The sequence below is a fragment of the Peromyscus californicus genome, unplaced genomic scaffold (genome assembly GCF_007827085.1).
Source record: "Peromyscus californicus insignis strain IS unplaced genomic scaffold, ASM782708v3 Scaffold_7__1_contigs__length_154581171, whole genome shotgun sequence".
In the NCBI taxonomy this organism is placed as follows: Eukaryota; Metazoa; Chordata; class Mammalia; order Rodentia; family Cricetidae; genus Peromyscus; species Peromyscus californicus.
Window position 1 is genome coordinate 85072822 of NW_026294595.1, and position 72089 is coordinate 85144910.

At 38.2% G+C, this 72089-nt stretch overlaps 1 protein-coding gene across 2 annotated transcripts; it reads right to left on the reverse strand.

Moving 5' to 3' along the window:
• Positions 1 to 8345: 8345 nt before the first annotated feature.
• On the reverse strand, positions 8346 to 58791 carry Bbox1 (gamma-butyrobetaine hydroxylase 1). Of its 2 annotated transcripts, none has more exons than XM_052725180.1 (8): positions 58434 to 58791; positions 48993 to 49246; positions 47702 to 47816; positions 33277 to 33475; positions 19938 to 20043; positions 13904 to 14100; positions 11558 to 11724; positions 8346 to 9106 (listed from the first exon to the last, which is right to left on the reverse strand). In XM_052725180.1, the coding sequence occupies exons 2-8, from the start codon at positions 49209 to 49211 to the stop codon at positions 8946 to 8948; spliced, it is 1164 nt and encodes a 387-aa protein (XP_052581140.1). In that variant the 5' UTR covers positions 49212 to 49246; positions 58434 to 58791; the 3' UTR covers positions 8346 to 8945. The 2 variants fall into 2 exon arrangements, with proteins under 2 accessions (XP_052581140.1, XP_052581142.1); XM_052725182.1 differs by having other exon boundaries at positions 48993 to 49249.
• Between the last annotated feature and the right edge of the window lie 13298 nt (positions 58792 to 72089).

A 72089-nucleotide genomic window follows, 5' to 3' on the forward strand; every position in this document is an offset into this window, starting at 1 on the left:
ATTCAATTCCCTATTTCCTACAGTACAAATAACATCATCAACAGTAGATGAGATTATTTGAGAGCTTCTGAGATAGGCTTTAAGAATGTTATACTGTTCATAACTTATTATAGTAAGTGGGGTTGATATTCCACTTATGGAAATCCAGGGTTTGCTTATAGGCAGTTCATGAAACACACTGTGCTATGATTTCCTGGACCAAAGGAAACATTCCCTCCTGCCTGAAGCACCTTAGAGATGTTCAACACAAATGCATTATGCATTCCCGCTTCATTCAGCGATGATTTCCCTTATTTTCCTGTGGTTCTTCAGTAAGTAGCAAAGAGAAGACCTAGAAATGGTCTCTCTACCTTATTCTGTCTAATTAGGGCTTGGCAAACAGATCCCTCAGTCAGCCCCAGTAAAACATTTCTTTCTCAGTGTCTTGCCTTCCTCATGTTTTCCTTATAAACTAAATCTTTCCTGGAATCACTGGGCACAATTGTGTTAAAAATTTTCTGCATTATTAATTCCCTATCTTTTTTTCTCCATGGGTAAATATATGGACATTTGTGATATTATAGTCACAGTGCATTGTGTGCATGGTACCCAGCCAATAGTCATCAAGGAGTTGCCAAATTAAACAAGCAAAACACCATTTTGGGGTGCAGATATTTTTTTTTATTTGGAAATTATCCAAAAATTGTAATTTCTGAATAGAAGAGAATGAATTTTCCCATATTTTTATTTTTGGAGAAAGTGACATTTCCAGTGTTCATCCCATTATATGGCCAGATATATACTGGTTATAAATGTTTTCAAATAATTGTAATCAGTATGATGAGAAGACATTAGCAGTGAGTACAAAAATATACTAAGGGCTTATTTTATTTTATTTTTCTCTTATATATTATATCCCTTGACTCCTCCCAGCCTTCCATATGGGAAGCCTTTCATCCACTCCTCCTCCATTTCCCTTCAAAAAAGAGCAGGCCTCCCATTGATATCTACTGAACAATGCCTAACAAGTTACAATAAGACTAGGCACAATCCCTCGTATCAAAGCTGGATGAGGCAACTCAGGAGGAGGAAAAGGGTCTCATGAGCAGGCAAAAGAGTCAGAAACACCTCCCTGACTCCCACTGTTAGGAGTCTCAAAAGAACACTCAGTTACACAATCATACCATATATGAAGAGGACCTAGCTCAGGCCCATACAGGGTCCCTGATTGTTGCCTCAGTCTCTGTGATCCCCTATGAGCCCTGTTTTGTTGATTTTATGGTCCTTGTTCTGGAGGCCATTCCTCTGGCTCTACAATCCTTCCTCCCCTTCAGGGTTTGTTTATATGTAGGGTAAATGAAAGCTTGAGGTAAACTTTCTATTCTCAGGAAGCCACACTGAAAACAACCATTGTCATTGGTGCTTTATAAACCCAGTTGCCACTGTGGGTTTCCTAAGAATTTGTACATACCTACAGATGTAAATCACAAGGTTTCTCTTTCTCTAGTTTGATGTAGGTTTGCTGGTTTTACTTCAAGAGTTGCTCTGGGTTAGTCATACAGAAATATACATCTGTTTGACTGATGGGGGATGCACAGGTACAGAAGATTCAATAAACATAGATATGCCATTTTATTTTAGGACACAAATGTCTTATTCCCTGTTTAATACACCTATAACAAATTGCAATTCTTACCATCAAAGTTGATTTGAAATACACCATACATGGAAAGATCTCATACTCAGTCCACTGGTGGGGCTACTCCATCTGACAGAGGGCCGATCTCCAAAATACATAAAGAACTTAAGAAACTAGACATCAAAATACCAAATCATTCAATTAAAAAATGGGGCACAGATCTAAACAGAGAATTCTCAACAGGAGACTCTCAAATGGCCGAAAGACAAAGAATTGCTCAACATCCTTAGTTACCAGGGAAATGCAAATCAAAACAACTCTGAGATACTATCTTATACCTGTCAGAATGGCTAAGATAAGAAACAGTGATGACAGCCTATGCTGAAGAGGATGTGGAGTAAGGGGAACACTCCTCCATTGCTGGTGGGAGTGCAAACTTGTACAACCACTTTGGACATCAGTATGGTGGTTTCTCAGAAAACTGGGAATCAATCTACATCATGATCCAGCAATACCACTCTTGAGCATATACCTGAATAATGCACATTCATATCACAAGGACATTTGCTCAGCTATGTTCATAGCAGTATTATTTGTTATAGCCAGAACCTTGAAACAACCTAGATGCCTCTTAACTGAAGAATGGAAAAAGAAAATGTGGTACATTTACACAATGGAGTATTACTCAGTGGGGAAGAAACAATGACATCATGAAATTTGCAGGCAAATTGATGGAACTAGAAAAAAAAATCCTGAGTGAGGTAACCTAGATTCAGAAAGACAAACATGGTATGTACTCACTCATAAGTGGATATTAGATGCAAAGCAAAGGATAATCAGGCAATAATCCACAACTCCAGAGAAGCTAGGTAATAAGAAGAACCCTAAGAGAGACATGCAAGGATTCCCCTAGGAAGGGTAAGTAGACAAGATCTCCTGAGTAAATTGGAAGCATGGGCGGGGGTGGGGGGAGGAGATAAAGGAAGGTAGCAAGAGAACATAAGGGAACAGGATGGTTGAGTTGGAGAAGGGACAGAGAGGGAGAGCAGGGAAAGAGATATCTTGATAGAGGGAGCCATTATGGGGTTAGGGAGAAACCTGGTGCTAGGGAAATTCCCAGGAACTCATAAGGATGACCCCAGCTAAGACTCCTAACAATAGTGCAGAGGGTCCCTGAGCTGGCTTTGCCCTGTAATCAGATCGATGACTACTCTAATTGTCATCATAGAACCTTTATCCAGTAACTGATGGAAGCAGATGTAGAGCTCCCAGAGTCCAGTTGAAGAGAGGGCAAAGGGGTCAAAATCATGATGGGGGAACCCACAGAGACAGCTGACCTGAGCTAGTTGGAGCTCACTGACTCTGGACTGGCATGGGACCGAACTAGGCCCTCTGAATGTGGGAGACAATTGTGTGGCTTGGGCAGTATGTGGGGCCACTGGTAGTGGGACCAGGATTTATCTCTAGTGCATAAACTGGCTTTTAGGAGCCTATTCCTTATAGAGGGATACCTTGCTCAGCCTCAATACAGGGGAGGGGCTTGGTCCTGCCTCAACTTGATATGCCAGACTTTGTTGGCTCCCCATGGAAGGCCTTACCTTCCCTGAGGAGTGGATGGGCGGTGGGGTGGGGGGAATGTGGGAGAGGTGAGGAGGAGAAGGGGAGGGAGGGGAAACTGTGGATGGTATTTAAAATGGAAAAAAACCCTTTTAAATAAAAATAAAAATAAAAAAACTAACAAAAAGAATGCATTGAATCTAAATATGCATATGAAAATAGAACATATTTCCCTATTTCTGTTCCACTCCCTGTACAAATTTTCTTTCAGACTGTGTATTCAAAATGTTGGATGCACTAGAATGAAAGTGGAATGCTTGTGACAGCTATCAGTAAATGATGTCTGAAAAATCTTGACCTTGTTCCTGATCACAGCTGGAAGTATTGATGGTAGAAAGTAATGTTCCTTCTTTCCAAGAATCAAAGTAAGTCTTGATACTGTCTTGAAGAATACATGCCCAGAGTGATAGGAATTCCTGTAGGCGTTATCTACTAAAGAAACAGAGCCATTACCCACTTCTCAATTTTCTTTAGATAAGATAGTATCAGATATGATTTGCTTTTATGTATTAGTTACCATTAATTATGTAGCCTTTAAAAAGCAGTGAAGCAGTCATGTCACACAGAAGATGGGGTAGGAGAAATCACAGTTCTCTTCACTCCTTTTCAAAGAGGAGCTGAGGAACCCAATGAAGAACCTAGAGTGACAGAGGGGCCAAAAGGAAGAGAATAACTTCAGACAAAGGACCGCTAGGGCACACACTCACACAGCAGAAGTCTAGAGACGGATGGAAAGAGCAAGAATGCCAGTGACTCTGCATGTGCCGTGGGAAGAGTGCCATCATGGTAGGTCACATGGCATCGTCTCTGTGGAGGAAGATGTGTCTTAATAGCCCCATAAACTTCATGGACTCCCCATTCTTCTCATAGTGTTCAATGGTATTGTCCCCATGGCTTGCCCTGTAGAAAGTAGCAGGAGCTTTCACCAGTGAACCACTTCTGCACCTCCCTGGAGAAGGAGAGGCCATTGTTCCCCCTTCACACATAAATGTTCCATGACCAGGACTGCCTGCCATCGACAACTACACTCATGCTCCAGATGCCATGGCGGCACACTAAGCATGTGCGTTTCAGATGATTTTACAGCTGCCTCTAAAACAGAGCATATTCTGGGCTACAAGTCTTAACAACTACGAAATAATTAAAATAATTTCTTATGATTCATCAGATCATAGGAAAGTAAAACAAGAAACTAACAGAAGAAAAACTATAAAAACTATGCAGATATTCAAGGACTGAACAATGCACTTTGAATGTCCAATGGATTATTAAAGAAATCGGGGAAGAGATTAGAAAAATAATCCTAGATGCAAATGAAAAGAGTATAATTTAGTAGAGCATGAGAGATATGACTAAGGCATTCTAAGAGAAAAGTTTATATATGTAAGTGCTCACGTTTAAAAAGCAGAAAATGTTTCAAATAAATAGGCTAATGATGCACTTTAAGGCTCTAAAAGGCAAAGAGAAGGCAAGTCCAAAAAATGCAGTAGAAAAGGGGTTGCAATATGGCTCAGCAGTTAAGAGCACTTCCTACTATTTCAGAGGACCTGACCTCAGTTCTTAGTACACATGTCAAATGGCTCACAGCGGCCTACAACTCCAGCTCTAGGGAATCTGACTTCCTCTTCTGGACTCCAGGAGTATGCACATGTACTTATATGAGCACATATTCACAAATAGATACATACCATAGAAAACAAAATAAAGATCAGGGTAGAAATTAGTGAATTGGGCACTACTCAAATTCATAACACTAGAGATGGAAAGAGGATTGTTACAATAGATTCCAATGAAATCAAATATTGCAATACCTTCAGCATTGTGTCAGACATTTGTGGCCTTTTGTGCTTCCATATCAATTTTAGGATCCTAGTGAAATTTTGATAATTTATAATTCAAAAATACCTTGAAAATTTAAAAGAAATGGATGAATTCTGAGACATATATGACATACCAAAATTAGATCAATAGGGTATGAAGGTAATAAGTTATGAGGACCTTAAACAGATCCACAAGAAGTAAGCGGTTGAAGTGGTAATAACAAGTGTCCCTCTAAAAATGAGCTCAGGGCTACGAGGCTCTGCTGAATTGGACCAGACCATTAAAAGAAGTGAACACTAGCATTTCTCAGACTGTAGACAGGTTACAAAAGGAAGGCAAGCTAAAAAACTCCTACTAAGCCAGCACTATCCTGATGGCAGAACCAGCTAAGAACACAGTAACAGCAGACACATAAACGACCAAACAACAACAACAAACTAGAGACTAATTTTCCTGATGAACATAGATGCAAATTATTAATAAAATTATTATAAACTGAATTCAAGAACTTTTAAGAAGATCATACATGAAGATGAAGCTGGTTTTGTTGTGGGATTACAAGGATGCTTCCAACATACACAAATTGATAAAATGATAATACAGCACACAAATAAGCTATGGAAGAAATCACAGGATCAACTTATTAGATTCAGAAAAAGGCCTATGTATTCCCTCATGATCAAAAGCTGGAAGAAACTAGCAACAGAAGAAACGTCTTGGGCATATACCCAAGGAATGCTCAACCACACCATAAGAGCACTTGTTCAGCTATGTTCATATCAGCATTGTTTGTAATAGCCAGAACATGGAGACAACCTAGATGCGCTTCAACTGAAGAATGGATAAACAAAATGTGGTACATATACACAATGGAATACTACTCAGCAGAGAAAAACAATGACATCATGAGGTTTGCAGACAAATGGATGGATCTAGAAAAAATCATCCTGAGTGAGGTAACCCAGACTCAGAAAGACAAACATGGTATGTACTCACTCATAGCAGGATACTAGATGTGTAACAAGGATGACTGGACTGCTACTCACATCACCAGGGAGGCTACCTGGAAAACAGGACCCCAAGAAAGACACGGGGATCGCCCAATGACAGAGAAATGGAATGAGATCTACATGAACAGCCTGGACATGAGTGGGGGTAGTGAAGGGCAAGGATCGAGTGAAAGAGAGCTTGGGGGAGCGGGAGATCCCAGCTGGATCAACAACAGAGAGGGAGAACAAGGAATAGGAGACCATGGTAAATGAAAACCACATGAGAATAGGAAGAAGCAAAGTGCTAGAGAGGCCCACAGAAATCCACAAAGATACCCCCACAACAGACTGCTGGCAATGGTCGAGAGACAGCTCGAACTGACCTACTCTGGTGATGGGATGGCCAAACACCCTAATTGTCGTGCTAGAAACCTCATCCAACTACTGAGGGATCTGGATGCAGAGATCCATGGCTAGGCCCCAGGTGGAGCTCTGGGAGTCCAATTAGCGAGAATGAGGAGGGTTTATATGAGCAAGAATTGTTGAGACCAAGGTTGGATAAAGCACAGGGACAAATAGCCAAACGAACGGAAACACATGAACTATGAACCAATGGCTGGAGGGGTCACCAACTGGATCAGGCCCTCTGAATGGGTGAGACAGTTGATTGGCCTGATCTGTTTGGGAGGCATCCAGGCAGTGAGACCGGGTCCTGTGCTCATTGCATGAGCCGGCTGTTTGAAACCTGGGGCCTATGCATGATCGCTTGGCTCGGCCTGGGAGGAGGGGACTGGACCTACCTGGACTGAGTCTACCAGGTTGATCTTAGTCCATGGGGAAGGCTTTGCCCTGGAGGAGATGGGAATGGGGGGCGGGCTGAGGGGAAGGTGAGGGGGGCGGGAGGGGGGAGAATAAGGGAATCCGTGGCTGATATGTAGAACTGAATTGTATTGCAAAATAAATAAATAAATAAATAAATAAATAAATAAATAAATAAATAAATAAAAGACCATAAAAAAAGAAGAAACGTACTCCTGCTTATTAAAGGCTAGATATGACGACCTATAGCTAACACCATATTTAATGGAGAAAGACTGAATGAATATCCTCTAAAACCAGAAATGAGGCAAAGGTGTTCAGTCTTTCCATTCTTACTCAATGTAGTGCTCAGAGCCTTAAACAGCAAGATGAGAGGTGAGACAAGACATTGGGAAAGCAAATAAGGAGAAATATGTATTAAGGTGGTGTTACCACAATGAAACCCCCTATTTTGTATGCTAACTGAAATTAATTTAAAAAGAAATTCTAGAAATGGCCCCAGCTAAGACTCCTGGCAGCAGTGAATGCACAGTGTGAAACAGCCATCCCCTGTGATCAGATTGGTGACTATCCCAATTGTCAGTGGAGATCCTTCATCTAGTGACTTATGGAGGCATATCCAAAGCCAAACATTGGGCAGGGAGCCCTGCTGAAGAGAGGGAGGACAGATTGTAGGAATCAGGGGTGTCAGGAACATTGGAGGAAACCCCACAAAATGGCTAGCCTGGCTCATGGGAACTCACAGAGTCTGAACCAACAACCAGGGAGCCTGCATGAGACTGACCTAGGCCCTCTGCATATATGTGACAGTTGTGTAGCTGGAGCTATTTGTGGAACTCCTGGCAATGGGAGCAGTGCTATCCCTGCTCCCATTGCTTTGGTGCTTTGGCTGTCTCTTGGGAACCTACTCCTCATACTGGATAGCCTTGCCCATCCTGAATTCAGAGGAAAGGCTTGTCATGCTTTGCTGTTGCCCATGGAGGCCTACCCCTTTCTGTTTAAATATAGAGGCGAGGTGGATGGGGGGAGGTTAGTGGAGCGGATACAGAGGTGGGGAGAGGGAGTAGGAGGTTAGGAGGGAGGGGAGCCTGTGGTTGGGATGTAAAATAAATAAGTAATTTCTAGAAATGAGTTCACACAGATTCAAATGCATACAAAACGAAATCTGTAGATGATGTCAGAATCTCAGCAAATTGGAATTTCAAAGCTCGTTATCCCATTGGAGTAGGAGGCTCAATAGGCTACAGCTTCATGCTGCACTATGGCTTCAGTGTTTCATCACTAGGACGGTGGCCATGCAGGAAGCTGAGACCAGCAGGTGAGGCTGTCCAGAGGTGAGTAAACATCTTGTCCACTAAAGTAGGTTGCTTGCATCTTTGAAGAATTCATGAGTTGAAGGCAAGGAGGGAGCAGGAATGACCCATCCTTAGGTGGCAGTAATGCTGAAAGTCCATGGGGGCATTTCTTAGCCAAGACAAATTTAGGGAGACTAGACTTTTATTTTAATTTGACATACTTGGGTTTATTATCATGACTTAAGTATTACAAACAATGTTAGGACTGTCAAGTGAGTGGATCTCTGCAAGCATGGGCAACAAAATCCTGCAATGTGACTGAATCAAGCAGATCTTTGAAAATATGAAGACTTTTCCAAGCATACTAAGGATCATGATATGCAGTCATGAAAAATGAGACCATGTAGGCAACTGAGCAGGACATGTTTTATGTTTAGGACCTTTTATTTTATTTAAAACACAAGACATATATATATATATATCTTTATTTGTCAGAAAGATTTGTTTGATACAAAACTATCTGCAGGTGTTCTGGTGACACCCTTGAAAGCAAAGGAAGTCAGAATACACATTCCACAGAAGGGATGATTTAAGACGGCCCCCTATCATGACATCTAACAAGTTGACATTGAATGTGATTCCAAGGATGAATACTCTGATGAGAGAAGTTGCATGTTCAGTTTTAATTTAACATGTAAATGATGTTGATTACAATAAGAGAATAACCAGGCTATAACTAGTAACATTCAGTCATTGACCTTGCACTAAAATCTAAGGTCAAGAAATTTAGATCCCATTCTTGACCCTCTGTCTTAGAATACGAAGCCTTGACATCACTACATCCCAGTCAGCATAAGCTCCTTCCAGATGGCGGGATATCTCAGTTCCTGCCTCAAAGCTACGACGTCCATGGAGCAAGCGCCAGTTGTCAAAGATAATCACATCACCTAATTAGGAGAAATTTTCAACATGAATAATTGGTGTTTAAATGATTTACAAAGATAATAATTATTCTTTACAAGATAGAAATTATGCTTTTTGTTGCAAATAACAAAATTTCCATGATCAGATCCGTTGCTTACCGTAGTGACTGTAATTAGTAAGAATGTACTATATTCATTAAGAAAACAAATACCAAGAAAATGCAATATGCGAGATGCTACCACTACTCAGTTCACACCAAAATAGAATATTTCTTTTGTAAACAAAATTACACATCTACTTTTTTTTTTACTAATTAATTTTGTACATGTAGATAATGCATTCTAATTACTCTCTCCCTCCACTTTCTCATATCTCCTTCCTATGCCTATCACTTCCTACCTCCATCACATCCAGTCCCTTTCCTAGATTCTTGAATTTTGATTTCGTGACCTCTCTAGTTTTTCCAAGACCATTTGTATGACTACTGGGTTGGAAGTTTCTATTGGAACTTGTTAGGATCATCTGTGGGCATACAACCATAGGAAGTGGCTCCCCATATGCACAACATTTAAACTTCATAGCTTGACAGGCTATCATGGACATGGTTACATAAAAGAGTTTTCTTTGTGTAAAGCTTTTGTATTGTTCTACTTTGGAAAACATCAATAACAGACATTTCTTCCCAGTTTAAGAGCTTCAAGTAATTATAAGGATAGTGCAGTTTTCAGCTGATATCCTAGAGTCTTCATATTTTATATATACCTTTTTAAAAAGGAAATACTGAAAAGACAGCAGAATTTCATCTCTTCATCTATGAGAAAACTCAAATTGAGGCATTTATCCAAAGCTACTCTGCCACTAAATGGTGAAGCTTGGATTCCAACTCCTATTATTATTTTTTCCCATGGTATTTCTGTTTTATATGGTGTCACTCTTAAAATCAATGCATTTTGACCGCATGCCAAAAGCTTTAAGAAGTTATCTAGTTCTATTTATTTACTTTATTATGTCAAAGAGTGTTTCTAAAAACAACTCAACTAGGTGTGGTATGTGTGTGTGCCTGTAGGCCCATCTACTTAGGAGAAAGAGGTTAGAGTATTGCTGAAGTCCAGCTCAGGAACTAAAGATGAGGTTTTATGATATAGCAAGAAGGGTAGGGTAGGGGGTTTGTGTATGTGTGTGTGTGGGGGGGGGGCGTAGGGGCTGGAGAGATAGATCATCAGCGAAGAGTATGCTCTTCCAGAGGATGCTTATTCAATATCCAGCACCCACATGGTGGCTTACAACTGTCTGTAACTCTACTCCCAGAAGATTCGATGTCCCTTTCTGGACTTTGTGGACATTATATGTGTGTAGTGCATATAAATACATTCAGGCAAACACTCATACATATAAAAACCAGAAATAAAATAAAATCTCAAAAATTAAAACAATAAAAAGAATGTTCAAATTGGCCAAACCAACAGCAAAGAGAAATTATGCCTTTTGTTGCAAATAACATGCAGATCTTCATGTTCAGATCTATTGTTCAACATGGTAACTATAATCAATAAGGATATGCTATAATCACTAAGAAGGTATATCTTATGTGTTCCTTTCATGAAAACTGATAGATATGTAAAATAATGTATGTATGTTGTTAATGAACTCAATTTAGCCATTCCATAATATATACATATCTCAAAATAAACACATGATAAAAACACTCACAATTTATTGTTAATAAAAAAACAATAACAAGAAAAAATGGTTCAAGTTTGATGACACTTTAATTATTAGAGATTGTCTAGAAAAATTATCCATGTTTCCTTATTCATTTTAAGCCACTGGAATAGGCTGAGTCCTGCTTTATTTTAGTATTACTATCTTTGCGAGTAAGTTTTATCAATAAACATTACTCATGTATTTTGGAGTGGGAATTACAAAGATAATTTTGTTTAGCAAGACAGAAGAATTTAAAACAAACTTCATTTGTACTCTCTATAGTTTTCACTATCTCAAGAGGAAATGATGCCTTTTAGGATAGTGAGTGATCTTCATGTTGTAATTTCTATACCATCTCTTAGAATCTAGCTTGTAGATTAGATGATACTGTAATATAACATAGCATTTGTTGTAAGGGAAAATAGCATCCTTTCTTGGATTGGAGCCATGATAGCTTTAATAAAATAAGGAAAATCACACAGATGACAAGAGTTTTCAAAAAGCTTATTAGGAAGGTGACTATCAGGACAGAAGTGTGAAACAGTCTTAATATTAGACACAGGCTTCATCCGGCATCTCTTTGAAGTATCCTTGGATTGGAAGCTTTTAAATTTCATGTGCTAGGATTTCCATGACAGTTTGCAAAAAGGACTATTTTTTAAGTCTGGGGAGTTAATGGCCTAGAAGTGGAAATGGCAGGAATCTTCTATTTAGGCAAATCAGTGCTCATTAATAGTCTGCCAGTCTGGATGTCATTTTCTTTCACTCACCTGGATTCATCTTGAAAGTGTACTTGTATTCTTTGCTGCTCATGAGGTCCACAAACTCTTTCAGAGCAGAATAGAAAGGCTGAACTCTTTCAATGGGGACATCGAAGACCGTATCTCTGGTTGCATTGTTGAAGTTGATGCGAATCACTTGGCCTTTATCATCCAACCTGTTTTATTCAATAGGCAAAATTAGCATCTAAGGAGGGTCAATTTATCTTAGAAGATATATCTGAAATACAGCATACATAAAAACATACAAATTAAACCTAGTGGGGGTGATGTGATGTTTAGATGTATGCATAATTATGCATGTTGTGACTGTTTATATCAAATTAAAATCCCAAATAGCATTTTTTTTAAAGTAATGTTTGAATTTAACTGTGAAGTTATACCTAAGACTCTTGTGTTGCTGAGGACAGCGGTACATGCTTGTCAGAAATCTGAGGCATGAGTATCTCAGGGTGAACACAACAAGAGCTGTATAGAGATACCTTATCTCCAAAGGGGAGAAATTCTCATCTCACAGTCACCAAGGAACTCCTTAGATTTATTTTTATCTAAAATTTATTCCTGAAACTTATCTTTTTTCCATATTTTCCACTCACCTTCTCCAGAAAATCACCTAATTCTATCCATAAAATATAGGTCAAGCAGTTTGCTGAAATCTCAGTCAGGAAAGTTTGACAACCCAAGTTTCATCCTTAAAAGTCACATTTTTTTAACATTAATTATAATTTGGCCAAAAATTTAAAGACCCCCCCCCATTAAATCTAAGTTCTATAAAGCTTTGTTTTTTTTTTCAGTGATGCTTCCCAAATACTGAGCAGTTCCCTGGTTCCAATAAACATTTGTTGAATGAAGGAATGAAACATGTGTGTGTATATAAATGTCAGCTGAAAGATTTGATATCTACTAAATGGCTTTATTTCTATACTATTTAGTTATTTCTTCTGAAATAATACAGATTGATTCTAAAGTGTAACCCTTCCCAGTTTTGACTGAGATATTATTAAATGCATGACATCCTAAAAACAACAATAAGGCAATTCTCAAATGAAAAGTTAAATCAGTGTCCTTTTTATGTTCAAGAAAATCATGATTAAATAATGTTAAAGGAAAAAAATAGGATGGAGGACATAGCTCAGGTGGTAAACTGCTTTTTGCATAAGTGTGAGGCTCAATGAGAGACTGTCTCCAAATACAAGGTGAAGAACAATTGAGAAATATACTCTAGCCTTCTCGTGAACATTCACGTATATGCATCTATATACAGAGGTACATACATACATATGGAAAGAGAGAAAGTTAATTGAATATGTGAAAAAGAAAACAGAAAGAAAAGTATCATAATTAAGAATGAAAGACCAACCTTGTCAAGGAAAATAAGATGTTTCTCATCATGTACTCACACCGAAGTCAGAAAAAGGATAATATAAAATGGTCTATGTAGGACCATTTTATGATTAAAATTATTTCTATTGACTTAGCACTTTCTAACGGATGTTTCATTCTTAGTCCATGTGGCTAAAATAAGACAGATTTTGCTCTAGAGATGCACATGGGATCTAACTATGGCCAAGCAGCATTCTGCAGTCCCCTGGTAGGTCATCCTGGTGATTGTCTCATGGACAGACTTAGACAAGACTGGGCAGGGAGGCATCCAGATGTGCCATAGTTTTTGAAAAACAAATGCTATCCTTGTGCTGTGGTTTCTAGCACGGAGGATGATGAAAAACTTGGAGCATGTGAGAATTCTTTGAAAATGAAGCCAAAACAAGATGACAAAGTTAAGAAGAAAAAACTGACAGCTTCTGGGTGACAGGACTTAACTCCTGGACCTATCTATTCCCCCTTATATTCTTTCACTTCCAGCTGTAAACTTTCTAATAGCTATAATCACATCAAGAAGGTAGAGTTTATACTTAATAATGAAGTATGGATGAATTCTTAGTTACCCAAAAATCTAATATTGATTGAGAAAAAATTTCATGTCATTTGGTAACTTTTTTATGCAATTTTTTTCTTTTCTTTCTTTTTTTTTTAAAAAGATTTATTTATTTATTTATTATGTATACAGTATTCTGCCTGCATGTGTCCCTGCAGGCCAGAAGAGGGCACCAGATCTCATTACAGATGGTTGTGAGCCAACATGTGGTTGCTGGGAATTGAACTCAGGACCTCTGGAAGAGCAGTCGGTGCTCTTAACCACTGAGCCATCTCTCCAGCCCTGCAATTTTTTTTCTTTTTTCTTCTAGCAATATATGAAACCAAAGCTTTGGAGTTAATCAAAGCTTTCTGCTGTTTAAACCTCAGTTTCAACTATAGGAAATTTATAAGACTACTCACTCTATAATCTTGTGTTTAGATTGCACAGAGAAATCACAGTAATCCACTCCAATGTCTGTAAAATCCACGAAGGTGGAGGACAGAATGTGAAATGCCTGAGGATTCTTCTCCTTGAGCTTTTGGCATACATTAAACCCATCTACAATTTCAGAATCACCTCCTGTGACTGTTTGCTTTATACAGTGCAGAAGCTGAACCTATAAGGAGAAACAGGGAAACAGGTAAAGATAATAGCACCCACTTTAAAAAACTACTATGTTAAATATTCAAAAAGATACAAATAGATAAAAATGAATAAAATGAAAAACATCTATTCTCTGATTCAGTATTGAGAGGAAGTAGGGGTGAAAAAGTTGCCTACAATAATGTGATATAATTCAAGTCTGCTGCAGTTGAAGACATGGACATAGGAATAAGGTTCACAGATTACACCAGCTGTAGGCAGGGAGCACAGCAAGCTGCTGCAGGAAGGGAAGGCAACAGCAGAGGCAGTTTTAACCCGGGCAGAGGAGTGTGGGTGAGACTTGAGTTCTATAAAAGAATGAGAACATACATAGGTGACTGTGCTGATAGGTCTGAAAAAATACATAGCTTACCGAATAATGAAAAGATTGGCTATAGCAGCAGAGGGTTATAAGGGGTGGATTGAAAGGATAATTGGGCTTTCGTCACAAACAATGTGAAATGTGAGATGAAGGATCCTTGTACTTTCTGTTGTGCATAAAGGACATTGACTCTGGGGATCACATGGACTGAGCTGAAGAATAATGTGTCAGTCCAGTGGTGTCTCACAGACACACTAATTTTAAGATGGGAACAAGCTAGGCCATAGCTATCTGCGACTCTAATGAGACAGTTGAGGCTTGAAGACATCAAGGGAATGAAGCAGGCTGTGACTAGGGGAGGAGGAGTGAATACAGGAAACATTGTAAACGGTGACCAAATGGGGAAAGTTTTAACATAACTATGTTTTAGCAGAACGCGGTGAGCATATTACAATTTGAAAATCGAATCAGAAAAACTAAAAGAGTTGTTTGGTGAGTAGAGTTTTCATGGATTTTGTGACTCCTTTTGGTAGGTTAGTTTGGGTGATTCTAGATACCTAAATTTAGAGCCTGGTTTTCTGCTTGAAGGAACTAATGGTGTTCTCTTAGAAAACTTCACTTTTACTGATTCTAATACATTTTAAATTATTTTCTCACTGATTTCTCATACAATGAAAGAATAAAATGTGATATCCATACTTGGGTGAATATCAGTTTTAGTGAGAAAATATTCACTTAGCTTGGTTTTCCTCCATAGCTGGTTTAGAACAGTGGTTGTCAAGACTTTCTGCAGTGACAGACTTGCTCTTCTTTGTTATGTAATACAGTAACCACCAGTTCCACATGGCCATTGTACACTTGAAGTATAGTTATTATAACTAAATAATGTAATTTGAGATTGTATTTAATATTTATTTTTTGCACATGTCTATGTGGGGTGTGTGTGTGTGTGTGTGTGTGTGTGTGTGTGTGTGTGTGTGTGTGTGCATGTGTGCATGTTTGCATGCATGTGGGTACATATGTATGGGGTATATGTGAGCATGTGCACATGTGTGCAGAAACACGAGGCTAGCATTGGGGATTTCCCTCCATGGCTCTCCACTTTATTCATTGAGGCAACATTTCTCAGTTGAACCCAGGTCTCACCAATAAGGCTAGCTAGCAAAGTAGGTTGATCAGGAGATCCCTTGTATATGTTTTATAAGTGCTGAAATTACAGGAGAGCTGCAATGTGGGGATCCAAACTCTGGCCCTCACACATGCCTGGCAGGTGTTTTATCTACTGCAATTTTTATGATTTTATACACAAGTTGTTCTTAAATGATAATTGTGTAATGTATGTTACTATTTTATAATAGTACTTAGAATTTGATAAATTTATCTTAATTTTGTAGATGGAGTGATTGAAATACAGAGGTGTCAAAGTTCACAATTAAAAATTCAGTTAATATGTGATAAAGATGTCATTCAAACTTTGGCCCATTGATCACAAATGCCAAACACAGAAAGTCCCTTTCCTTTCAGGGAATCCATTTATAGAGCTCTTAGAAATCCAGTCTCGCTAGGTGGTGGTGGCGCACGCCTTTAATCCCAGCACTTGGGAGGCAGCAGCAGGCAGATATCTGTGAGTTCGAGGCCAGTCTGGTCTACAGAGTGAGTTCCAGGACACCCAGGGCTACACACAGAAACCCTGTCTCGAAAAAAAAAAAATCCAGTCTTAGGTGTTCATTTATATACACATATATATGCAAAAAGTCAATTATTATTTCCCAATGTTGCACAATAATTCAAACAGATTAATAATGATTACATCTTTAAATGAAGGCAAATTTTAACCTTGAAAAATATGTGCATTAACTGATCAAGCCATTTTAGAAAATCTCAGTAGGTCAAGACGAGATCAGGCAACACTGATGAAACAAAGGAGAAATAGCCGTGTCAGCTGCAAGTCTGCAGAGCTCCAGAAAACAAGAACACAGCACTGTCCTCATGAGAATCACAGCAGTTAAACTATTTCGGATTTTGCCATAATGATCCCACTGATTCAAATGTTAGTTTTAAGAAGGCCAGTTGGTATCTTTTACATCTGGCTAGGCCAAATAATATCTCCTTTTGTATAGTTATATTTTAACACAATCTTATAAAAGAAAATAGATTATGAAGCCTGACAATATTTTTACCGCCAATTCAAAGGCTAAATATACTTCTGTCATGTATAAAACCCAATTTTATTTCACATAAATCATTCAGAATAAAAAAATTCCTTTCTAAATATTTCCTTATGGAAGCATGTGACTTTTGGCCCAGAGAAAAAAGTGAGCAAAGTCACATCTGTGTATCATTTAAGATATGTTTCCTCATGCTGATCAAGCTGAACCCTCACTAGGAAACTCATTTTCCAGATCATTTCAAATATACTGAAAAGGACATTTACCTTTTGCATTTGTTAAAGAAAAGATCAAACTTTGGTATTAAAAATTCTTCATAATTTAAAGTGGAACTGCACAATAAGACAGACAGCCTATATGTGTTTATCTGTTGGGATGAAAACATGTCAGGGTTCATTACTTAAAGACCATAGAAAGTTGTTGGCTCTGGACACCTCCTTTGCCATGCTTCTCTAGAGCAGATCTCTCGTGTCTCTATTTGTGCACAGGATGCTTTAAATTTTGAGATATAAAGAAGTACCAGGTCCAGTTACTATCCTTGAAGAGCTTTGTAAAATATGACAGTGTCTACAAATAACCTATCACATCACATACTATGGAAGTTAGTAACTCCAGTTTTGGATCATACTGGTGTGTTAAAAATGTAGGCAGAGATGTATGTCCAAGTCCAGGTTCCTCATTCATTAGTTGTCATCCTAGAAAAACCTTCTGCTTTATGTCCTCATCTACCACTGCAGGGCATGATCAAGCTTATCAGCCTTAAAGGACTTCTAAGAGAGATCATGTAAAGAAACTGAAAACTCTGAGAAAGTGTAAAATGCTTTGTTATACTTCAGTTATATTTAGGAAGCCATTTAATCATTTTTCCTTGGGATTTCAGTTTTAGCTTAGATTCAGACTTAAATTCAGAAAGAGCAAAGCACAATTTAAAAGTTCAAGTAAGACATGTAGTTATTCAGCTTCATTTTTTAAGTTGCTTTACATTCAATGTCTCCAAGCAATCGTTAGCAGGCAGGATGCGTTGAGTGGTTTGGCCTCCCTGATTCACGTTCAGAATAAGCCTCACTGTTCCTCTCCTTCTCCATCTCCCACCCAAAAAGGTGATCAGAGGAGTCATCATTTGGTTCAAAGAAACCATGTGGTGTTTTACAATCAATGTAATAATTTAAAACATATGAAGCCAAATACTAGACCAGCTTAGCTAACTTATTCTGGCAAGAACAATGTGTAAGAAGCAGGGCACAGAGAAAACATGTTCAGTTAAGATGATGACCAAAAGGAATTCATTTTGATTTTGGGCCCATTTATGCTTAATTAACTTGAGAATTGTCCAACTTCTTATCTACATCTGAGGATACAGATTTGTATGCAGTTGTTCAGCTCAGTTCAATTTAGCTAAAAACGGAGAGCTACACTCTCTTTAGTCTCCTGACCATCTGCTTTTTGGTTTAAGAAAATAATGATTTTGTAAAAATGTATTTGGTTTGAAAGATGATGATTTGTAAAGATGGAGACAGAAAGTGTCCAGTCAGGATTCTCCTGGGTAAAACTGCTATGCACAATGCATCTTCTTAGGCAAGGAAACTTGTGGGTGGGATAGGAGAGAACTTCCAATACTAGCATGGTTATTCTGCTCCTTATGCTGATATCCCTTCACAGTGCATTTTTTGCAGCTTTCCATGTGAGCATCCCACTTTCTTATTCCCTCTGTCTGGGCTAGCCTCACTAATTGCTTAGATCAATAAAACTTCACTGAAGGGATCTTATGTTGATTATTGGCCAAGGTCCCAAGAACTCACAATGCTTTGGCTTCCCCATGGAAAATGTTGCCAGTTACCATGTGAGAAAGCATAGGCTAGCCTGTTGGAAGATGATAGACTAGGGGGAACAGAGGCAAACCATCTCAGCATCATCTGAAGTGAGCTCTTTCCTAGCCAACCTAGCAGCTGCCAAGAGCCAGATGACTGAAAACAATAACTGCTTAGCTGAGCGCAGCCCAAATAGTAAAAACACATGTGATGAGTATCTAGCTGTTTATTATAATAATAGTAAGTATTCATTATTATTCTTTGTCACTACCAAAGATTGAATACAGAGCCTCATGTGTGCTGGTCAAGAACTCTTAACATTGAGATACATCCCCTCTCCAGCAGTATTTTGTTAAACTTTTAATTTCATATGTACTGTCCATCAATTCAACTTTGTGTTTGTGTGATGCATGCATGTGATGTGAAGGTGTACACATGCCCATATGTGTGCATGAGTAGGCTGGATCAGGATGACAAGTAGTCTTTCTCTATTGGCTTTTCTTTTAAGCTTTAAATTGAATAGGTGTGTGTGTGTGTGTGTGTGTGTGTGTGTGTGTGTGTGTGTGTGTGTACCACAGGTCAACATTGGTTTCTTCCTCAATTACTCTCCTGTAGTTTTGACCTGGAAATACCAACCCCTTTGAGGCTTTGATAACTGTCATGCCTACGGGGCAGAGCCAAGAGAGGACCCCTGAAGACCCGAGATCCGGATGGGAGAGCTCGCTTGGTTCCTGGACCCTGGACGCTGGAGGTAGACTGAGCAGAGTTCTCCAGAGAATACCACCAGACTGAGCTACACCTGTTCCAGATCCTGTAACCTATCCCTTCACTTGTAAGTTACCCCACAAAATAAACCTCCCTTTTAACTACGTGGAGTTGCCTTAATAATTTCACCAATACTCTCCACCTTATTTTAGGGACAGGGTTTCTCACTGAACTTGGAGCTCACCATTCACTTACACTGGCTGTCATGCATGCCCCAGAGCTGGGATTACAGACACACATACATACCTTTTTACCTGGGTGACAGGCATCTGAATGCAGACCCTTACGTTTGTGTAGCAAACACTTTTATCAATTGAGCCAGCTCAAAAACCCTGAACTTGGAAAAGTTTTAATTCATTTGCTGATACAAATGATGGGCATGTGACTTCACACTGTGTTTCCACATTTCATTCTCTTTTAACTCTCGTGGGAGTGATATATGTGCAGAAACATCTCAAGACATATTGCTGTCTTAAAATCTGTCTTGGCAAAGCAAAAGTGCTCCAATAATTATTTCCAAGAAGAAATAAAGAACCGATTTTAAAAAAGATGAGTGAAAATGTCCCTTTCCCTTTAAAAAGAGAGGATGTTCTGGACTTAGGCATGAGATGTTGGTGAGTTCAGATTGTGTTTCAGAAAAGAAGTTGTATGTAAGACAAATCCAGTGGTGAGCTATATCATCTAGACAGTCCAGAAGAACATTTTCCCTTGGCCTGGCTTGTGGAAAATGTGATGAAGCTCACCTTACCCCAGGTGGATGGTGGAGAGCTGGGTAGTCAGTGTGGAAGCTGAGCTTCCCAGTCGTATAAGCCACATTGTTGGCATCAATCTTGTCCTGCACCTGCCAAGTGTGTCTGCAAAATACAAGAAACATGTGTTTTAAGAGGCTGACACTAAGCCAGAGGAAATGTGTTACAATGCATTTGCCCTGCAAGGGGAAATGGAAACTTTCCATTTTATGAAATAATTAACATCATGACTGAGAGCCAGAAAAAGGAGTTTAGCCTTTCTTTCTCTTAAGTGACTCTTTCAGAACTAGCATTTCTATATTTCTCCTGTCAAGACACAAAAGAACAATGCACAAACTAGTCTCTCCTAGCGGACTGGTAGAGAGGTGTATATGAGATTTTGAGTCATTTTTTAAAAGCTTAATCCATATGATTCACTACAGAAAATTCATACAATATAAAATGAACAATTATAAAGTGAACGAGTTCGTGGCACTTAGTACATCTAAATGGTAGCAACACTATTGTGCAGAGCTAGTCTAAAAACATTAGGTCATTCATAGCTAAAACTGTGTAGTGGTTTGAATGAGAATGTCCCCCATAGGTACAGATATCAGAACACTTGGTCCCTCACTGGTGGTGCTATTTGGGAGGTTTCTGAGGTATGGTCTCATTGAAGGAATTATGTTACTGTGGTAGACTTTGAGAACTTAAGACCTCACTCTACTTGCAATTTTCTCTAAGCTCTCAGCTTCCTGTTCCTAATACCATACCTTCTCATGCTGTCACAATGGATTATTAACTCTCTAGAATTGTAAGTCCAAATAAACCTCTCCTTCTATAAGTTGCTTTGGTCATGGTGTTTTATCACAGCCATAGAAAAGTAACAGTTTAAAGCTCTGATTTAGTGAATAGTTTCTTCCCATTTTGCTCTCCTCTAGATCCTTGAGAACCACTGATCTGCTCTCGGTCTTTATGAGTACCTATTTTGAATATTTGATATATGTGAGGTCGTACAGTTTTTGTCCTTTTGTGCCTGACTTCTTTCACTCTGATAATGTTTTCAAGATTCACTCGTGGTGTTAAAGTACATCTTATCACATCAATTCCCTTTATACCTGAAACATTCTACTATGTTCTGCTGGGTGGTTGAATTCTGTACTGCTTGTATGGAGAGAACACAATGTGCTTATCTATTTTTCATTGGTGTGACCATTTGGGCTGTTTCTACTTTTTGGTTGCTACAAGTAGTGTCAGTCTGGACATGTGTCATGTACTTATTTGAACACCTGTTTCTATTTTTAAAATATATCCATAAGAGTACAATGGAAGGTCATACACTTGTTCTGTGTTACATTGTTTGAGGAATGGCCAAACTGTTTTCCATAACAGCTGTACCATTTTAATTTTGACTAGTAAGGTTTGGGGTTTTCAAGTCCCTCACACTCACACTTAGACTTTACAGTTTCTGGTTTTAGAAACATTGTTATCATGGTATACCCAGTTAATGGTGTGTGATTATGGTTTTGATTTTTATCTTCCTAATGATCAATTATATTGATTATATCATAATGTGTTTGCTGTGTATTTATGTGTCTTTGTAGAACTATCTACCCAAATTCCTTATTTTTAGATTGAGTTGTATTTTTTGTTGACTGACAGTAGTTCATTATATAGCTAGGATATCAGACTGTTGTCATGATCTGATTTGTGAAAACCATGTATTTTATAGTTTTTTCATTTTCTTGTAATTTTAAAAATGACTTATTTATATTACACATATGTATGCATTCCTGAGTATGAGCACCATATGCATGTGGTGCCAGAAGTGGATATCAGGTACCCTGGAACTTGAGTCACAGGTGGTTGAGAATCTCCTAATGTGAATGCTGGGAACTGAATCTGGCTCCTTGGCAAGAGCTGCTACTATTCTTTACTGTACTGTCCCTCCAGCCCCATGAGAATGAATGTCTTTTGATGCTCAGAGGTTTGTAATTTTTGTGAAATCCAACTTTTCTGTGTTGGGCATACTTTTGGTGTAATAGTTACAAACCCATTACCCAAGCCATGATCATTAAAATTCATCCGTGTTTTTTTCTAAGAATTGTATTGATTTATAGCTTATTTTTTTAGCTCATTGATCCATTTCAGTTAATTTTTTTTGTATGTAGTCTGATGTAGAGGATCCAATTTCATTCTCTTACCAGTGGATACCAGCTGTCTAAGCACCATTTACTGGAGACACAATTATTTCCATATTGAATATCCTTGATATCTCTGATGGGAGTCAGTTGGCTATAAGGAATAGGTTTATTTCTGAACTCAATAATTCATCTGATTTATTTGTCTGCCCTTATTCCAGCAGCACCCCATCCATAGTGATTATCGCAAATTAGTTTTGTCTACTCGTAGCCCCTTGAAATTTATATAAACTGGTTTTTCAATTTATAAAAGAGAAGGGTAATTTTGGTGGAGATTTCATTAAGTCTGTAGATAGGCTTGGGTAGAATTACTGATATTACATATTTCTATAAGAGAACAAGTTGTTTTTTTCATTTATTTAAGACAATTTATTTCAAGGATGCTTTATATTTTAATTGTATGATTTTTCTACCCCCTTGATTGCATTTATTATTTGATATTTTATTCATCTGGATTCTATACTAAATTTCAGTAGTCTTAATTTAATCTTCAGACTGCTCATTGTTGGTATATGTAGCTATAACTAAGTTTTGCTTGTTCATCTTGTACCCTGCAACTTTGCAGCTTTGAATTATTAGTTGTGGTAGCAGTTTTTGTATCTATCTATCTATCTATCTATCTATCTATCTATCTATCTATCTATGTAATCTGTTCTAGTCTACCTATCACCATCTATTATTGATTTATCTATTTATTTATAATCTACCTACCTATCATCTATCATCTATCTATCAGTATATATGTATGTATCATCTATCTATCTATCTATCTATCTATCTATCTATCTATCTATCTATCCTACTTATCTAAAACTACCAGAACTATATTTAATAGTGGTGGCAAAAGCTAGCATCTTTGATTTATTCCTTTCCCAATGGAAAATGATCAACTTTTATTACACTACTGGAATTACTACTTAGGTGATGAAATAAAAATTGAAACTCTTACACATACCCTGTCTCAATAATAATCATTTTTCTTCTTTCCAGAGTAACTATAAGCATAACTTCAATAGTTATCACTTTTTGCATTTTATTATAGTGTTATCACCCAAATATACATCCATCAACACTGTGCTTAACCTTGCTCAGAAAAATGCTTGTTATGTTGATTACATCTTTTAAGTATCTTTCATTTTTTTGCATGTGTGTCATTTGTGTATGTGTGTATACATATTCAAGTGCATGTGGGTGCACATATTGTGAAAGTGCATGTATATATGTGTAGAAGCAAGAGGTTGACACAGGGAGTCTTCCTCAATCACTTTCTACCTTGTTCATTGTGGAAGGGTATCTCACTTGAGCCCATAGCTCATTGATTTGGCTGATCTAGTTGCTAGCTTGATCCTGTCTTCACCTTCTGAGCACTAGAATTGCTGAGCCATTGTGGCTATCCAACATTCATGTAGATGCTGGGATCTGAACTCTGGCCCTTGTGCTTATACAACAAGTGCTTTATCTACTGAGCTGTCATCCTTGTCCCTCTTTTCAGTCTCTTAATCCACAGGTTTTTTCTTCAAACTGTTCTCTCAATTTAGTGTTTGAAGAACTATGGGATTTTGACCTATAGAGCATCCAGTTTGGAATTTAACTGCATAGTCGAGGTGAATTCATGCTGCCATTCAGCACATTCCCTTGTTTTCTGTACCACTAGAAAATTAATGACTAAATACAGAGACTTGGGACTTAAGACAAAAGCATAGGCTGACATGGGAAATGTATGGCAAGAAACACAGTACCAGGCTTTCTTTGGGGTGCAGCCTTGTCTGCATAGATCACTAACAGATATTCACTGTTCATGCAGTAAGTCAGTGCAGAGGGATGGCAGTAAAATGGGGGGAATGCTCTTTCCAGAATACTTGAACTTAAGAGGTCCACAGCATGGTACGGGATCAAGTAATCATGAATTTTAGAAATTAACTCAACAAATCTCCATTACATGACATAGCTTCTTTCTGAAGAGTGGTCTCCACATTGAGCAATACATCACCCACAATGACAAAGTGAAGACAGTTGTTCAGGTGACAGTTCAGGAGAAGAACGAGCGGGTTTACAAAGCTGTGAGTTATAGCATTGAAATGGAGCTTTAAAACCATAAGTTCAGGTTTCTAGAGCAGCTCTCTTTTTCACAGGTTTTTTTTAAGTGTTTTGTTTTGTATGAAACTAGCAACAGAACATTGTGAGATTTTTTTAGGAAGAAGCAGTAAGATAACAGAATACTGACAATACCTGCCAGGTGGATGTGACCTCCCAAAGGTGGAAAATATCATATTTTCCTATTTTTTAAAAGGTTTTATTTTAGTCAGGCATGGTGGCGTATATCTTTAATCACTGGACTTTAAAATCAAAACCAGAATGTCTGAGTTCAAGGTCAGCTTGGTCTACGTAAGTGAGACCATTTCTCAAAAAGAAAAAGTGATCTATTTTTATAATCTCTGTGCATGTGTGCATGGATGTATGTGTGTGCAGGGGCCTTCAGAGACCAGAAGAAGGTGTGTCAGATCCTCTGGAGCTACAGTTACATGAACTTGTGTGCCCTGTGAGGTAGGTGCTGGAACTGAACACTGGTCCTTTGGAAGAAGAACTAAAGCTCTTAATCTTAATCACTGTCTCTCCAGACCCACATTTTCCTATTTTGCATTTTTTTTACTACTTATAACCCCTTCTAATGAGTCCAGTAGTCTTTTATGAAGAGGTTCAATATGTGAAGAATAACTTCCATCAGAAATAGAAATTCAAATATGAAATGGTCTATTTAGGAATGAAAAAACAATCCATAAGTGAAGACTAAACTAGAAGCAATGAGAAATTGAATATATGCAGCAGGTAATGTTTTTAGGTGGCTAGGAGATAAAAAAAAGAGGTAAATTTTAAAAATATGTAAAGAGAGCTAGAGAGATAACTCCTGGGTGGTTAAGAGCACTGACTGCTCTTGCAGAACACCTGGGTTCAGCTCCCAACACTCTCATCTGGTGGTTAACAACTCCATTTCCAGGAGATCTGATGCCCTTCTGTGGCCTCCAAGGGCAAGTGGTATACATAGACACACACACACACACACACACACACACACACACACACACACACACACACAAATAGGTAAGTAAATAAATAAATAAAAATTAAAATTAAGCAAAGAAAGAATGACAGAAGTGAGGTGAGAGAGATTGGAGAGCGAGCAGCAGGAGGGTAGTAAGGAGGACTGAATGCATGCGTGACTGGAGACCCATAAGGAAGAACTCAAGACAAAGGAACAGAACAAATAGAAAAGCTTCAGAAAAAAAAAAAAAACCTCTCAAGATTTTAAAAGGAAAACTTGTAGCTGCTCACCAAAGAACTGACCCCAGAACAACCCACGAGAAAACGTGGCAGACTTCAAAGAAAAAAAAAAAACACCTCCCGCCATTCAGGTAGAGATATTTATGACATTACTCATAAGGAAACAAAATCTGATCACCAATAAAACTCTCACGACTTGTTAAACACGAGTGAACCAAGAATTCTTTACTTAGCCAGGCCAGTTTTCAAGAAGAAGGGAAAGCTTTAAGCTTCTGTCAACATGGAAGAATTCAGACAATATTGTTCCCGTGGGTCCTTCCTGAGACATTTACAAGAGGCTAGGGTTCAGACAAGCAAGATGAAAACAGGCCCAATGACATAGGAGTTGTGCTAAGCAGCAAATTTATATTTGCTCAAACCAGTGACATCAGATAAAAAAAGATAAAAACAAACAAGCAAACCAACCTCGGAAATTGAGACAGTGAGCATAGTGCCAGGGCATGCACACGTGGGTTGGCAACACTAAACCAGGACATCAAGGAAGCAAACATTGTGGTCCCAGAAGTCTGGTTTTGCTCAAGACATGTGGTTGGGGTTTGAAGTTGCCATAGAGTTCTATTTTTTGACCTGCACTGTGTTTAAGAACATTTGCATGATAATAATTCATTTAACTGCGCATTTCTTTTATGTGACTTTTCTATGCCTATGTTATCTTACATCAAGAGAACTCAGTAATGGGGAGTAGATGATGGTTACTATGGAAGGAAAGGGGAGACACTGGTACAAAGTACAAAACTGCTGAGAGATGGCCTAGCAGTGAGGAGGATCCCTGGTTGCTCTTGCAGAGAACCCAGGTATGTGTGAGTGTGTGTGAGAATGTGTGTGAGAGTTTGTATGTGTGTGTGAGTGTGGATATAGGTATGTGTAGAGGCCAGAAGTCAAAGTCAGGCACCATCCTCAATTATTTTCCATCTGTTTTACTGAAAAAGAGTCTTCCATTAAACCTTGAGCTCCAAGCTTCAGCTGGATGGATTAGCAAGTAAACTTCAGGACAGCCTTGTGTCTCTGCCTTTCCAATACTAGCATTACCGGTGTGAGCTTTCATACTTGGGTTTTGTATGTGGGATCTAGGGATCTGAGCTCAGGTCCTCATGCTTCTTCAACAACTTTACTGTCTCTCCAGCCCCAGAAACCAGATTTGACAGCCAAAAATTCCAACAGTGCAAACCATAAAGGAAACTAAACTGTCATGGTAGCGTGTTGCAAAGGAAAAAGCATGGGCTGTTGAGGTAAGTAACTCTGTGTTTGCAACCCAATTTGTGTTCCTCAGATTCTTACCTATAAAATGGGGATAATAATTATTATTAGATTTGTGAGGACTCAAAATACTGATGGCAGAGAACTGAGTCTAATACTTAAAATGATAAAAAATGCTTAATCATTTATCTTGCCTCAGTGGCAACAGCTTGTCCTGGCTGCATAGAATGTAACTGAAGTGGCCATGGGCACCAGAGGACTTGTTGAGAAGTGACCGCCTAAACAGACTATCTCACACATTTCCTCAAATGATTTCTGAGGAGCATGAGGTACAGAAATTACTTTTCCTTCCATTCATGAGATGACTTCATAGTCAAGTGGTTTTGCTGGCAACAGCATTAATTACTGTGAAACTTAATACCACAAAGGGAACCCCAGGGACTGGCTCTTGGCAAATAACATGAACTGGGGGGTCACAATGGCTGTAGGAACAGGACTCATTGTTATCCTGCCTGAGAAACCCTAGTACTTACTAGAATGCTCATTTTCAAGGCTTTCCTCCTACTCAAACACTGCAGTTAGTGCTACATTTAAAACAACTCATTACGAAGTTCCAGTGGTTCAGTTTTTTTCAAAGTAACATAGGATTACAAACTAAATTCAGAACTCAGACAAGTTTTCTTTGTTTTTCTCTCAAGTCTGAATCACTTCTAGGTTGGTTTCCATACCCCACAAACCATTTTTTATTCAAGACAGGCTATGACCCCCCCCCCCCATCCCCAATTTGTTTCTTGGAGAGACATTTCAATAAAATGGGTTAGCTTGTTTTTTCTTTGCCTGTTTCATCCCCACACTTCAGAAATACTTTCTGGTAACATGCATGTCAAACAAGTAGCTGCTTCAAAGTCAGATTTGGAGGCAGTGCTAATGATGGGGATGATTTATAAAGGGATGGATGCCAGGGACTGTGACTATTTCACTCACACAGCCACAGTCTCTAACATAAACTGGTGTGTGAACTGTTGCTGGGCTGGTTTACAGATGTCTTTTGAAACACCAGCACAAGTCCAGTGGATGCTGGGAAGGTTCTTCAGTTGTAATCCCCAGATGCCATTTCAATGTTCTAGTTCCTAGCTGCTCTGGCTGGTGTGCTTGACAGATAGCCCACGAGAAACTTGTTTGATTTTATTCAGCTGATGAGGTCTGCACGCAAGGCACTCGTGCAGATGTGAAACTGGGCAGTACTCACAGTGTTTTATTCTCTTTCCAGCAAACTTTCATCCCAGGATCTCAGAAGGGATGGTGGGGATTAAAACCCTCAGCAGAGGAGAAACAGAGATATGGGAAGTTATATGACAGGCTTAGCTGGACTTCTCACTTAAGTAGCCGACAGCAAATCCATGATTAAACTCTGTTTGTTTGGGGGACAGCTCTTTGGGAACTAATTTAATATGAATGCCCTAGAGTGTCCAGGTCTTCTTTTGTTTCTAAAGTCTTTGGAGAAAGCATTGCAAAATATTATTTATAGTTTTTGACTATGATGGGCCCTTGTAAGTACTATTTGGCAATAAGATAACATTTGACAAGCATCAAGAGCCTGTTTAAGCACTTTTCTCTCTGTGCCTCATATCTTAATCTTATTCCTGAAGTGAATTTCAGAATGTTTTCACTTTAAATTCATTGTTCACATGGTCTAGCCCTTGCTATGTGTGATATATACTAAACCTAGGGAATAAAATAGTTTTAGAAAACCAAAAATCAAAAACTAGAAATCTGCAATTCTGGCCCTAGTCTGGAAAGAAATTAGTTTATTTAGCTAGCTGTGGTCGCAAGCCTTTGCCTCTTCTCCACTTTCTGATAAAGAGTTACTATGAGTTCCTCATAAGGTTAACTTTTGAAATAAAGATAGACAGACAGTCATCAATAATGCTTGGAAAGAAATTCTAAAATCTTGACTTGATGAAAGTCTTTAGGATCGAAAACTCACTTAGCAGTAACTTGTGCATCACACATTGAATTGTTACTGATGTTATGATCCTGACCATTTTGACTTGCAAGATGCTCAATATGAACAGAGCAGTGATACCTACATCTTTATTTCAAAGGTGACCCTGACTAGTCTAGTCACAAGCAGGTTGACTGGTTCATTGCTCGAACTGGATGACTTTCCTCTTTATTCTTCTCCTACCTTGCTTTGTAACATATAAATGCATTTATGTAATTAGTGACATCTTGGCATAGCCAGACAGTTTATGTAGTCACACAATTAGTAAGAAAGTGAATTTTGAGGGTTTCATTTTCTTTTCCCCTATTTGAGGTCATTGGGATTTCTCAGTACTATCTTAATAAAATTACAGGTTTTTGTTTTGTTTTTTTTGGTTTTTTGAGACAGGGTTTCTCTGTGTAGAAAATTATAGTTTTAAATACTGACAAACTAGCAAGTAATCAATAGGGGTCACTTACAACTGTGTTCATTTTCTTTTATACGGAGCTTGTTATAATTAAAATCAGACTGTTCAACAAAAAAGCAAAAATTATTTTATGTTACAAATTAGTGGAAGAGAGAATTCACATTTTTCCTTCCTCATTGGTCACTGAGAATACAAAATTGTTCATTTGTGTGAGAAGTAAATAGATGCTGTTTTGTATCATAACGCCTGGACTTGGGAGGAAAGTACCAGTAATAATCTCACAGAGCAGGGCTTCCCTGCGGCTTCCAGATCAAGGAGCATGAACCAGGAAAGGTTGTTGGAAGGGAGAATGAAAAAGCTTAGTTGACTAAGTTAGAAAGACAAGAAAAACAAAAGCAACAAGCAAACAAAACAAAACAAAAAACAAAACCAGGTCTAAAGAGGCTTGGCACAAGTTGTCTGTCAAGAGAGTAAAAGATAGGGGATGGAAAATCAAAGGCCATGTGTCATGTGCAAAAGGGTTTAGAAAGAAGGGATGGAAGCAATTCTGAGCAAACAACTGAGAAAGGGACCATGGCTACAGTCATCTCTCACAGGCTCTCTGCAGCATAGGCACTAAGCTAGACCTAAAAACTGAACCTTGATTACCCACCATTTTCAGTGTTCAGGAGCTCTGAATGACAGTGGCAATGAGATACAGATGTCTTAGTTTCATCTATGGCAGGCATGAGGAGGAATGGTATGTGCCTGAGTTGGATTAATGTAGGGGTAAGGAAGAGACAACACATAACTTAGAGCGGTCAATTAAATAGGTATCTATAAATGTCATACGTACTTAAATATGGTTGCATATATGAATTAAGTTATGAGTATTTGTGGGTTTGTGCATATGAGTACAGGTGCCCATGGAGACTAGAAGTGGCTGTTGGATCTCTTGGAGGTGGAATTACAGATGGTAGTGAGTTGCCCAACAACATAGGTGCTAGGAAGCAAATTCTGGTCCTGTTCAAGAACCATCTTACCACCCGCTAAATTTAGTTTCTTTAAAGGCCATCTTGTCAGTTAGATACTGCTCCATTTTGATTCTACTTTGCATTACTTTCACTATGTTGAGGAAACATTTGTCCCCTTGGAACTTCTATTGGCATATTGTGTCAATTGAAATATTACTTCATTGCAATGTCAAATGTCCCTGGCTTCTTTGAAGTCTTCTGTTTGGTTTCAGTGGAATTTTTATTTGTTTAGATTATTTAGAGAAAGTCAATTGAAGTGTTTATATTCATCTATATATAGTAACCTGCAAACATCAATTTCTATAAAATAAAAACTCAAGCCCAGTTTAGAAAAAAATGCCTAGCATAGTTTCTTACACACACTGATATTCAAGAAAGACATTTGGTTTCATTGGCAGCAATTGTTTCTTTATGATTTACTCTGTAGGATACATTCTCCACGTTCTAATTTGTAATCACAGAAGATGGTGCTATTCAGGAAAAGTGTAGCTTAGAATGACTGGGTTCAATTATATGATAAAGTTAAAATATTTTTTTCAATAATAATTTCTTCATATATTCCCAAAGGGTTTCCATAAGTTCAATAATTTATTTTTATTGGTATGGGAGGAGTGAGAGTTTTTGTCTCTATTCTTTATAAAATGCATTGCTCTAAATCAAGATTTAAATCTTGAAAACATTTATCCTTCTCTTCACATCCATATGTAAATGACAAAACTGACTGTGTGAGTTTGTTTACCAGCTCTTACTCTTTATTCCAGGAAAGCTTTCACCATATGGGGCATTAGTGCTGTTGAGTGTTGCACATAGTTGCATGAAAACAATATTGTCTAGAAGATTCAGACTGACTGGCAGAATAACGACAAGCATCTGAGAAAATGTAGATGTAGAAGCTGATGTGTACTTTGTCCTCAAATTGATTACCATTTTGATTTAGTTGAATGTAAGTTTATAATTAATAAATGCTACAATGTTTACTATACTCATCTGCTATTTGGTAGCCCTTTAAAAATATCTAGGCATGCATTTGTCCATTAAGCATTTATTTCTGCCTACTATATATGAAGAATGCTTGAAAAACTGTAATCTATTGTTTTTATTTTACAAATCAATTAGCCATTGCAATGATAGCTAGGAACTAAAACTAGCTGTTCTCAATGTTCTCTAAGATAGCTGTTCTAAATGTTTCTTAAGCATTTAAAATTCTCCAAGCTAATAACTCAATTTAAGTGTAAAAGAACAGGTGGGTACTTATTTCCTAAGAATATAATAAGGGACTTTTGTCGCATGCATCCGTGAGAGTTCAGAGGTTGTGTGGCACCCAAAGTTCTACTGTATGTCTAGAAAGGTCCCTTCCTCTGAACCAGGAGTTCTCAATTTTGATTGCACATGAGAATCATCTTAAAATCCCAATGCAGAGATCAAATATCACTCATGCTAAAGAAAATCTTTGAAGATGGGACCCAGATATCTGTAGTTTTAAAATGGCCTACTCCAACATGTTGCCCAGGCTGAGATATATTATTTTAGGTGCCCTTTAGAATGCTAATGAAAGTCCCTACATATTCTTTTAAATCTCATGTTACCCAATTTCAATGATCTCTTTCCCACATTACCTAGGAGAAGGAGAGCAGAAAAGAAGGATAACTTCAAAGAAAACACTCAATTTATCCCATTCTCTTAACACCAACAGTAATAACCAAGTCCAGAAAAGGCAAGCAAAACAAAAACAGCATGACAACAAAACCCTGAGCTAGTTATTGAGTTTAGAGAATCAAACACTGCAGAAAATGTGGAGGAAAGTCTGCAGGGACAGCTATGAGGTGGTGAGCAAGGGTTATCTTGACATATGTGCAGTGTGAGAGAGATCTTGGGCAGATTTTTTGATCTGCCAGGGAACGTGTGGTGGGATAGGATAAACCACTCTGACTGGTGGGAAGGCCTTGGAAAAATGGAATCAGGAGGTGTAGAAGGTCTGATTTATTTTGACAACAGACCTTTACTACTTATTCTAAAAATTTCACAATATTAGATCAGTGGCCAAGTTATTAAGCCCCTTTATAGGACCTGTAGAAACAAAACAAAACAAACGTCAAACCATAAATCAGGATTAAGATTCTGACCCCCAGTTAGATGGATGAGTGGTTTGGGTGGAGCTAAGAACCTCTGAAAAGAGCACCCAAACTGGTCACTATTATGAAATTGTGAAGTGCATTGGAATAGACTCCAGTGTTTGTTGTTCATAAATGAAAACTAAGTGAAATGACTTGCAAGAGATTTATTTCGAGGTGTTCTGTTTAGTTCAGTCTCAGCACTTTCTCATGTATTTCTTTGTGTTATTAACAGTGAAGAAGAGACAAGCCTAGATTTATACTTTGCCTCCTTTATTATTACTCATGAATCTGCATTACAAATTAATTCTTTGAGCTTCATATTGCCTACCCACAAACTGGAGGATAATCACTATTTCAGAAACTTCAAAGGAATTAAAAAAATATACCGAGGCTCTTACTAATTTCAAATATCTTGTTCTCATTCATTGGTCTGTGATTATGGCAATCTCTACAGCAGTGTAAGTTCTTTCAGATGAAAAGACTATATACATTTATATAAAGTAAATCTATTGATAGTGTAAGTAAGTCCATATGCTAAGGGTCGGGAATAGGTTGCCTATGTCTAACATGACACAGTCTTTTGCTATAATAAACTCACTAAAATGACTGAGGATTGATGATTAAATATTCCTGATCATCTGTGCATCTTACTCTCTCCTAGGGACAACATAATCCTATGATATCACAGCCTTGCAGGTCTGCAGAGGGAGACTTCAGCAAATGACACAAGGTGCAGCCTGTTCATGCTCAGTTGATTGTTGGCATGCTAGGCTTAGGCTGTAGTGTTGCTAGACCTATTTTTTCAAGAAAAGATAAGTCTACGTATATTTCAGGCCTCCTAGTTTTAAAGTGTTGACAACTAATTCTATTTTCTTTCAACATCTTATGAGCCAAACCAAACATCTGAGTCAGACTATGTGCTACAAGTGTGTTAACTTTGGCTTGTGAAGGTTTCATTCACTTCTAATGTGCTCTACCATATTAGCGCAAGAATAATTGTATCTATCTTATAACCGAAGCCCCCTCTTGGGAATAGATCTAACTGCATTTGTGATGACAGACTCCAAACCAACTGAAGACTCACCCATAGAACGTGAGGTACAAGAAGCCAATCCTTTTTCCCAGTTTGGTGATCTCTCCGTGTTTGTCAGCTGCTCCGACGAGTCTCACAATGCCTACTTTCTTGAGGCTGGAGAGCCATTTGTACGCATGCTCATCATCTTTTAACACATCTTCGAAGTTCATAGTAGGCATCTGAAGCTCTGAGCCCCAGTACTCACATTCTGTCAATTAAGAAAATAAAACAAAAAAAATTCTGGATTATCTTGCTTTTAGAAAAGACACAAACCTTAAAGGAAAACAGTTCATTGGAGTTGACCTTTGATTAATCATGGGGTTTATTAAATGTTGGTCATATCAGGAATTCTGGTCACCAGGTCCTTCTTCTTTGGGGTTGTGCCTATTATATGCCTCTTGCTTACAATATGTCTGGCCTACAACTGGTATTCAGTATGTTCCATCTATTCACTGAATGTTGATTAGAAGATGACAGGACAGCCCTTGATATCCTTAAGACTACGTAGAAACAAACATGAGATACTGTGTGCATAGCCGGCAGGTTACATCGTCTGATTCCAAGTAGATAAAATTAGGTTTCTGCACTAGAACAACATTATGACTATTCTGGCGGGAAGGTAGGTACAGATTCTTCATCCTTTCATTTCTTCTACTAGGAAGCTGTCTTGTGATCAAACTGTTGTTTGGGGTCAGCATGATGAAGGTGTGTTCTTGGGATGCACAGAGCTGTGGGTGGCAGTGCCAAAGGAGATAAGGCCAGATGCCGTTCTTTGTTCTTATTCATGATGATGAAATGCTCGTAAATATGTTTGCTTGAGAAAACAGAAAGGTAAACAGAAATAAAAAATTATAGGCTTGCAAACCACAATTTCCTAAAGGAAGTAGAACTCAGAGGGAATGCTCGCTGACCCATTCATGCTTTCTTAACTGGGAAGGAAACAGTTTCAGCACAGCAATCCTTCCTAACAAGTAAAAGGATAAGAGCTCTCATTATCATGAGTGATGCTATTTCCTCTAACTAGGGAATGTGTTATATACGGAAGCCATCCCCAAAGCCTCTAGCTTAAGAATGAAGAACAGGTCAATGGTTGTTTCTTACAGTACTGGTTTGGCAGTCATTTCCTCTTAGGTCAACATGGCTACTTCTATTGTGATATAAAACTTCTCAGAAGATAGTAGCTCTAGCTGTGGGAAGATTTATACAGATGCAGAGAGGCACTTGCTGCTCCTCCAGCAGTTACAGGAGAGTATTTGCAGGAATAAGTCACATAGTGCCCAAATATTTGGGTTATTAAGCATAAAACTTTATATACTGAGCCAGATTTTCTAAGAACTAAATTAAAACTATGAATTGGGTGTTCCTAGTGGCTGTATTAATTCTATTGGGCTATGTTAGTATTATTTAGTATTAGTAGGTTGTGGCATATGCCTTTGATCCCAGTTCTCAGGAAGGAAGCAGACACAGGTAGATTGTGTGAATGCAAGGCTAGCCTGGTCTATATAGTGAGCCACACTATGTGGTTACACACAGAGAGACCATGTCTTAAAACAACAAACAAACAAACAAACAAACATTTGACAAGCACTCTACTACTGAAATATTTTCCTGGTCCTCCCCTTTTTCTCATCTGTTTGTCTGTCTATCTATCTATCTATCTACCTATTTGTTTATTTATATTTACTTTTGAGGTGATGGTATCATTCTACTGAACCTGTTCTCCAGACTCAGCCTCTGGAGCAGCTCAGGTCCAGGCCTAAGCAATCAGATTCTGTTTAGCATCATGGTGGTATTTCTTGAGTGTATTAGCTACTCAGTAGCTATTTATTAGCTTATTTTTTCCAACCCTAAAAATGTATTTTAGCATGTCATAAGACTCTTCCAAAGATCTCAAAGTCTATGGACAACTTGGCCACTGGTGATTATAACACGGTGTGGTTGAAGCTATTGTTGAAATGTGTTCAAGATACTGCAGAGGAAATCATCTCATCCCCAACTAATGCTTCCTATGATTCTTAATGATTCTTTTACCATACATGATGTTTCCTAGGTCTATTCCTTATGCTCCAAGTATTTTAAGTTGGCTCTATGTGAAAGAGACTCTTTGCAAATAAGCAATGTACTTAGTTTTGTTTTGAATAGTGAATTATGTGGCTATTTGTTCGGCCATTATCATTTGTTTATTGCATTTTAAATTTCCAGACTGTAGTAATTGAGAAGTCTCCAGAAAGAGGGTGATGCCTGTCATTAGTATTACATAGAAAGGCTATTTGGTTTTCAGTTAGGAGAAAATTTTCCAGGACAAAATCATCAATGTTATGGTCATCGATAACAAAGCTTACCTGGGTTATGTACAGAAACTGAGAATAAACATTGAAAACACTTTAAAGCTTGATGAGCCCCAGAGGACAATCAGGGAACTATAGAAATATCAACAGTTGGTGAAAGTAGAGAATTACTGGACATTTTCATATTGTCTATGGTATTCTAATTACTGCTTGACTATTCCTATTACTGCCTCAACTACAAGGGACGAGTCCTCTAGTTTCCAGCTCTGTGAAAAATCCCCACATGAAGATTAATTTTAATGTTTAGAAAAAAATGCTTTGTATTGTATTTGTATTGTAACTAAAGCAACATAGGCAGATGCATGATACCGTCCAGTAGAACATTCAGAAGTGATGGAAGTATCTGTGTGCACCAGTACCATAGCTACTACTAACATATTGACCATTGATATCTGGGTGATGGAATAGAGAAATATTTTTTCATTTATTTGCTTTTAATTTTTAGGTAAAATTTGAACACTTGTATGAAACTTGTATTAGACAGATCATGATGGGGAGGAAATAGAGGCAGAATGGTCTGGCTTTGAATCATTTTTCTGCCTTTTATCTGCATGTTCCTGGGAATCTGAGTTTCAGTTTAACTTCTATTTAAATTTTTTTATTTTTATTTTTTTCTTTATTAAGAAATTTTTTATTCATTTTACATACCAACCACAGATTCCCTTCTCTTTCCTCCTCCCGTCTCCCCCTCCTCAGTTTAATTTCTTAAACAAGGACTATTATACTTTCTCTGCAGGCCATTTATAACTCTGTCACGAGACTGTACAGAGACTCTATAATAACACATGGCACGTATTAACATATAATGATCACGCAACAACTGTTTGCTAATAATTTCTAGGAATTGTACAGAAGGCTTGATGTTTTACAATTTTTTTTTTTTTTTGGTTTTTCGAGACAGGGTTTCTCTGTGTAGTTTTGCGCCTTTCCTGGGACTCACTTGGTAGCCCAGGCTGGCCTCGAACTCACAGAGATCCACCTGGCTCTGCCTCCCGAGTGCTGGGATTAAAGGCGTGCGCCACCACCGCCCGGCTGATGTTTTACAATTTTATTTCTTTTAATCTCCATAACAAATATGTGCGGTAGATGATTTTAGTACTAATGAATTCTAAAGAAGGGGACAGTAGCCCAAGGCATGCAGCTAACAATTTTCAGTGCTAGTAAAAAACCAGGTAACTTATCCCAATGGCAACTTGATCATATAACTTGATGGTTTGAAGTACTATCATAATGAACATTTTTTGAGATTGTAATTACATCTCACTCCTCTTTCCTCCCTCCAAACCTTCCCATTGGCTCCTCCTTACTTTCCTTCAAAGTAATTGCCTCTTTTTTCAATAATTATTATTGCATGTATACGTGTATATATGTATATACATATATGTTCTTAAATATAACTTGTTCATTCCATATAATGTTACTTGTATGCATGTTTTCAGGGCTGCTACTTGGCATTGGACAACCAATTGGTATGCCTTTTCTTGGGAAGACTGTTGCACAAATCCTAATTGGTCTTAATAAAAACCCAGAGCCAGAAAACAGGGTGAAAACTGAAAGATCAGAGAAGCAGAGCAAGCCACAGCCACCACCTCTTAACTCACCAACTCCTTAGCCTGAATGAAGCCAGAGTTCCTGTCTCCTTCTGCATTATATTCCTTTCTCTGCCCAGCCATATCACTTCCGGTCTCAACCTTCCTAGTGCTGGGATTAAAGGTATGATATCCCAAGTGCTGGAATTAAAGGTGTTTGCCACCACTGCCTGGCTCTGTTTCTCTTTTAGATTGGATTAATCTCATGTAGCCCAGTGTGGCCTTGAAATCAAAGAAATCCAGATGGATCTCTGCCTCTGCCTCCCTAGTGCTAGGATTAAAGGTTTGTGCCACCACTGCCTGACCTCTAGGGCTAACTCTGTGGCTAGCTCTGTCCTCTGATCTTCAGGCAAGCTTTATTTCCTAGATTACAAATAATATATCACCACGGAAGACCACTTCTCCTACACCCAGCTTTCATCAGTTGCCTGAAGAAAGTTCTGTGTGTAAGGTTGAGATCTCATGAGCATTTTTTTTTTCTGTTGTCTATTGGAATGTTCATAGATTATCCTGTTACTTACAAAAGAAATCTAACAGATAACAAAGAAATCAGGGTAAGTTATACTGAGGAATAACTTTGAACTCATTTAGGCATGAGTGTTTAAAGATAAACCTGGCAACTAGTCAGGCTTTTAAACACAGAGAAAACATTAGGAAAAGGGCTCGTTTGCACAGTATATAACATCACTCTTCACTTTGGATGAAATCAACACAAGTTTTTTTATTTAAAAACAGTTTCCCTTCTGTAACTCCGGCCAGTGTATTCAGACCTTTTTTTTTAATTTTAATAAAAGTTAATATCATGCTCAGAAACTTTCAGTTATTATGTGAAAAGGAAATAAAACTGAAATTAAAATCATTTTCACACCTGCATTTTGATTGGGGGTTGTTTTTTTTATAATGGTCTATGTATGCTACAAATAGATGTTTCTTTGAGGGGGGTGGGTTGACATTTATTTGTGGGTAGGGAACAAATATTTAGAATGTACTTAGGGATTATACTGGTTTAGTGAAGTAGTAGTTGTAGGTTCTCTATCAAGATCCATGACTTCCCTAGCTCTAGCGAATTGTCTAGGTTTCAGGACCTGGCATGATTCCCCTCTTGTTGAATGGGTCATAAATCCAATTGGAGAGCTGTTGGTTACTGCCAAGGTATGATTGCCACTGCTGCACTCTTAGGGTGATTGTGTCATGTTGGCTGTTGCTGTGGTTCATCTATAAAGCATCTCCCATACCTAAAGCTCAAGGATCATTGCAGAAAAGGGGGTAGAATGACAGTAAGAGCCAGAGGATAATGGAGTTTTCTATAAGATTGTGCCTCCTAGTGATGTCAGAAGCTATAGATCATCTCACCAATAAGAGCTAAACAAGGACAATAACAACAGATATGCTAAAGTGGAAGGGGAGAAAGACCACGAGGCCTCAGAACTTCAGACAACCAAGAGAGGCTAAGAGCAGGAGGAACACATTTCCCCGAGAAAAACACATCAGTTTGTTATCCAATACCAAGTGGTTGGTCCTGGAAACACACATACAAGTAGCATTACACAGACTGAGCAGGTTACTTTTAGAAATTATATATATAGTATGTAAATAACAACAATTAATAAAAAAGCTCTGAATTTGGAAGAGTTTGGAGGGAGGAAAGGGAAAGGGGAAATGATGTAATTATATTATAATATCAAAAAATAAATACTTAAAAAAGAATTTTCAAAGATATAAATTGCACCCAAGAAGGATTTATTTAGGACACATACTATATATATAAAAAAGGATTTTTATTTATTTATTTTTTTGGTTTTTTGAGACAGGGTTTCTCTGTGTAGCTTTGGTGCCTGTCCTAGATCTCGCTCTGTAGACCAGGCTGGCTTCGAACACAACAGAGATAGGCCTGGCTCTGCCTCCCGTGTGCTGGGATTAAAGGTGTGTGCCACCACCACCTGGCTTTAAAGGATGTTTTAATGAAAATTTGTTTTTGTATGAGTTATTTTCCCATTGTAAACGTGCATACTACACTGTTGTTTATCAATATAGAAAGCTGTAGATTCTTGTGTTATTCTTGATATGTGCAAAACTGTATTACATAGAGACTTCAGTAAAAACCCACAGTCAGCACAATACCCAACACAGTCCAAGCTACCAACAATTTTTATTTTCAAGTTTTTATTATCATAGTGTGAAGATTGGTTTTTTTCTTTTTCTGTGGTGCAGAGATTTAGCCCAGAGCTCTTATAGGATAGGTAAATGTTCCATCTATCTTTTAAGTTCTACAGAGTTTAAAATTTTAAAACCAGATCTCTCATTTTGGAGTACCTACAATGCCTTCCTTAAACCAGAGACCAAAGGCTAAAGGTCATAGCAGATTGGGTAACAGAATATAAACCACTAACATACTCCATTGTTTAAAATGTGACTTGCAAAGATGGTACTATGAATGAGTGGTTGCCAAATCCGACCTATGATCTGGAATACAAATTACTCTAATTATCAGTGAGAATTAATAATGTGTTTCACTAAACCTGCCTTACAAAGCATTCTGTGATGTCCACACAGAATATTAAACATCAACATCCAGAGAGTGATTTCAAAACATGTTCCCATTTTCCTCCAACAGCAAAAGAGAACTATCAGGGGATGCAAAAGAAAATATTTGACTAGAGTAAAACATTTGTCAGGAGACTATATTAAGAACAAATTTAGGCTTCACACTTGGGTCTGGATACATAAGCAGAATGGAAATGATGGAATATGTAAGGAATGACCACCCTTCCTCATTTAACTTATGGCCTTACTAATGAATACTTCCTCAAACATGCGCTTCACACATCATAAAATTTATGATTGGGCTACATGCCAGATTTCAAGGAACTGTTTGTGTAAGGGTTCCTACTGAGGGCTAAACATTGCATTCCTGGGCCCTGAGCTATATTTCAGAAAGGAAAAGACACAAAGAAGCTCTTTAGTTAAAGATTCTTGAGCACAGAAAGTGGGTTTTCAAAGTGTTATTTCAAAAATTTAGGACCTCCTGGCTACCTGCACCATGCTGGGCCTTTGGCTCTAGATGGCTTATCTAATGTACATAGCATCAGTTAAATTTTTACTCTTTTCTTAATATCTTCATAGTCTGTTAATTATATTTCATTTTATAATGATTACATATAGTCATATAAATGCCATTTTATTATTTTTCACTATTTTATTGTGAATAATTTCTAAGGGCTCCACTAAAACCCAATTCTGATCCCTAATAGAGGAGAGAAGGCAGAGGAATGAAACAGGGCTTTGGGTCTCCTTCCTTCACTGGGTGGAGGTTGTGGTCCTTTATTTCTTGTCTGGTGAACTCTGTATGGCTTTTAAGATCCTGGTCACTTATCCTCCTTTAATGTTCAGATGAGACGAGGATCTGAAGACGAGAAGTTTGTGTGTGGGAAACCCTGGAAGCAGGGAGAGGGAAGAAAGCCTCCAGAAGAACTGTTGGTGTATGGCTCACTGCTGCTGGCAGCTGTGTTCACCAGTATGGGACCTTATGAGACATAAGAGTACACATTTTCAGTGTCTTGGATATGGAGCGAAGAATCTGAGGACAACACACTACTCTTCAGTGATTGAGGGCTGCTTTTCCTGGCATCCACTTTTGGGTCTTTCTAGCTGAGATTGTTCCCTCATACAGGGAGGGAGACTGGTAGTTTCACAGTTGTGGATTGAAATGTGGCAAGAGCCTCTGAAATGGCCTGCTTCTGGAAACCTGCTTGGGTTGCTAGGCAAGGGTGAGGTGTCTCTTCTCTTGGCTCAGCCTTGATACATACCACAGTGCTTATCTCTTCATGTTGAAATCTTCTTCAACATGTATTTGTTGAAAAAGATTACATTCATGAATAAAGATAGGTATTATGATTGAGTTCCTTGCTTGGAAATTTGGGTAAATAGGTAAAGAAACAAACACAAATATGTAATAGTAAAATGATTGTGTCAAGTGCCTGTGAAGCTTGTAACAGTAATAAACAGCAGCTGGGAGTGGAGAGGGAACTTGTTCAGACACATCACCTTATCTCTGCCTCTCCCACTAGATGGCAAGAACCTCACCAACAATGGAGACCACGCTATTTGTTTTTATGTCCCCACTAATAATGAGTCCCCCCCCCCCCCCCCCCGTTTCCCCCAACGGCCATGCTAGGGAGAGTACAAAGTAGGTCTTACAGAGCAAATTGTGCTCTGCACCTTAAATCTTTCCTTACTTTACTTTGACTCATATCTAATTATTCTATTTTAAAGATTTATTTTTTATGTGCACAGATGTTTTATCTCTGTGTAAATGTACCATGTGTGTGCAGTGCCTGCAGAGGCCAATTGAGAGCATCAGATCTTTTAGAACTGGAGTTACAGATGGTTGTGAGCCACCATGCCAGTCATGAAAATTGAACCCTGGTTCTCTGGAAGAGCAGCCAGACCTTTCAAGCACTGAGCTATCTCTCCAGCCTAACTCTAAAAGTCTAGAGTGAATTGTATGTGAATATATAAATGAGGCTTCTAAACAAGTTTGAGCTTCTGAGAAGAGAAACACATTTTCATTTTCATGACACTGGAATATCCTAGATCCATAGGCCTTTGCTGAGAATAGCTACTGAGATGGAGAATGCAGTACAGAAAGAGTGAGGTGGCTTGTGTAGGATGTTTAATGATGAAACAAGCACTTAAAATTCCAGGGACTCTTCTAAGCACTAGACATTGATTAATTCATGAAACCCTTACAAGAACTCTGTAATGTATGCACTGAGTTGTACATTTAGAATCACAGAGAATGCAAGAAGTCCTAGAGATGTCACAAAGACAGCTGCTGGGCTATTTCTCTAAGGTGACTAACCCCCAACTGCTTCATGGATTGTGAGACCTCATCCATAGCCTTCTCTGTTTTTGTTTGAATGTTGTGTTTCAGCGTGTGAAAGTCCCCTGAATTCCTCAGTGGAACATAATTGTAACTGGTCTGATCTGTGCCTCCTTGGTGAGCTCACTGATATATTTTTACTAATAAGCTCATATCTCTTTTGGCAGCTTTAACTTCATTGGCTCATATTTGCTCTCCTGTTAACCAGAAAGATAGGGATTGAATGTTATCTGAGTATTCTCCCCCTATTACTCACATGCTTTATTTCTGAAACTGGTTTACTGCAAAATTCACAAGTTCTCCTATAAATGAAAATGCAGGTCCCACCTGACAGGGAACTTGTGTCAAAGCTAATGACTTGAGACTTGAATGGTCATTTTGGGTTCAATGCTTTCCATCAGCATGGGCTTTGGGAAACAAGAAACTATGTTCAGCCTCTATCTAGATAACATAGCATGAAGATAACCTATCAAGCTATGAAAATAGAATGAGACAATGTCAGTGAAGAATTTAGTGGCTCCACTGCCTGATTGATCTGCCTTTGAGCTGCAAGTACTGAATATGTCTAGATGAAAACAGACCAGAGTGACTGCTCTCCCTCTATGGCCATGAATCTATAGTTAAAAAATACACAAACTCTTCTAGTTATTTACCACATTTTCTAGTCTCAAGTTTCCACACTTCCTCCTCCATTTTAATCTCAGATGATTTTCCTCATTTTAGTGTAAAAAATACAAGAACTCAGAAAAGAAATTTCATCTACTCTCATTGTCACACTTACCAATTTGCTTGTGTCTGTGTGCTTTTCATTCTTTGAGGAACTACAGATAAGTGTACATTTTTTTGGGGGGGGGTCTCTTTCAGCACAAAAATGTAAATGCCTAAGGGCTAAATCCTTTTCCTGTTTTTTCTCCCTATTATATTTTCAACCCCAGTATATGGCACCCGTTATTCAATAGTACCCATCAGGATGATGAATGTATAAATGCCCAATGTGTGGTAGATATTCAGTCAGCTAAGTCAGTGACTGAAATGATTATTTCTCTAGATTAAAATCTAGTGGAGCAGATAATGACCATTTAATGCAACATATGTAGTGTCAGATGGGTGCACACACAGAGATCACTGTGAGCACAGAAAGAGGAGGGGTGCTCATTAGTGCAGATGCTCTCTAGTCAACTCTTGGCTCTGTTACTCTTTGAACTAGTTTTAAGTTTTATTAGCCTCATTTATTGCTGGGATTACATAGGTCAATACTTAATCTCACTGATTTGTACAATAAATGATTAAACAAGTGAAGATGAAAGAGTGGCCTGGGAGTGGGGAAAGAGGTTCAGGAAGAAGGACATTTGGTGGCAGTAGATTCTACATAGGGTTGATAGTAGAGCAGGTAAGATGTGGTGATGATGGATTATTTTGATGACAGAGCAAATACAATAAGCTTAGTAGGTAGATGAAAACAGTCATGGATGGTACAAATGCCTATATTTCATCACAGACTCCCACACAGGTCAAGAATGGATTTGACTCATATCACATGAGTTAGACAACTGTGCTATGAGCATTTCCTGCTAATTAAAAAGAAAATCTCATATGTGTGAATCTTGCTTTTGGCCAAAGTTTCGTAAAAACATTCTCTGCACCAAACCAACTATATTTCTGGCACTATAAGAAAATTAAGTAAATGCCCAGTTCTCCTTGAGAAAACCAGCTCTGTACAGTTCTCTTGCTATGTGAAAGGCAAATCGATATGAGAGGGATCTCAGAGTTACCTGTGAGTTTTCACTTCTTGAGTCATGTGCTTTTCAAACAAAGAAGGGATTCTAGTTATGGACTGAGAAGTTACAATCTGATGAAGTGCATGGCAAAGAAAGGTTCATCTATAAAAAGGGAATATGTAGTTGAGAGTAAATGATTTTTGGTGTGCAATGTTCTCAGTTTTCATTGCTGAAAAAATGAAATAGACTAGCTCAATGAAGAGATTGTAAGTTCTCTATTTTTAAAAATCTCAGTTTTCAATAACAAATGTCATTAAATTCAGAGAGTAATATGAAATATGTTTAGCAACAAAAAGATTAGAAAAATAAGGATTCATTCACTTTGAAACTGTAGTGGTTTGGAAAAAAATGGTCCCCAAAGAGAGTGGCACTATTAGGAGGTGTGGCCTTATTGGAGTAGGTGTGGTCTTGTTGGAGGAAGTGTGTCATTGTGGAGGTGGGCTTTGAGATCTAATATATGCTCAAGCCATGCCCAGTGAGACAGTCTACTTCCTGTGCCAGCATATTAACATGTAGCAGCTCCTTCTTTGGTACCATGTCTGCCTACATGCCACCATGCTTCCCCACCATGATGATAATGGACCAAATCTCTGAAACTATAAGTAGCCAGTTCAATTAAATGTTTCCCTTTATAAGAGTTGCTGTGGTCATGGTGTTTCTTCACAGAAATAGAAACCCCAAGACAGAAACTAATAATAAAAATGAGAAATACATAGGTTCCTGTATATGTTTGTACTATGTAGCATTTCTTTTTTCATTTTACCTCTGTCAGTTAAGTCTTGAGAAGTTTACAGCTCACAAAATAAAAAGGAATGAATAATTATGTCAAATTTCATGTGGAAGTTAAAGTATGATTACCTAAAAACTTTGTATTTTATTAAATTAAAGAAAATTTAAATTTATTTTTTTGTGTACAGGGTCTGTATGTCATGTGTGTACCACAGTGTCCTGCGGACAGGCTATAATAAAAGAAAAGTTAAAGAGTAGGAGATGTCCATGGACATGGAGGCACTTATGATAATATGTTACTTTAATCAAAAGCAGGCAGACAAACTCAAAAGTAAACAATGAAAAGGAAAACCTTGCAGCAATCATCTGAAACCTGTAAAGGTCTTGAACTCATTTGTCTGGTTTGTCAATAGAGAATCAGCTTAGAGATGAATATACTTGAACCCTATGTTGGAAAAAACTCATCGTTGCCTCTAGTCTATGGACCAAGCATTATTTGCAAACTATGTTTTACTTTGGCCTTTGACATCTCCTCTGTTGCTTAGCAATTTCAATGTTTAGCTCATTGTACTTTCCTGAATCCATCCTTCTGTTTTCTACTTCTGTGGTTTTCTGCATGTCCTTTTCTCTGTGGAATTTTCTTCTTTCTGTCTGTGCCTACAAACTATTCCCCAAAACTCAGTGTGAATAGCAACCTCTCATTTCTACATATCCTTTGCTTTATGTCATCATTAACCTTCAGCACACAGTCTTAATGTACTTATCGTGTTACATGTCCAGGCTTCCTTTTTCACCTTGGTATTTCCCTACACCTTGGTATTCCCTGCACAAAATAGATACCAAATCTCTGTGCAGCTAAATGGCCGTCTATGAGGGAAAGGTTGTTCTCCACATCTTCCTTTCAGTTTGGAGGGACAGTCTGGTCCTGTCCACAGCTGACTGTCATTTATCCTTTCATTTTGTATTTGGCTACCTGTGCCAAGAGGAAGAAAGTGGTGTGCATCTGGACTCCAGATTTTCTAAGCACCGTAGCTCTCATCCCAGGGGAGAGCAGAGGAGGAACATTGCAATTGAGTTCAAAAGCAAAGCACTTTCACCAATTGAAAATCACTTTGTTTACATACTTTGGAGTACTAATGTTTGAAAACACACATTGGAGCAGGGTATCAAGTTCTACAGGCAAAAAGCCATCCAACCAGGGCTCTAAAAATGGCCCATCTATTTTTTCTTTTACCCATAACTGCACAGCTTGAGAATATATTTTAAAGATGAATCTTACTTTGAAGCATTAAAATATTTTCCAGTGTCTACCTAGCAGCCATTTTTCTTATGTTATTCATGTTCGCAAGCTGTCATTGTGACCGGCTTTTTCCACTACTTAATGGAGGGTACTATCATTTCCATTTTGCTACTGCCTGATAATACTGAGCAATGTAAGCTATAAAAAACTTCACTTGTCAGGAAATATTAATGGAAGAGGTGTGGCCATTCCTCTTCCAGCATTTAAAAGCTTAAGCTGTGGTAATAAAAAATGTTGACTTTTACTTCCTGAAATGACACAGAGAAGAACTTGAGGGCAATAAAAGCAAAATCCAAATGGATCACAAAACTAGGGCAGAGTTAAAGAAGAAGAAGAATACCAAAAAACACATTTAAGACATTGCTATTTACCCAGACCATGGCTGTGAAATTATGTTGTTGGAGACCCCCCTTCCCAAAGAATCCAGAAACATACTCTTTGAAAGAAAGAAGCAAGTATAGTTTCCTCTGTATACTCATCTACCTCCAACCACCCAGCAGAGCTAGATAAAGGGGAATGGATCCTGGTTCAGACATAACAGTGGAACAAATCCCTATCCGCTGTCACAGTGGTGAAACCAAGCTCTTAGAGGAGTTTAATTCCTGACAAGACTGGTTGGTCTGTGCTTAAAGAGAAGAGGAAACTACAGTACCTTGTTAGTGAAAGCTGCCTGACAAGTTGACTGTTAAGTAACATTTCCACTTCCAGTGAACTGTCGTAAGACTAGTTTAAAAATCCCACACAATATCACATGTGAGGTTTGAAAGGGTAAAGAAGAACTGCCTTTAGTAAAAGACTTAGAGTTCCCCAAAGAGGTGGCACAGAATTCACCCAGGTGGTCATTTCCTGAAAGGGACGGTAGTCTGATAAATGCTGACAGTGGAAAAGAAGATTCAGGGAAATGTGCTGGGCTAGTGTGTCTGTGGAAGTCAGGGTTCCAACAAACAGGCAAAACTCATGAATATTAGAGTTTGCCTTTGACCTGCACAATCATATGCAATGATCTGTAGAACTTTCCAGCCCCCCGTTACATTTCCACTTGGCCTGTATTATTGTGAATTTCTTAGAAGTTTTATTTTAAATTACCCATTTGTTTTCAGCATTTATTTTACCTATTATCTGTGAGATAACACCCCCGACCATTTGCCACTGAATTTATCTTTTGGTTATCTCTAAACGTATTTTTGCTCACAGATCCTCTGAGACCTGTATAAATGCTCTCCAGAGAAACAGGCATGCACACACAGTCATGTGCAAGCTCAATTCTGGTCTCATTGTTTCCCAGCTTTACTCATATAGTCCCATGATGAATACCAGGGTAGGAATTTGTGCTTTGTTATTTTTTTGCTGTTCTGACTTTATACATTGTTAAGAATGACACACTATCTCTGATTTACTCTGCTCCTTTGCAAAGAGCACAGAGGGAACATCTTGGATCCCCAGCCTTAACTTCAGATGAGAAGGGCTCAAGCCCATTGTCCTTTCTCCTGCTAGTGCTGTAGAATGTTTCTGTTCTCCTTTTCAGTTTTGCCCAAATGATCTGTGTTAACACATTAAACATTTCTCATAAACTACAATATTGTTTTAACGAAGATACAAGGGCTTGAATTTTCTCCTGAGCAAATCCTTAGGAAGTGAGAAAGAGATATAAATACTGATTACATTGATTTGATCATTTTGTAATATATGTATGTATAAGATCATTAAACAGTGTCCTGTAAATACACCCGGTTCAAATAATACTATTTCTCTTCAAGTAATTCCTACTATAAGATTTTAGTATAGACTGAAGATGATGGCAATGTTACCTGGTAAGAACAATTCTTCTTGGAGTCTTGCTCTGGCCTGTTGGGAAAAGCATCTTTTCTTCAGCCAATTAGCTTCGAATTCACTGTAATGCTCGTTGGGCCATGTGATATAAACCTTATAACACAGAAAGCAATTATTGTCTATTTGTACATTGTACAGCTATAAACTTCTGCCTTCTGAAGTTGCTTTTCTTTGGAATGTTATTTAAAATAATCAGAGAATTCAATTAAACATTACTCTCCCTTTCCCCAACAAGTTGAAGGTCTACTTCTGGTGTCTAAGGATGATGAGACAATGTGTAAGAAATAGAATTTTGCTAACCTGACATTTCTGCTTTACATGCTCTAAATATGTGATCCTCAAACTTCCTATGAGAGGGCATGACTACTGAGAGTGAGAATTGGGAATAGAGACCTTAAGCTGAGAGGAGGGACAGACAGACGAATGGGGAAAGGATGGGTTTTCTGATCACATTTGTTCTTTCGGTGAGAATTCGGAAACAAGGAAGAAAGAAAGATGGTGGATGCCTCATCTCGTTGATTTTGAGAGTGACGCTCTTCGGACATTACTTTTTACACACCTACTCACTAGTTTGGATAACTAATACCAATCAGTGTGATTTCTGAGTGAGTGCACTATGCTGGACAGTATGATAAACATTTCCATCCAGATTAGCTCATTGAATTCTGACATTGATGTGAACAAATTCTGTACTTTTCTAGTTTGATGGAAGAGTAAACGTGAGTACCAGATGCACCATTTTTATGGTATAAATTGAATGATTGTATTTCAAGGCTGCTACACACTGAAAGTAAACAAGGAAATTTGCATATTTTATTAAAGTGGTAGTAGTAAAAGGTAAAAAAAATATACAATTTGAAGGGAAAACAGAATATATCAGCAGGCTGTACTTATATATTTATATATGCATATGTATATGTAACAATATTAAAGAGAACTAGGCCACCAGTTTGAGAGAGAGAGAGGGAGGGGAATATGGGAGGGGTTGGAGGAAGGAAAGGGAAAGACACAGGTGATGTAATTAAATTTCAGTTAAAATAAACAATATACACATTAAAGAGAAAAAGTAAAGGAAAGCATTGTAGTTATGATAGCAACAGCCGATTCTTCCACTAAGTATGCCTACTCTATACCAAGTGCTTTACAAACATGTCCACAGAGATGGCTTGTTCTCTATATGATAAGTTAAAGAATATTGATTTACATTATTATAAACTAACCCCTTGATTTAACTCAAAAGAGAAGGGAAAGTTCACTAGAGATAATTACCTTTTTCCAGTCAAATGTCAAGTCTTTGATTCTAATGTTCACATCGAGAGCTTCCAGGAGAAGTTTCCGAGCTTTTGCAGAGTGCAGGTAGCATTCAGAACACTGGCAGTTGTCTCTCAGCCATACTGCTGGGTAGAGGGACTCTGCCCCATCATGCCAGAAGATCTGCATCAGATGAGCCCCATCCACTGCTTCTGCCTTTAGGATGGCACAGTGCATGTTTCTGGTCTTTGAAGATAAATCCTACCAGCTCCCTGCTATGACAAGTCAATGTTAAAAGTAATAGACAGGCAGACTGGACCTGAACCTGACCTCTACGATAATACAAGTGGACTCTGGCCTCTGCTATCTGCTCAGCAGTGTAAGCCTGCCGTTTGACCAATGCTGGGACCTTTGTTCTGATTAGAGTATTTCACATGTTGTAAACAGAAACAGAGTGACTAGCTTGAAGATAAAAATGCCACACCAGAATCCAATGGAAAGAATTCCTTGTTCTTTTAGCAGAAATTTTAGATGATAAAGTGAGAACCAATGACACCCCCATTTATACAACTGTGTTTTCAGAAAAATTGCTTGGCAAATGGAAAATGTAATGTTTGCCTCCTTGTTTTGATTTTTTCAGTGCTGAAGATTTAGCCCAGGGCTTTACACCGGCCAGACAGGTACTCTACTGTTGAGCTTCAGCCCCAGCTCACATCTCTGCTGTTTTAACTGATGACAGCTCCACCTGGCCTTCGAAACACAACATGCTTCCATGATGCTCAATGACTACCAAGGGACTACTAAAGCAATTAATTTGCTTAAAGGTTAGCATGACTCAGAATATGGTGATATTTCTCTTCTTCTTCTTCTTCTTCTTCTTCTTCTTCTTCTTCTTCTTCTTCTTCTTCTTCTTCTTCTTCTTCTTCTTCTCCTCCTCCTCCTCCTCCTCCTCCTCCTCCTCCTCCTCCTCCTCCTCCTCCTCCTCCTTCTTCTCCTTCTCCTCCTTCTCCTTCTCCTTCTTCTTTTTCTTTTCTTTTCTTTTTTTGGTTTTTCAAGACAGGGTTTCTCTGTGTAGTTTTGGTGCCTGTCCTGGAACTCACTCTGTAGAGCAGGCTGGCCTCAAACTCACAGAGATCTGCCTGGCTCTGCCTCCCGAGTGCTGGGATTAAAGGCGTGCGCCACCACCACCCAGCTCTATTATTTTCTTTTTACTTGCACAGTATATTTTCTCACTGGAATATCAAAATACCAAAGTCCTTCCAAAAGCTTATCAGGTTTGTTTTCTGACATTATCTTCCTTTGCTGATTTGGAATGTCTTACTTTATCCTGAGAGTTTATGGGGTAGTTTTACATATCTACATTTTTCCTGGAATGTATGACTTCTTTTTATTACAAAATCCATCAAATTTATAGCAATGCAGTAATTTCAGGAAAAGAAATAAAGTTGAAGAAAGGAGCCGTGCTACTTGCACTGTGCAACTCAGTGTCAATCCTTATTTCACTAGTAAGTATATATATACCTGACCTTCAAAATGATACAGTGTTAGAGACTTAACTTTCTGCATATGTTTTTCTGAGATTCTCCACATGTGTACAAAGAGTAGAACTTAGTTAAAAACTTTACATGAAAGAACCAGGGTGTTTTAAATGTTTTCATGGGACGGTTGACACCTTTAACTATCCTAACAGAAGGTGACAGGGCAGCAGAGATGACACTGTTACCTTGTGATGACATGACCAAGAACCTGTCACACAGTGCAGTGTCTGCTCATATAACCTCTTCAAAGTATCGGGAACCAAAACAGCTCCAGGGACTTAGCAAGCAAGGCAAAGGCATTTACTGAGTTTCTTGAAATTATAGGAACGTTTTGTAGTGTGTTAAAATAAATTTACAGTCTTTTCATGGTATTTAAGTAATCAACTTTTAGGTGATTGTGTTATTTCACAAATCAAATAGCTTTGATGATTTCTTCTGATTATAGAGCCGAGTCAATGCAGAAAAGTTTGCTTTCTCTATTTAATTCAAGTACACTGGGTTTACCTAGTCACTAAACAGGAGAGAGACAATTTACTGGGCCTCAAGTGCATATGCTTGCTTGGGAACTCATGCCTAAGCATTTCTTAAATGCTAACGACAGAAGAGCATTACTATGCAAACTATTCATTACAATTATGATTTAGTTTAAACTTGGAAAGTTAGCATGTGAGTTTGAAGAGAGCTGTAGCAAGTCTGGAACCAGCTCCCCTGTGGAATAGATAGCATACAGTGTTCCAGATGGGAGGTGGTGAATGCTGCAGGGATTCCCACAGGCACAGTTTCAAAGAAGAGTGGTGATTCCAGTCAACAACTCTGAGATAGCACAATTAGACCTTTAAGCAACATATAAAACAAAAACGAGATAGAGAGAGAGAGAGAGAGAGAGAGAGAGAGAGAGAGAGAGAGAGAGAGAGGCTAAAGAGATGGCTCAGTGGTTAAGAGTGCATACTGCTTTTGCAGAGGATCTTGGTTCAGTTCCTGGTACCCAAATCAGGTGGTTCATAACAACCTGTAACTCCAGCTCCAGGGAACACAACAGCTCTGGCCTTCTTGGTAACTTGCATATACCCACTCACAGACATACACACATACACACAATTAAAAATAAATTAAACTTTTATAAATGAGGGAAATGACACAATTTTTTTTATCTCTGTCAGGAGTCACCAAATAGTTTCTACAAAATGGCTGAAAGGCTGTTAGGTTTGTAGGGCACATATATTTTCTCTTTTCTATTCTTAATTTTTAAACCCCATTCAAAACATAACAGCTATTCTTAGCTCAGGACATGCATAAAAGTGGCCTGCAGGATATTTCTGGCCAAGAGCAGTAGTGTAGCTGTCCTTTCTAAATTTATTCTTTCTTTCAGTGCAGTGGTATGCTGTGATGCATTCAGTGCAGTGGTATGCTGTGATGCATTCAGTGCAGTGGTATGCTGTGATGCATTCAGTGCAGTGGTATGCTGTGATGCATTCAGTGCAGTGGAATGCTGTGATGCATTCAGTGCAGTGGTATGCTGTGATGCATTCAGTGCAGTGGTATGCTGTGATGCATTCAGTGCAGTGGAATGCTGTGATGCATTCAGTGCAGTGGTATGCTGTGATGCATTCAGTGCAGTGGAATGCTGTGACGCATTCAGTGCAGTGGTATACTGTGATGCTTTGATGCAGAAGGCAGCACTCTTTTATTTCCTTGGGTATGGAGCAAAAGTTAGCACTCACATATAATAATATCTTCTTTGTACACATAGATTAGAAGATACGAAGACAACCATGAAGTTCTATACCACAAGGGAAACTGAGAGGATTACAAAGTAAACAAAATAAATCTGGTGTCAAATGGTCTCAATATTTGTTAGAGAACATCATTTAATTTACTCTATGAGGATCTGTGACTGATATTGCTTTATATACCTCAATTCTAGCTTATTTTACTTCCTAACTAATATAATATTGATTTTTCAGTATAAACTTGGGACATAGTTACACTTCCAGCTTTCTCTATAGCTGAGATTAGTGTGTGTTATGTGAGTCAAGCCAGTGAAATATTTTGGCTGTTTCCACATAGGGAATATTTGTTAAAAAGAGATAGTAAGATTTCAGGATACAAAACAAGCATATGAATATTCATAATGTAAGAGCATAGTCTTACTTACAATATCGTCAATGAAAAGACTTGGGATTAATTTAACCAAGGAGATGAAATCTATACATTGAACTGTAAGACAACTGTGAAATTATTTGAAGGTAATTGTAGCTAGTGGAAAGAAATCGCATGTACTCATGAGTTGGAAGAATCAATATTGTTAAAATGCCCATAGTACCAAAAATGATTTACAGATTCAGTGAAGTGTATGTAATAATACCAATAGCATGATTCAGAGCAATAGAAAAGTCGCTCTTGACATTTGTATGGCAGTACAACAGTTTCTAAATAGTCAAAACAAGCAACCAGGAAAGAGACACAAAACTGGAGGTGTCATGCCACATGATTTCAGAATACATTTTTTTTTTTTTTGGTTTTTCGAGACAGGGTTTCTCTGTGTAGCTTTGCGCCTTTCCTGGGACTCACTTGGTAGCCCAGGCTGGCCTCGAACTCACAGAGATCCGCCTGGCTCTGCCTCCTGAGTGCTGGGATTAAAGGCGTGCGCCACCACCGCCCGGCTAGAATACATTTTTTTAAAAGATTTATTTATTTATTATGTATACAGCATGTTTGCTTGCAGGCCAGAAGAGGGCACCAGATCTCATTACAGATGGTTGTGAGCCACCCTGTGGTTGCTGGGAATTGAACTCAGGACCTCTGGAAGAGCATTCAGTGCTCTTAACCATCTCTCCAGCCCTCAGAATACATTGTAAAGCTATTGTGGTAAAGCAACACAGCACTGATATGAAAATTGAAAAACTAGTGAGACCAGAAGTAAACCATGTGTCTAATGTCAATATAGTTTTGTAAAATTTCTGAGACACTCAATGAAGAACAGATGGCCTCTTCAATAATCTTGGGAGTGCTGCTTGTCCATATTTGGAAGACTGAAACTGGACTCTTCTTCCAGAACACAGATAAAAGTCATTATATATATATATATATATATATATATATATATATATATATATATATATGACTAGACTGAGACTAAGATTCGAAACTGTAAAGCTACTAGAATGGCATAAAATATTTGCAAATGATACCTCAGACAAGGGTCTACCAACCAAAAAGTTTAAGAAGGCACACAATACAACAGGAACAAATCAGTTTCCTTTCATAATAAGACGACGTGCATAGACATTTCTCAAAAGAAGACACAAACATGGCCAGTATGTGTGTGAAAAAATGGGCAATTATGTTCAGAGACTACAAACCTAAACCACCATGAGAAATCTCTTGTCCTTTATTACAATCAACATGATAGAATGTCTTTAAGTGTTGGCAAAGATAAGAGAATGACGAACACTGAGGGGATATAAATCAGTACAGCTATTAAGCAAAATCGTGTAGAATCTGCTTTTCAAAACAAAACAAAACAAGAATTGAACTTCTTGTCATTCAGCTTTCCCACTGCTAGGTATACGTCTAGATAGTGTCCTCTGCTTTTGATTGCTGTGATAAAGATCATGACCAAATGCAACTTGAAGAGGAAAGGGTTTATTGCATCTTACAGTCCATCGTGAAGGTATGTCAGGGCAAGAACTCAAGGCAGAAACTGAAGCACAGCAATGGAGGAACGCTGCTCACTGGTTTGTTCTCCATGGCTTGTTCTGCTTACTTAAAAAAAAATCTATCTCAAAACGACGTGCCTAGGTAGGCTGAATCCTCCCACATCAATCAGTAATCAAGAAAATCCTCCACTGACTCACCCACAGGCATCTTCTCAGTTGAAGTTCCATCTTCCCAGGTGACTCTAGCTCATGTTAAGTTGGTAAACAGCTAGCCAGCAGATTGTATGTGTCACAATATCAAAAATTTGGACACTCTTGCATGATAGTAGAATCTACCTTTAGAATAAAATTGTTTTCTTGCCGGGTGGTGGTGGCGCACGCCTTTAATCCCAGCACTCGGGAGGCAGAGCCAGGCGGATCTCTGTGAGTTCGAGGCCAGCCTGGACTACCAAGTGAGTTCCAGGAAAGGCGCAAAGCTACACAGAGAAACCCTGTCTCAAAAAACCGAAAAAAAAAATTGTTTTCTTGTTCTATCAACTAGGTTTCATGTGTGTTGGCATGTGTTCTAAACTTAGCTCATCTCTATTACATGTTCATTAATATACTCATTTAAAAAGATTTATTTTTATGTATGTGTGTTGCTGATGGTCATGGGGGTCAGAAAGGGACATTATATCCCTCAGAGCTGGAGCTACAGGTATTTGTGAGTTGTCTGATGTCAGGGTCCTGGGATGTACTTCCTGTCCTCAGGTAGAGCAGTAAGCCCTCTTATGTGCCAAGTCATGTCTGGAGTTCCTGTTTAAGATTTCCTGATTGAAATGATAGTTATTCCATTTGGCATTTGAAACATTGTTACTTAATGAATACTCATGTAAGACAGATATTTCCATCATGATGAACACGGTTTCTGTACTTAAAGATGGCGTCATGCCCTGATGTCAACTTCTTCAAAAACTGAGAAAATGCCCTGGTGGAGTGATCAGAACTGCAGACATCTGTGCCAACATGTAGTGATTTCATTCCAGCCTATTCTGAAAACTTCATCTATCTCTTTTAAATTTTTTTTCCTTCTCCTCTATTTAGAGCATTTGGGCTAAAGAGGTAAAACTGTGTTTCCAGTCATTAAAGAAACATGAGCTTTGCCTGGAACCCATCTGGTTAAATAATACATAACCTGGGGAGAGAAGAGCCCTAGACATCAGTACTGTGCAGAATGGAGGATACCTGGGGGAGTACATGGGAGAATCACTACGACTTAGGTTTTCCTAAAATAAAACAATTTGGATGTCTATCCAGGAACTTTGTAGGACATTTCTACAATTCATAGTCTCCTTCTTAGCTTCACAATGAATATAAATGATAATTCAAACAAAAACATGTTGAGATGGGCAACTCACTCCCTATTTTAACTTTCCTTGGCTAATTTTGAGTATTTACTGGGGTAAATATGAAAAATTAAAAAGAAAAAGGCCATTAAGGATCATAAATATTTAAAAGAAAACTTCCTGAAAAGCCACAGGCTTGCTACACACAGGATTTGTTGACCTCTGTTTCTAACTCACCCAACTTCCAATTGAACTTAGAAAAGCATCGTGGGAATTTGGTTAATGACACATTATTATGTTTCCAAGAAGAAAAGGAAAACAGTAGACATTCTACTTGTAAAATGAAAATATTTATTTTATGCTTATTATTATTTTGGTTTTTGAGAAAGAATTATTAGCTTATGAAGCATTATATTGGGTGTGGTGGGAAAGAGCAGTCCTGCCTGGCCTGTAAAACAGCCCTTGGGTCCTGGCAGCTTCTTATCTGATGGAGGAGTTTGCTTTCCACTCCACAGTGTTACCATGTGTATATTCCCTTCTTAATCATCTGCTGAAGTTTCCCTCTCCACGGCTAGGGACTTTACCTAGGAACTCTGTTTGGTATAACTAAGTTGTTTTTGACATGATCCTCCTTTAAAAATAGGTGTGAGCTTTGTCATTTTTCTGTTTCTTAATTTTATGTGTAGAAATTTATCACCAATTTCTCTTACACTCCTTGGAAAAAAAGGAAAAGAAAACAGCTGTGAAGCATAGTTTGTGTACTGGTCTTAAAAAAAAGCTAGTACTAGGACTCTTGGAGGCAGGAAGAAATCATCTGTGATGTCCCTGCTTTCAGTGCCCTGGTTAGATACAGAGCCAGGCAGGAAAATGGAGGCAAAGAGATCTTCTGCACCACACCCACTAACAGTGGGTTCATTAGTCTGATGCATACTCACTAGGTGAAAAATGTCTATTGTGAAAAAACAGAATACAGAAATCAAATATCTAATTTGAGCAATTGTCTCTAAAGAGGATTGACAGTATGATACAGGGATGTCATAGTAACCATACATAAAGTTAGAACTGCAGGGTACTACTGTAGGCCACTAACCCCACAGAATATTTTAGTAGCATCAGAAGAGAACACCATGAACACATCAACTGTCAATGTCTGTGAATTTCCATCTGCTCATTCTCAGGGTAGTTTTGACATACTATTGCATCATGGAAAATTAATGTTTGTATCATCTTTCAGGGAATAATTTCAGTTTATTAACATGATACTATTAAAGCAGCGACTCATTCTCAAGGTCTTTGCTTAGCCAACCTCACCATTTGACATTTTATTTTTGTTTTATATTTGTAGAAACGAGTAGGAAAAAGAGGTTTTTGTTTTTTTTCTAAACTTTATATCACTAAGACTTAAAAAATATTATTCACTTGTAGGTCAATCTTTAAATCAAACAGTTTGTACGTGGAAAAGTTGCTGCTGACTGGGTTGTGCTCATGGTGCCTAAATAATAATATTAAAGCTTAATAACATTGGAGTACATACTCTCTCTAACTCATGATATATGTTACCTATAGACTTTTAACTTAAGGGCTTTAAATTTGTCAAAATTTATTTTTAATTTTAACTTGCTTGAATAAAGAGGCTGAGGCACATGATCTTTGCTGACTGTATTCTCATACAAATAATGAATTCTGTGGAACCATTAGAAAAAAACCACTTGGTGGTCTTGAAGAAGTTCACGGTTTTGCTTGCTATCTTGTTGAAAGTACCAGATTTCATTCAAAAACTTCCTTCATACTTGGTAAAAAGGAAATGTGATCTTCACCATAGTGGAGTTACCACAAGTCAATGAGAACTGAAATTATGAATCCTCTTATTTACTGATGTAATGAGAGTACAAAAAAATTCTAAATTCTTTGAACTACATCACACATTGATTATGAAAAATCTTACATTTTTAATTAAATCTATTCAAATTACATGCAATATTTTTTCTTGAGCTGCATTCAGGGAACAAAGTAAAACTGCAGTCTGGCCTTAATTGACCAGCATTTTAGAAAAGTGTGCTACTTTTGGCTCTTTTGGTTCGACAAAGGTCCAAGGAATAGTATGCATCGCCTTCCTTTTGGCTGGATTGTGGATTATTCAAAGAACATTTCAAAAAATTCATTAGAGCTTTTCTTCCATCATAGGCAATCAGCTTTGTAGACAGAGTTGTCTCTGTGTCCTCTACAGACATCCTAGATCAGTTTGGGGATTGCAAAGTAATTTGACAATCAGACTAAGCCAAACATAATTGGAAAAGACTAGCTGCCAAGAAGCAATCAGATCCACTACATTCCAGAAATCAAGCCTATTCCAGATGCCTGATGGTTCATCCTACTGCAGCCCAGGGCTGTGAATGACATGCTCCTGGAGTTTGATGTAGATGTTCTTTTTTCCCCCTGTCCACAGAGTTTAATCTAGGGGCTGGTCAATCATCAGAGTTGAGTTCAATCATCTCTGTTATCAAATATTCTCTGGGTACCAAAACACACAGAACATATCAAATAGAGGAAACCAGCTTTGGTCCTAGATATCCTTTGGAACAGAAACCTTCTTGCTCCAGACATGTCTGCCTCATTTCCACTCTGCTGATGTGCTTTCCTTGGAAGCCACTGTACTCCTTGCTGCTCTGCTTTGACCCTGCCCCCAGACACAGTTAGGTTGGCAAAGGAGGAAGGCTAGCTTGATATGAAGGTGCAGTCACTTCCTTGATTGAACATTTAACAACAACAACAACAAAAACAACAGCAACACTAAAACAAAGAGCTTTCATCGTCCACAGGAGAAGCAGTTAGCAAGAGAAAGTACTCTAACAGGTTTCTGGAAACCATAAACTCCCACAGCTCAAGCAAAGCTTTGCTCCAGTTCCCAATCAACAGAGGAAGAGAAGCATTTCTCACCTGTCTTTTCTCCTGTGCCTGAGCCAGCTGCAGCAACAGGAACAAGCAGACAGGCGCTTTTACTTCGTTTCCACCTGTTCACAGTGACAGCTCTTCTATTGCAAAACTCACTTGGAGAAGAAGCCTATGCATTTAGCAGGGAGGAGCTGTCGGCTCTCACCTGAGCACAGGCGCAGTAGCGTCTACTTGGTCATTGAATATTCCAACAGAAATGTTTTTAAGAGAGATCTTTGTACAGGTCTTCTCTGAAGGCTGGGATTGGCCTCCCTTTGCTAGATATTCTCCCTTTGTCCAGTTTTGTCTGGAGTAAACAGTAGCAGCTAGAGAGCCTTGGGCTCGTCTGGAGATACTTGGTTGCCCAGTGATTTGATTCACAACACAGAGCCCTTAGGGCAACAAAAGGGAAAATCCAGGGTGGGCCATATGCCAGGGATCCAGAGCTTGGCTGACAAACTTTTTACTTGCGGGAGGGCCTAGTACACAGAGGATTTGTTGGACAGTTCCCAAGACCCAGTTCCTTACAGTGTAGTCATTATGTTAAAAGAGAATCTTTGAGTGGTAACTAAAATCTAGAAAGTGATCAGCAGTCCTATGGCCTCCTCCCGCCAACATTAGGCTTCCCAAGAAGATATAGTTCATTCTAGCTTGCAACTTGTTGCTTCTTGTCTTAAGGACTCTGCGCTGGGAGACTGATATAAAAATAAACAAAAGCCTTAATCAAAGAGGGAAGTCATGCTGCCCAGCTCCCAGGTGACCTCCAGTACAGTAATGTCCCCCGCAACCACCAGGGATGCTTTGTCAGCCGATTTCACAGTAAAGTATCAACCGTGCCCTCGTCTCACTTCCTCAGTTTGACTTCCATCTGTAAGTTAAAGTTACTGATGACACACCCAGTGCCCTGGAAAATAACAGCAGGTTCCGTTTTCACCCACAGAAGGAGGGTGTAGACGTGGGTGTAATCCTAAATGCTGTCTGTGCTGAAAACCCCATGGGAGCAGAAGTTATAGAGATGCCAGAATCAATTAATTATGCCTTAACAATTCAGGGCACAAATGAAAGAGACATGAGACTTTTACTTCATCTCATGTGCTGTCGTGACTATAAGTGGGATAAATTAAGTAAATTCAGCTCCAGCTTAAAAAAAAAGTTGTTAATGATAAAAGAGACCAAGAATTTGAAAAGGAGAAAGAAAGGGTATATAGGAAGGGTTAGAGGGAGGAAATGATGTAATTACAATCTCAGAGCATAAACAATTTTAAAAATATGGTATAAAAATACCTATATATGAAAAAGTTGTTGAAAAACATTAAGTCACACGACCATGGCTTCTAACGTTATGAGTAAATAAAAGAAACAACACATTTGTCAATAGGTAAAGCTTAAATTTTAAATAAAGAAGGCAAGGCGGTAGTGCCGCACACCTTTAATCCCAGCACTTGGGAGGCAGAGGCAGGTGGATCTCTGTGATTTGGTGGTCACCCTGGTCTTCAGAGCTAGTTCTAGGACAGCCAAGGCTACACAGAGAAACTCTGTCTCGAAAAACAAAAACGGAAAAAAAGATTCAAAAAACTTAAGGAGTTAGTTTCCATCAGCAGATAGGCAAATAAATAAAATAAGCAGGCAAATGAAACATCACTCTTCCCTGGAAGGGTTCTCTCAAAGCAACCCTTGGACTGAATGGTTTCATATCAGTTGGCTATACACCCAGTGGTAGTGTTGCTGAGTCTTGTAGCAGCTCTTTGTTTAATGTTTAAATCACCTCTATCCTGTTTACATAATAGTTGAACTTATTCACATCCTGCCTCCCAAAAGTGTCCAACAGACCCCTCTTACCCATGTCTTGTCAAGCACTTATTTTTAAATCTTCTGGACAAACACCTCTAACAACATGAAATGATGTCATTTGTGGCTTGATTTTTACATCTTTAATTATTGGGCATTTTTGAAGCAATGTTCACCTGCCTAGTGCTCATTTGTGTGTCTCCTTTTGATGAAATTCTATTCAAGTTTTTTCTCTCTATATTTAATCAGAGTATTTGCTTTCCTGCTATTGAGTTGAGGTCATATGTATTTTGCATATTAACCCTTAATTAGATATATGTTGATCTAGTTTTCCTTTTGTTATTAAGATAAATGCCATGACCAAAAGCAGCTTGGTTTATTTTGACCTACACTTAGAGGGAAGATTCATCATTGAGGGAAGCGAGGGCAGGAACTCAAGCAGAAAGCATGGAGAAGTGCTGCCTGCTGGTTCATTCTGTGGCTCATGCTCAGCTAACTTTCTTCTACAGCCCAGGTCCACCTACCTTGGGATGGAACCACCCTATGGTTGGCTAGGCCTTTGCACACCACTTGTCAATCAGGACAATCTCTCAATGGCATGGTTCTCTAGTGTGCTTTCTATTGCTGTAGTAAAATACTAACCAAAAGCAACTTGGTAAAGAAAGTGTTTATTTCACCTTACACTTACAGTCACTGAAAGAAACCAAAGCAGGAACTCAAGCAGGGCAGACACCTGCAGGCAGCTGCTGAAACAGAGACCACTGAGGAACACTTCCCACTGCCTTGCTTTCATGGCTTGTTCAGCCTGCTTTCTTCTAAAACCCAGGGCGACCTGCCTGGAGGTGGCACCTCCCACTGTGGGCTAGATAGTCCCATATAAACCATTAATCGAGAAAATTCAGACTTTACCTAGAGACAAATCTGATGGGAGCATCTTCTCAGTTGAGATTCCTCTGTCTGGATGACTAGCTTGTGTGAAACTGAGAGAAAATTAACAGGGACACGAAGTAACAGGCCAAATCTGTCAAAACAGTTATTCAACTGAGACTCGCTCTTCCCAGGGACCCTCTGTTTAGGGCATGTCAAGTTGACAACAAAAACTAACCAGGACCTGCTTACAAATATTTTATCTTGTTCCATTGGTCATCTCTTCACTTTTTAAAATTGTGTTTTTGGCTCTGCAGAAAAATTTCAGTTTGATATTCTTGGTTTTGTTGACTATTTTCTGTGTTATATCAGGAAATCATTGTCAGGACAAATGGTGTTGCAGCACTTTTTAAAATGGCTAAGACAAGGAATTAATCTAAATGCCCATCAAAGATGCCTGGATTAATAAAATGTGTCACATACCATAGACTACTACAAAATGAGATCTGTGTGAAAGGATTTGTAGAACTCTGTGTTAAATGAAATCAGCCAGGCACACAGAAATAATGCATAATCTCACTTATACCTGGGGCCTAAAATGGCCAAGATCATGGAAGCAAAGAGTAAAGAATGATGGTCGCCCTTAGATGGAGGTTGTAGTAAGGACTTATATTTAGGAGGTAGTTATATTTAGTAGGCATGAGTAAGTTCAGGAGCTCTATTACACAGGTAACTCTAGTTAATAAAGGGTGATCTACTTGAAGATAGCTAAGTTCTTAAATGTTCTCACAACCAAAAGTAAATTCAAGAGGTAGTGGATAGCTTAGTTTAACAATTTCACAATGTATACATATATCAAAACAAAACAATATATACCAAACAATACACAGAAACAGACACAGACACAGACACAGACACAGACACAGACACAGACACACACACACACACACACACACACACACACACACACACACACACACACACACACCATTTGTATTTTAACCAATGCCTTAACTAAAATAAGTGATTTAGTACTTCTTGGGATTAAAAAGTATATTTTCTAAGGGCTTGGTTCCTTCTGCATTAACTCTTTCAAGTCTTTAGCTTGATTTCGTATGTGCGTTTTAGTTCCTCTCCTGCTGTCAGTTCTGTGAATTTTAGAAGGAGGAGATGAGCACAATGGTTCATGATCTAAAGGAGGAACGAAACACCTAAGTGCTGTCATTGGCATCAGAGCAGCACTGCTGCCATGTGGTCCACAAGCCTCTACCAGGAAATAGGGTGATGCCCTCAGTAGCCATGGTGACATGAATAAAGAGCAAGGCCAGTCCAGAATTTGCCACAGGATTCTGTTTGAACAGTGGAAGAGGCCCACATGGTAAGCATCCTCGAGTCTTTCCAATAACATTTACTTTGTGATCAATAACTATTAGATCTTTTTTGTGAGTTAAAACAAATGAGCAGGTTCTGAAATTGTAGTCATTTCAACATCAACAATTTAGTGAGAAAAAAACCCAGAAAGCTGCTGATAAACGAAAATTATTAATATTATGGTTAACAAGACAATTTGATGTTTAAAATAACATTTGTTTATATGTAAAAAGTTTGTTTATATCGTCTCTCAGTGGACCAGGACTTCCATAAGGACCTTGGAAGTTCTGCATTTGGCATGATTCTTAGATCAGGCACTGGGGACTAGTACCCTAGGCCTTGTGCTTTAGCAGGCCTCCATCATACTGTGAACAAAGGACCTAGCCAGAGTCTATTCCATCCTTCTGTTCTAGGTAATGTTATGGAATCCAGAACAAGATGTACTAGGTAAAGCTGTGGGTCTGCTTCTCAGGTCTGAGTGTATCCATCCCCTTCTTCCTGTCCACTGAAGTTGTCCTGCACTTCTACTAGATGTGTCTAAGTAGATGGTCAAGGACACCTCTAGATTAATGTGGTATATCGATCAGTGAGATTAGAGGAATATACTTGAACATCCAAATGGGCTCACCTGAACTTCTTAGTGAATAATGAAAATTGGGACATGAGGAGAAGAATCTAGGCTTTCACCCTACAGTCTGGGGATTGCGATCTAAAGAACTGCTTCTTCCCCACTTCACTCTGCCAACTTTTGGCCTGGAACAAAAAAGAATCTGGGAATAAATTTAAACTTTGCTTTCTTGATTATGTGAAAATACTTTTTCAAGTTTAGATGATGGAAATAACTCAGTAGTCAGACTTTATAAGCAATGCCATGCTAGTAAATGCTTAACTAAAGTCTCTTGGAAAGCAAATAAACATAAAAGCAAATGTTCACTCCAAGGTAGTGTTTGCGTTGATTGTGGTCAAAGGTCAAAATGAAGTTAGGCTGACCTATTTCAGTCTACTAATGAAATGTTACTAAATGGGAATTTGGGAAGCTTGATGTACAATCAGCTTTCTCAAGCACATGAGAATTGACTCCAGAACATTAATGTTTATAATTCTAAGCTTTTGTCCATTTGGTATTATGACCTTAATTATTACACCCACCCTGAGCTTCTTATGGTCTACCCTAGTGTATATAAAAGTCCCAGCACACTCTTAAATGCCTCTTGTATAAAAGGCTCTGTTAATCCTGTGGCTCTAGGCACATCACCAGTCTACAAATTAATCTGATCTTCACATCATGTTTGACTAAAGGAGACAGTTCATATGAAAGCACTGAACACAATTCTTGGCACTTTACTTACAACCAATAAATGTTGCTGAAAGAATGAATCATAGGTATTCAATAAATTTTTAATTTTTTTATTATTGTCTTTGGGGAAAATTCAAGTTTTAGGCTTTTCTTAGATGTCTGCAATTTTCTGCATTTGCCTTTAAATCAGGGATTTTTTCTTAGAGAACCCTAGTGGTAGACATCTCCTTTTCATGAAGTCCCCAGGGGAATGGCACTCACACCATGTTACTCATTTCAGAAGGTTTGGTAAAATTCCATTTGGCTGCATGTCTGTTATCTGAGCCCAGAGAAGGAAAGTTTGTTTTTATGCTCTGACTTTGTTCTCAGCTGTGTTTTGTATCCTGGGACAGTAACAGAAAAATGGTTCTGGATTAAAATTTGAGATTTAGTTATTCCATATGTTGTCCTCAGTGAGGAATGTTTTGAGTTTTGAATATGAACATGTACAGAACAAGGAAGAACAAAAGATTCAGTAGTCCTCTAGGCTATTTGCCTAATTACATGGAAGTTCTTTGGTGAGCAGCAATTTCTATATGTAATTTTTGCGTGTCATGAACATATCCCATTGGTTGGTGATTTATACTCTTCATATAAGCATTACTATTTTTCTCAGTTTAAAGTAGTTTAAAGTGGCAGGTATCTAACTCTCAGGAGGATGTTTTCCCTCCTAAACTGTATGCTTCATTGCTCTATTTACATTCTATATGAACAGCTTCTTCATCCTTGATATTTTAGTTGATGCATTGAGGAAGAATGGCTTATAAACATGGCAAAGATCATGCCTTTGAGTCTTACATTGCTAGCAAAAACTGGTCATTTCTCCAAAAGAGCTTCATAAGAGGAAAACCTATAATGAGAAAATAAATGTATTGAAAAGTCATTTGGATAGCTGGCTAAATGGAAAGACAGATTTGTAAATATGAACATCATTTTGAAGAAAAGTCAGGGGAAAATCTTCAGTATGTTCATAAAAACAATTTGTGACTTGGAAAAACTTAAGACATTTTCTGATTTCAGTGATCTGATCTTATAAATGATGAACATGACACACTTTCAAGCTAGCATAAAAACAGATGGCGTCAGAGGACAATGTAGACATTTCTATTTTCTTAAATATTAGTTAGAATAGCTTGGGGTGTGGTGATAGCTATAATACTAAAGTAGATAAGGATCTTACCACAGTGAGGGCATTGCTCACATAAACCTCATTCCCATCACAGGAAGCCTCAGGAACCTGCAGAATAACTAAGGTTGATGAGGTCCCTGCTACTTGTGACAGAGTTTAGAGAGCAAGCATGGGCAATAAAACATGAAATTTATAGACTCTTACTTGTGAGTGACCCATCACAGATCCATTCTTAGTTAAACATGCTTTTCTTCAAGAAGATTATAACTCTTCCTTGTGTTTTTAGAAGGGGGAAAGATAGAATATTTTTAAATGGTCATTATATCTGAAAACCCTTAATAATCATACAATCATGGACATATTTCAAATGTGTTAACTCATAGATACCAATAGTAAACATGGAATACAGTGAGATGTAGTAGGATTTATTTTTAAAATAAGATGCTTTGATAATTCAAAAACTACAGCTGGTCAAAGCACAGTCATCAACTTACCATGGGTACCCACCCCTATTAATACATTTGTAACACAACTCCTACATCGAAGGCTCAGAAAGCATCATAGAAGAGGGGGTGCAAGGATTGTAAGAGGACATCTGCTGTGAGGCACTGTATTCTAAAAAATGGAAGGACATAAAATAGGGGGGTGCTAGGGAGGAGAAGGTGGATTTAGGAGGAGTTGGGTGGTTGAATATAGTTAATACGCCTTGTATTAATTTTTCTCAAAAAATTAATACAAATATTATATTATTTTAAAAGACATATTGATAATTTGATTAGATAAATTAATTTTAGAAAACACATTCTGGAATAGTGACTGAGTAGTCAAATAGTTTCTTCCTGTCCTAGAGACTACATGGTTACCTGACTCAATTAGTAAGAACCACGTCATCATAGAATATTAATATATTTAAGGGAAGGCCCAGTTGGGATATGAAAAAAACATTGACAAAAAAGAAGTTGAGAGGAATATGACAGAATTTCTCCTGCACTATTGCAAGAATGTGGCAGTACAGATGAAAGCATTAGTCTTTACAGCACATGTCCAATGGCAGTTTTCTTTGATTAAGGCATTACTGAATCCAGATCTGACTTCTGTGGATTTTTTCTTAGAGAAAAGAATGAACTCACCAGCTTATAATGAGTATTTGACATTTGTGCATTAGTATTCTCATCACAATTGAATAAACTGCCATCTATTTTACATACTTCAAATTAGATATTGTAAGGCAGTCCCGCAGTCCCAGTAAATGTCATCAACTCTAGGAGACTGACGTTTTCTGTTCTTCACATAGACAGGACTTGATTGTGGTCAGTTCACCCAGGAAAGGTTACTGAACAAGCCCTTCTATTCATCAGCTTGAGGATGTTCTCTTGGTAAACTTTGATCTCTCTGACCCTGCCAAAGATCTATTATTGCTTGGCTTCTCCATTGGTGAAGCTACCTTCAAAAATCAGAATGACAACTGCTAGTTAGATTCACTTCTTAATGAGCTCTTAAATACATAGAAAGCTCAAAAAATATACACTGAAAAACCTGTATAATCAAATCAATAAATGGATAAGTGAACTGATCAGATTTGAAAAGAAATACAAGTATACAATAGACATATGAAAAATATTCAGTAACTATAGGCATCAGAAAAATTAAAACTGAAACTACATTGAGATTCCATGGCATCCTGGTTTCAATGGTTGTCATCAAGAAAACAAATGAATGCCCCAACATTGCAGAGAAACCTCAGGTGACTGTCCAGGCAGCTGGCTGTTTCCGTCATAACTCACATTTTTTGGAAGTCACTTTTTGTACTTCCTGTTTTACTGGTAATAATATTTCATTCTCAGGTCTCTGAGGGAGTTGAAGATTAGATAGTTATAGTTTTCCTTGTTAAGAAATGCAAAAAAGAAACCCACTAAGAGGTGTAAAGTGTATAAATTTGAAAGATATCATAAGATAGTTTTCTGTTGGTAATACAAGATAGGGTAGAAAGTGAATTAGGTACATTTTGGACTCACCAAAATAGGATAGAAAATGGAATATTTTTTGCTGAATTTCTCAAATGCAAATGGACTAGACATTGTTGATGTATTTATTGCTTATACATATTGTATATACTTATTGTACTTATTGTATATAGTTTTTCTTATATTAGTTATCTTTCTTCTTATTTAGACAAAAAAAGGGAAAATGTAGTAATATTTTATCTGTGTCCTCCAATAAAGTTTATCTGAGGATCAGAGGAAAAAATCATCCACTATATTAAACATAAAAGTCAGGCAATTGTAGCACACACCTTTAATCCTGTCACTCGGGAGGCAGGGATCTGTCTGGATCTCTATGAGTTCAAGGCCATACTGGGAACAGAGCCAGGTGTGGTGGCACATGCCTTAAATTCCAACACTAGTTAACCATGAATGTCTGGAGGTCTGTACAGACAGACAAGAAGTGACAGAGCTGGGCTGGAAGATGAAGTGATGTAGCTGGGCAGAGAGGAAATGAGATGGCAGAATAGAAAGGCATATAGGTGTGGGTATACAGGAAGTAGATCTCTTTAGCTGAGGATCTCCAAATGTGAAAACAAGGCTGGCTTCTTTCTGCTTTTCTGATCTCTCAGCTTTTTACCCCAATATCTGACTCCATGTTTTTATTAATAAGACCATTTAGCAATTTATCCTACAGGAAGCTATAAAACTAATAAGGTGCTAGAAGTGAACAAGTTGGGTTTTAAATTAGTTTAAGTGAAGAAAATGCTGAAGCTAAATGTGTGAGGAGCAGGGCTCCATCTTTGGAAGCTGGGAAACATTGCAGACAGAGAGGACAGCAAGATTAGAGTGAGGATGAGAACAGACCAAAGTAGAGTGACAAAAAAAGTGTGAGCAGATGTCAGCCTGGCATATGTGAGGGTCAGACCAGACATGATGACAAAGGGGTGAAAGGAGAGAGATTAAGGTAGACAAAAATCAAATCATTTAAAATCTAGTAGAACATGAAAAGGAAACACGAACATCTACCCATGAACTCAAGTAACATACAGGGTGGTGGTGGTGGTAGCAGATTTAAACAGTCTTGAAAGACAGAAACTTGTCTTCCTAACTCTCCTTTCTAAGAATTGTATCTCTGTCCAAGTTATTCTCCCCAACACCTGGTGACATACGGACTTAATTTTAGATATGAAAACTACTGCATACATTTAGCTTTATTTAGCACCTGCTGACCATAAAACTAGTTATTCTCTGTAAAATGGACTGAAGTTGTAGCAGGCGTGCCTTCTCACCAGCAACTGACCTCAATAGTTCCAACATCTCCAGAAATCAGTGTGCGAAATTTTGACCATCAGAAAGATGTGTAACAAACATTGGGTGGCCCAGGAACCTCTATGCTAGAAACGAGGCAGAAAAAATGTTATCTGTGAATTACAGGACATGATACATTGTGTGATCTAAGGAGTTTCTTAGTCTGCTCTGGAACATTGACCTGGATTCTATAGGATCATCTCAAGGGTCATTGGTTTCTTCTGTATCTTCAAGCAAAGGGTCAAAGGATCAACGAGCAAAGGACTTATATTTAGGATTTGATGATAAGATGTACATGTTGAATTTTGAATATGACAAGGAGAAAATATGCTCTATAGTGAAATCTAACAACCATGGCCCAATGCATGCAATGTATTTGTGGAAGCATACTCATGCCCTTTGCCCATTTGAATCTAGATCCTAAGTCTCATGTTCTTTCCTTTTGAAGATAGATTTATAATTCTTTTTATTTGCTTTTAGTTTTAAAGAGCTTCATAACCTTCTCCCGCACAATTGTTTTCCTAACAAGCACCCAGAACTCTTGGCATAAAGAGAGTAACTCACTCCTTACCTCATGACATAAACAGTGGGAACAAATACTGGCACATTTTATATAAAGAATTTGAAAAAGGCTGATCCATGAGCTCATTATTTGTCTAGCCACATCTAAGTTCCTCAAAATATTCTTTATATTTTTTCCAAATCTGGACAATCATTCTATGTGGATAATGAAAAGCCACTCAGAGAAGTTTTATCCAGATATGTATTGACTTGCAAACGTAGAGTTAAGTTTAATGTTGTGATGTCTTAGAGAGAAACTGGAGATAAGAAAGTATCCCAGTGGTAAAAATGTTTGTTCTCTCAATAAATTACTTAAGAGGATTTAGGCTGGTCTATTAATGTCTCTGACAATTTGAGAATCACAGACATCTGAGACTGAGAACCTCATGAAATGCTAATGGAAATCTGGAGTGCATTTCTTTTGGAGAATACTAACATTACTTGGCTACTTTTTTGAACCCAGTAATAGATAAACGTGGTGGGAATTTTCCTTCATTTCTTTTCTCTTTAATTAGTAAGAGGCAATATCAGTGTCTGCCTTATTAAAATTATGTTCAAATGTTTTTTATTTTTCACTTATAATATTTGATATTACTAAGCTAAATAACATTAGTGGTAGGCACTAGGCACACAGAAAAATAAGAAATAATGCTTCCATTTGTTATTCTTGGTGAAACTGGAAGCAAAAGAAATTAAGAGGGAGATGTGGCTGCATAACGTCAGATAGTAAATATCTTTGTGTTATACTTAAATCCTTTTTATCTGTTTCATTTTTCTTATATTATAAATTATTACATGGTCATAAAAATTTAAACAACACAGACACATATAAAGTAAACAAAGTTCTCCTCATCCTGTCTGACCACTAGTTTGTCTAAGAGAATAATGGTAACAGTTTAGGAGGTGTATTTCCAAAGCAGTATATGGCAAAGTTTTAATGCCATTGGTTTAGAAATTCTACTTTTTAAGTTTTTTTGTTTGTTTGTTTTTTGATACAGGATTTTTCTGTGAAACAGTTCTGGCTGTCCTGGAATTCACTCTGTAGATCAGGCTGGCCTCGAACTTATAGAGATCTGCCTGCCTCTGCCTCCTGAGTGCTGGGATTAAAGGCGTGCACCACCACTGCCCCACTACTTTTTAAGTTTATAGAAGTAATTTCTCATATACATAACGGCATATGGAAAAATATGTACCATGTAGCACTCTAAGTTACAAAAATGAAAAGACAAATAAACCAATACTTTATACATAGGACAGAATGACTGAATTAGTTTATATTTGCCTGTGCACTTGTTACATGTGAAGCAGTTGGTTAGAATTCAGCTGGTCTAGGTTGGGCATGGCTGGTTTGTGTATTGGGTTTATGCTTACTCCACATAACTTCCATCTTCTTAATACTAGAGTCTGTTGGAAGAAGTATGTTTCTCTCATGGTGAAAAGCAGGAATGCAAGAGGGATAGCCAACCCAGCAAGTACTTTTAAAGCCTTGATTACATCTGGCCTGACATCCTATGTGTCAACACAAGTCATATGGCCAGGCCCAACATAAATAGGCAAGACCTTTACTATTCTTTTTATTTATTTATTTATTTATTTATTTATTTATTTATTTATTTATTTATTTTGGTTTTTTGAGACAGGGTTTCTCTGTGTAGCTTTGCGCCTTTCCTGGTACTCGCTTTGGAGACCAGGCTGGCCTCGAACTCACAGAGATCCGCCTGCCTCTGCCTCCCGAGTGCTGGGATTAAAGGCGTGCGCCACCACCGCCCGGCCAACCTTTACTATTCTTGATGGAGGAATTAAAGGGTGAGGGGGAAGTGATAACTATTTGTCTACAATATAATGGCATTTAATCACCAATATTTCATCATCTTAGAAATATTAGACATGTCCATAAATTCAGGCACGGAGTTCAAGCCATGGTAATTTAATGTTTCAAAGTCATATCCTGAATTTGCGGCTCACATCCTGTTCTGCATCTAACTTTAGATTTGACATTCTTTCTTCTTTCCCTTCCTTTCCTTGGCTTTTCTATTATGAAAGTAGATACGTGATGATTATCATCTCTAACTTAGCAGGTCACACCTGTCTCTTGGCAGCCTCTGCAAGCAGACTAAGACTGACTGCTAGTGTCATTCTATGACTAACATGAACAGGCTATTTCTTTGGGTGCTACTGTAGGGCTCTGTAAGATTTTTCTTGTTGTAGATTCTACAATATGAAATTCTTCCTAGCCTAATGTTCTTGAATCCTCTCAGCTTAGACTCCTCATTATCCATCCCACAGTCTCTTGATGCTCTTTCCTGTTCTTAGTTATGTCTGTATAATCAGGGCCGCCTGGGTGTGTCCTCAACAAGATGTTTCCTGTCTAACTACCCTTTGCAGCCTCACTTTACCTGGAACAATTGAACACTTTCTTATAGCACCACTATTTCTGCCCCTTCCTCCAATCCACTCCCTCCTGCTTCAGCAGTCATAGCAGGAAGATGAGCACTTGTAACCCCTAAGTACAGGCTGAACTATGGAATGAAATGGAGGTGCCATGCTAGTACAAAAATCTCTGAGATCTTCAAGTGGTCACTGAGGGTCTTTGTTCACTGGATATGACTTGGAGTTAAGGGCATCTTTCTCCATCTCACAGGAAAGAGAAGTTAAGGAAAAGACACTAACCCCAGACCACCGAATCCCACTCCCAGGCCCTTAGGTTCTCTTAACTTTCTGTTTACATAGGTTGAAGACTATGGAGGGAGAGAGAAAAAGCTAAAGACATAATTAGAGTTAGAAAGGACAGTTCTATTAAATAAGCTTCAGGGTGGGCGATAGTGGTGCACGCCTTTAATCCCAGCACTTGGACAAAATCACATTAGCACTAGATAGCAAGAGTGAACTTGAAGTAGATAGGAAAAGTTTCACATTAGTTCCCTGTTATGTAATATGTAGTTAACTGGAGCTTCCAGTCAAGACCAGTCATGCTACTGAAAACTTGTTATGTCTGCAGGGTGTAATATGAGTGGACTGCCTCAGTTAAAAATGGACACCCTTAAATTTTTTTAAACAGGCAAGAACCTAGGAATAAGCTTATGTCTACAGTGACTAAAGCAAGAAAACCTTAATCTTTTGTATTTATTAGTTCAACTGCCTGCCACTTGTGCTGTGGTGAGCCAAAATCGGGTTAGGTATTGGGACCGCAGGCTTCCTATTGGAAATGTTCTAGCCAAACTCAGGACATCTTCACTCTGATTGACATTGTGAATGACAGAATTGACTCTGAGCTAAACTCCTGCTGCTCATCATAGTAAAACAGAAAAGTGTTGGTA

What these genes read in the sequence shown, in the direction of transcription:
- Bbox1 (XM_052725180.1), bottom strand. Translation starts at nt 49,211, where the DNA reads ATGCACTGTGCCATCCTAAAGGCAGAAGCAGTGGATGGGGCTCATCTG. An exon ending in TCTAAACACAAGATTATAGA is followed by an intron (nt 11,725 to 13,903) that starts GTGAGTAGTCTT and finishes TGAATAAAACAG; the next exon opens with GTTGGATGATAAAGGCCAAG. An exon ending in CACTTTCAAGATGAATCCAG is followed by an intron (nt 9,107 to 11,557) that starts GTGAGTGAAAGA and finishes TCTCCTAATTAG; the next exon opens with GTGATGTGATTATCTTTGAC.